At 41.9% G+C, this 63898-nt stretch overlaps 3 protein-coding genes across 4 annotated transcripts in view; 2 read left to right on the top strand and 1 right to left on the bottom strand.

Moving 5' to 3' along the window:
* The first annotated feature begins 5182 nt into the window (after nucleotides 1-5182).
* LOC121340766 lies at nucleotides 5183-45673 on the top strand. The gene is made up of 22 exons (XM_041413734.1): nucleotides 5183-5429; nucleotides 7350-7471; nucleotides 7981-8029; nucleotides 8289-8335; nucleotides 8475-8877; nucleotides 8998-9207; nucleotides 9718-9958; nucleotides 12884-12989; nucleotides 13236-13382; nucleotides 13580-13640; nucleotides 13751-13917; nucleotides 14001-14111; nucleotides 14439-14550; nucleotides 31515-31674; nucleotides 33742-33913; nucleotides 35399-35587; nucleotides 37704-37869; nucleotides 38592-38815; nucleotides 40816-40981; nucleotides 41844-42067; nucleotides 43978-44149; nucleotides 45480-45673. The coding sequence occupies exons 1-22, from the start codon at nucleotides 5183-5185 to the stop codon at nucleotides 45671-45673; spliced, it is 3690 nt and encodes a 1229-aa protein (XP_041269668.1).
* Nucleotides 45674-47407: 1734 nt separating this feature from the next.
* Nucleotides 47408-51874, bottom strand: BTG4 (BTG anti-proliferation factor 4). The gene is made up of 4 exons (XM_041413952.1): nucleotides 51702-51874; nucleotides 49928-50065; nucleotides 48300-48495; nucleotides 47408-47584 (listed from the first exon to the last, which is right to left on the bottom strand). Exons 1-4 carry the CDS (start codon nucleotides 51872-51874, stop codon nucleotides 47408-47410), a joined length of 684 nt encoding a protein of 227 aa, XP_041269886.1.
* Nucleotides 51875-62816: 10942 nt separating this feature from the next.
* Nucleotides 62817-63898, top strand: part of LAYN (layilin) — an 11240-nt gene continuing 10158 nt past the window's right edge. Inside the window, exons 1-2 of one of the 2 annotated variants that reach the window (XM_041414025.1) lie at nucleotides 62817-62883; nucleotides 63483-63506. In XM_041414025.1, coding sequence (XP_041269959.1) covers nucleotides 62817-62883; nucleotides 63483-63506 — 91 coding nt within the window. The remainder of the gene's footprint in view (nucleotides 62884-63482; nucleotides 63507-63898) is intronic. The other variant, XM_041414026.1, reaches the window with a different exon arrangement.

Raw genomic sequence — 63898 nt, 5'->3', positions numbered from 1 at the left:
TTTCTGGCCCTGCACAACTCCTGCCAGGAGGGGAGGATTTGGGATCTTATCCCAGGGACAGGAGGAGAGGGGTCAGCCCCAAATTACAGCAGGGGAGGGTCAGGGTGGACATCAGCAGGAATTTCCCCATGGAAAAGGTGGCCAGGCACTGGAAGGAGCTGCCCAAGGGGGTGTCACCTGATGAGGTGACAAACAAGATCAGGAGAGATTTTAAATCTCATCTTTGAAGAGAATTGTGCATCTCTAAAGGTGAGCATAATCCCGTGCAAATATATCCCGAGCTAAGTGGATGGGGAGCATTTAAAAGGCTGAATAATGAAGATATTTAAAATTCCTGGAGGTGCCCAAGGAAGGGCTGGAGGTGCCCTGGGCTGGGAACAGGGTGGGGATGGGTCTCAGCTTGGACTTGGTGACCTTGGAGGGCTTTTCCAACCTCGGTGATCCTGGGATTCCTCACAGCCGTGCCCCCTGTGCCCTCCTGCCTTCAGCAGGGATTTTCAGCTCCCCAGAGAAGGTTTTGTTCCTTTGTGCAGCATCACCCAGCTCAGCACACTGTCCCCAGCCACCCCAGGTGACCCCGCGCCAGTCCTGGCGTGGGTAATTAATCGGGTAATTAATCGGGTGGATGTTTACTCCGAAAGCGTGTGACAAGCCCAGCAGCGATGTCACAACCCCCCCCTGCCACCGCCAGCACCGGAATTGTCACATCTCAATTGCAGCACTTCCCATGCAAATGGAGCCTCCACATCCCTGCTCTGCTTCCCAGGGGAGAGGCTCCGAGGGGAAAATCCACCCAAACCCACTCTAATTCTTCATTTTAAATATCTTCCTTATTCAGCCTTTTAAATACTCCCCATCCACTTAGCTCGGGATATATTTACACAGGATAATGCTCACTTTTAGATATCCAGAATTCTCCTCAAAGATGAGGCTTTAAAAGCTTTAAAATCTCTCCTGATATTTTGTTTGTCACCTCGTCAGGCCCTGCAAAGCCTCCTCTGCCTTTCTCCATCCGTGCAAACCAAACCCACCCCCTCCCAAATATGCAAAAGAGGATTTTAATAAAGGAATAATAAAGGAAACCTTTTGCAACAAAGGCTTTTCAGCCAGGTGGGATCAGGGCTGGCATCCAGAGGGAGAGACAGACAAACACCTACCCCAGCAGAGGCTGTTAAAGTGGGTGTGTGCAGGGAACATGTAGGAACAAGGGAGGAGGGAAGAGAGAGGATTCACCCTCCATCCAAAGGCAGAAAAGCAGCTCAGCCCATGGGCAGCACAGCCTGAACGTGCACATGGACAGAGGTTTTGCAGAGCTGCCCATCACAAATCACTTCATCGCAGGATTTTTGTTTTTCATTAAGCATTTCAGAGGGTGCTGGTTGTTCCTGCTGAGAATATTACAGCAGGAACCTGAATTCCTACGTCAGGGCATCAGGAATGTACAGAGGAGAAAAAAAAAAATCCCCCCCAGAACAAAAATAATGTGATTTTTCATACAGTGCAAATCTGTGTTTCCTAAAAGCTCAGCTCTGTTTCTGCCCAAACCCAGCCTGACCCTCACCCCTGCCCCAGGTGATTGCCACTGAAGACCCTCACCCAATCATATCCTCTTTTCTTACACCTTCAACACTTGAAATTTTCTCCCTTTCTTAGAATAAAAGCACAGAGAGTGTTAAAAAAATGCAGAAATTACTAAAACTCTGGAAGATAATGAAAATATCCCACTCTCTTGTGTAAAAATCACTTTCCCCAGCCCAGGTTTCACTGGGTAATAAATGAAACAGTTCAGTCCATGGGGAACTTCCTGTGGGAATCAGGAGGCACCGACTGAAGCAGCATCCACAAATCCTAGAAAGTCATTTTTGGGATCTCCCTGTGCTTGCTGAGCAAGCTGGAACCTGCCCTGCCCCGGTGGATAAAAGAGGACTCGATGCAGCATTATTAGAGGGTCCAAATTGAAAATTGCTATTGAACAGCCAGGGATGGGGCTGGAGGTGGACAGCTCATAGCCAGCAGTGCCTGTTTGCAGAACGAGACTCATGAGAGCTGTTTGAAATTACAGCAACAAAGGATTCTTTTGAAACGCCAGGAACCTGTTGAGGTTGGAAGCAGAACCACAAAATTCCCAGTTAAACAAATACAAAGCCTTGGAGACCTTGTAGCGTCCACATTCCAAGGGGTTTTGTTGCTAGATTTGAAAATCCACTTCTCCTCTCATGACTGAAGGTTTCATTTTGGCCCTTTCTGTGCCACAGAAAGGTCAATTCCTCACCAGATTTGGAAATCCACTTCTCATTGCTGAAGTTTGCATTTTGGCCTTTTGTATGCCATAGAAAGGTCAATTCCTCACTGGATTTGAAAATCCACTTCTCATGTCTGAAGGTTTCATTTTGGCCCTTTCTGTGCCACAGAAAGGTCAATTCCTCACCAGATTTGGAAATCCACTTCTCCTCTCATGGCTGAAGGTTTCATTTTGGCCCTTTCTGTGCCACAGAAAGGTCAATTCCTCACCAGTGTAGGTCAACACCTGTACCAAACCCAGGCCAATTCCTGCTTCACTCTGGATGTAATCACAAGTTATAAACAAGAAGATAAAGCTACCCAACATAAAGGTTGGAGGAGAATAGAAAGAGAAGCAATCTCTGATGTGATTTACTGGCCAATAAATGCAGTGAGTCACTGCAGTAATTTCCTGTTTGCAGGAGGCCAAATTCTCCCACCTGGAATTGGAGGAGTTCCTGAGCTGGTGGAGCTGGAGCTGTTCCTGAGCTGGTGCCTCATCCTAGAGAATTGCACAGGATATTTACAGGGTAACACAGGGATTCACAGCACTGAGGGGCTGGATCCTGGCTCCTCCTGGGCTCGTGAATCAATGCAGCAAAGCAGTGAAACGGAAGGGAAATATTTCCCCAGGGAGAGCAGGGGGTGTCCTTGGGGGAAGCAGGCACCTTGTGGCTGTCAGAGAGGCAGAGCACAGCCCAAAAGTGAAAGGTTATCTGACAAATCCCTTCCCCTTGGAGTAACTGAGGAATAAACTCACTGCTGGCTCCCCGTGCCTTCAGTCCCTGAGCTGCAAGGGTTTCACAGGGATAACAGAGGGCTGCCCCTGCAGGTGAAGCCTTCTGGAATTTGCAGGCAACCCCAGCGAGGGGAGAGATGTGTGGCTCCACTATATTATATTATATATTATGTTATATATATCCTATTCTATTCTATTATAATTATATTATATTATGGAATGCTATACTAAACTACACTAAAGAATAGAGAAAGGCTACAGACAGAAGGCTACAAAGAATGATAATCCAATCTCATGACTCCCTTCCAGAACCTCGACACAGCTTGACCCTGATTGGTCATTAAGTTAAATAAATTCACACGAAACCAATGAAGCAATCACAATGAAACAATCACCTGTTGGTAAACAATCTCCAACCACATTCCAAAGCAGCACAACACAGGAGAAGCAAATGAGATAATACTGTTTTTCTTTTTCTCTGAGGCTTCTCAGCTCCCAGGAGAAGAATCCTGGGTAAAGAGGATTTTTCAGAGAATGTGATGGTGACAAAGCCTGGCTCCAGCCATGCCTCTCCCTTATCCATCGTGTTCCCAGCTCCATTAATTAAAGGCAGCAATAATCTGTGGGGCAGGCAGCCAGGGAAGAGCCACTGCAATGCAGATCAGCTCCTGATTCCCTGCTTGTTCTACAAGCACCAAATCTCCTTTGATCAATACCTGAATAATCCTTTCAACATCCCTGAGCCTGTGCCTGCTGCTGCCAGGGCAGGGAAAGCTGGAGATGGGATTGGGCAGGCCAGGGAGAGGAGCCACTGAAATTATAACACAAATGTGATGTTCTCCTTCTAAATCTGCCCCAGAAAGTCTGGCTGCTCTCTGCCCAGGCTGATGGCAAAGGTGATATTGCTTGGGATTAAATCTGGAATGCTTTCCAGGACACAGCCAGGGAAGAAGATGCAGCTGATAACATCGTAATCCTTTTTCCAATCTAGGTGCTTAAGAGAAATATCTGCTTGTTCAGTTGAAATGGCACAGCCCACAGGGTGAAATACATTTCCCAGGGACATGGGAACGGAGTTTAGATCTGACACTGAGATCTGGTGACAAGGAAATAGATTTCCTATAGGAAGTGTCCCCGTTTGTCACGGCTTAACCCCTGTGGCACCACACACCCCACAGTCCCCAGCTCACCCCTCTCCCTGGAAGGATGGGGAGAGAGAGCTGTGGGCAGGTAAAAAAATAATGCTTGAGATAAGAACAGTTTAATAAATGAAATAATGGAAAGAAATGAGAGAGGGGGGAGATAAATAAATAAATAAACTCCAACTAATAAACACAAGGTCTCCCCCAGCTGCTGCCCTGAAATTGGTGCCTCAATCCCCCAGTTTAAATCCTGGGTCCATCTTCCTACAGGATGGGATGTCCCTTTGGCCGTGCTCCCTCAGGGCTTCTTCTGCACCTCCTGCCTGGGAAAATTCCTTCATTTGGGGGCAGCACAGCTGGGCAAGCACGGCAGCATCAGTTTGGGATCAAGAACCTGTTAAATCCAAAACCCAGCACTGCACCGGCCACTGAGAACAAAACTCACCCTATCCCAGCTGAAAAGCACCTTTGAGAATTCCCAAAACATTTAATTAAGGATCTCCTGCTACTTTAGTCATTTGCACAACCCTAAGTCAGAGATTGCTTTTCCCTTCCCAGTAAATAAGATTTTTTTTCTTTTCTGTTTCACGCAGCAGGGAAAAAAAAAAGAAATCAACTTGAAGTTAAGCTTTTTCTTGGGAAAACTCATTTCCTCATCAGCTGCTCGGGGTTGTAAGGAAAGAGGGTGGAGCCTTCCCAGGCTGCCGTCCTCCAAACCATACCTGAGTATAAAGAGCAGAGCAGAACTGCAGCCAAGAAACTCTCAAAAGCTGCTTCCAGTGCCTGCTGGGATTCCAAGGCTGGTTTTATCCTTCCCCTGCTGGAACTTGCTGCTCCAAAGACAAGAGGGAAGCTGGACTCACCTAATTACATTGGAGGATTAATTACATTGCCATGGACTCCATGTGATACTGGATTGATTTTTAATTTTTTTTTTTTTTTTTTAACACAACCGAGCAGGGTTTTGTCCTCCCCTCTTCTCTTTCATCTTTTCCTGCACACACACACAAACACAGAGGAGATGTTGCAAACAGTCTGCATGAGTCCTGAGCTGCTTGTCAACCAAAACATGAGTGAAAGTGAAATCTGTGGCTACAGCCCAGGCCAGGGATCCCCGCTGCCTGGAGAAACTGCCAGCCCCAAGAGCTGCTTCCAGCAGAGCCCATCTCTGCCAGACTCTGGATTAACTGAGCTGAACGTGGCAAGTCCCAAGATCTACCACCCTCCTCCTCCTCCATGCAACCCTCCAGGGATGCCTGCTCCTGCTGGTAAGAGAAAAATCTTTATTCCCATTTCCTACTTGGTGCTTCTTGCACCAGCTGGTGCAGCCCAGTGACCCGGGGCTCTGAGCTGGACAATCCCAGAGGAGTTCAGCACATTCCAGGCTGGGCTGGATTTTGTTGTGTTCTGCTGCTGAGGTCAGAAATTGCCCTGGTTTCCAAAGGATGCCCAATATTCCATCTTTTCTGCCCATCTCCGGCGCTTTGCTGCTCATTTGCGTTCTGAATTGCAAGTTTGGTTCTGAGCTAAGAGCAGGGTGATAGATGTGACCTTCTGAGTTATTAACATTTCAAAGTCACAGCGAAGTGTGTCTGGTGAATCACTGCCTTTGCAGAGCCCTTCAGTTCCTAGGAAATATCTGATCTGTCACTGGGAACTCTTCCCAGATAACAACAGATTAGCAATCTTACTGGCTTTTAAAAGAAAATAAAAAAATAAAATAAAAAAAAAAGCTTTTAAAAAAATAGAATAAATAAAGCTTTTCAAAGAAACCTTTAAAATACTCTTGAAACATTAAATAATTCATTGTCAAAACACCAATATATGAAAAAAAGAATCATTTCTAGAACAGTCTGAGACACAAACTCTGCTTTTCGAGGTCTCAGCGTTTTGATTATTCAGTGCTAGGCTAAACACTGAGAAGTGCCAGAAATCTCAGCAGGAAGCAAGAGCCCCATCTCCATTGCAAAGGCACCATTTGCTGCTCGGGATCGCCTCCCTCCTGCTGGAGGGGTGTCAGCTCTCGTTGCCTGGAGCGGGGAAAGGAAACAAAATCACGCAACAAGAAACCACATCTTGTGGGGCTGGTTCCCCTGCCAGGACTGCTCCTCTCAGCCATCCCGGGAGCTGCACCGTTCCCATCTGCTGGGCTCCGCCGATCCCACACGCAGGTTTTGGTCAGGAATGTTGGTTCAGGCCCCTCCTGGTTTATTTAACAGCACCAGGAGATGCTGGCCCAATGCGCCTCTTTCATTTCAGGCTGTTGTGTTGTTTCATCCTGAGTTGTGTTTGATCACTAGAGCTGGTTTTGTTCCTCCTGCAGTGGGAGCAGAAATCTCCTCCTTGCTCTCAGGATCCCACACTCTGCTTCCCTTGGAGCTGGGGCTTTCTCCATGGTGTGTTTCGTTGGGAAAGCCCTGATGTGATGCATGAAATCTGTAATTTTTAACGGCAGTGTTTGTTACTGAATGCATTTTAGATAAAGGTTATTCCAGGCAGGGGGACACACAAGGCAAGGACGTGAATGCCAGAGTTACATAAAAGGTATTTCAAAAGCCAATGGATTTAAGCTCCTAATCTGGGCAAGTCTTTCAAGTTTGGGGATGCAGGCACCAGATGCAAGGAGACCTAACACAAACAATCACAGAGCAGCTTGTTTTGACAGAGAGAGAGCCTGTTTGGACAACGAGGTATATTCTCAAATAACTGTTCCATTTCAGTGCAGAAAATCATTGTTTCGCTTTGAAGCACACAAAAACTTCCAAGCACACTGAGAGCCACGGGGGAAAGCCACTGGACAGAGCATCCCTATCTTAATTTTGAACAAATTCTGCTCCTTGTTGTTGCACTGATAACAATTTCACCAACCACAGGACGGGAAGGTGCAAAGGCAGGTTTACCACAACACAGGAAAATCAGAGCCTGAGAGGGGCAGAGACCTAAACACTGCTGACACGTTCCCCAGAAGCAAATCCACGCTCTGTGGCATGCAGGAAAACTGGGCAGGAATTCATGAAAGGAATTACTGAGCAGAGCCAAGGAGCAGGCAGGGAGATGTGGAAATTTCCCACCAGTGATGATGAACGCGGGAATCAGAGCCCGTTCCCCAGGCTGACCTCATCCTCCCACCCTTCCCCAGCAGCTCAGACAATTGTGTTACTTTCAGCACCATGTTGTGACTTTTCCAGACTCTGAACTTAGCTCTGATCCCCCTCAGAAGCGCTACATGGGTGTGAGAGTGAAGATGCCCGTGCGGGAATTGCTGAGGAAAATCCGAATTTCCAAAGGCTTGGACCCAGCTCCCGGCAAGGTGAGGAATCCCCGGGGCTGGGAAAGCTCCTGCAGCATCCTGGGGCTCACAGCTGCACCCCACTGAGGGTTCTGGAGGGGGCACACCTGCAGCTGTTGCCTCTTCCAGCCACCCAGTCAATGCTTGTCAAAGTGGAGGATAAATTTCAAATTTCAAGCAGAATGAGGGCTGGGCTGGGGGCGGTTCCAAGGCAGTGACAGCAGGAACCCATCCGTGCCATGGGTGCTGCACATCATTCAATCAGGGCAAAGATGGCCCAAAAACCAGTAAAAATATTGCTCCAGAACCTGCAAAAAACAGCCCGAGGAGCTGATAAACTCCCAGGCTGGTGTAAAAATCTTTATAAAGCTGCCATGAATTATCCACTCGTGGAAATCCCTGCACCTGCAGCCCCTCCACAGCCCAGGAGGCAGCTGCACTCTGTTCCTGTTACAAAATCTGCCACAGTTTCACCTTCTCCTCCCTGTGCGAGCATCTCGCATTGAAGCTGGCTGCTTTTGTCTCCTCAGGAAGCCTCATCGGTGAAGATGGTAGCCAAAGGATCCTCAGGAAAAACAGGTTTGGAAACGCCTCGCTTGGTAGCAGAGCCTCCTTTCCTAGGAGGATCATCAGTGTGAGGTACCCAAAGAGCCAGGGCACCCCTGTGCCGTGGCCAGTGCTCCCTGCTGGGTCCCTCCCATGCCAGGAGGCCGGCCAGCTGTGCATCACCACCCTGCCTGCCTCTCCTGGCTCTTTTTTGGGGCAGGGCTGATGGGAATCTCTGCTCTGTGTGCGCCTCTCCCTCAGCTCCGAACCTTTTCTTCCCTTTTGCTTCCAGCAGAGAAGAGGAGATCTCACCCTTATACAGAGAAACAGCTTAGACAGGTATGCAGAACACCTTGAGCCCCGCTGTGCCAGGCTCCCGGGGCAGAATTCCTGTTCTATCACCCAGGGAGAACAGGACACTTCATGTCTGCTTCCCTCCCCTTTCTTCCTCCCTGCCCGGCTTCTGTTGCTGTTCCAGAGCAAGCAGAGCGCCGGGCAAAGCCCCAGAGGCTTGGAGGACCTCGACATCCTGGTGGAGGTGCTGCAGGAGGATCTGAACCAGAGCCAGCTCCGGGAGGAGCCTCGGCATCCCGCGCCAGGCGGGTTTTGGCAGGGATTCTCCAGGGAGCCGCGGAGCTGCCGCTGGGAAAGCGTGGGGAGCAAGGATGGGGGCCTGCAGGGGAGGCAGCTGGGCCTGGCAGAGCATCACCCCCAGCCCTGTGGGGGACATTTCCCCCCAGTCCCGCGGGGACAGCCACAGCCTGCCCTCCACGGCCAGCGGGAAAGCGTCCAGAGGCGCGGCTCGCCCGGAATGTTCCCCGGGATGGGCGAGAAAGGGAGCAGCTGGTGGGTGCAGGGTGATCTCCCCAGCTGCCAGGGATGTTTCCCGAGGAATTCTCCAGCCCAGGGAGATCTCCTGAGGAATTCTCCACCCCACAAAGGTTTCCTGAGGGATTCTCCATCCCAGGATGGCTTCCTGAGGAATTTTCCATCCCAGGAAGGCTTCCGGAGGAATTCTCCATCCCAGGAAGGCTTCCTGAGGAATTCTCCATCCCGGGATGGTTTCCCGAGGAATTCTCCATCCCAGGAAGGTTTCCCGAGGAACTCTCCATCACAGGACGGTTTCCTGAGGGATTCTCAACCCCAGGATGGTTTCCTGAGGAATTCTCCATCCCAGGAAGGTTTCCCGAGGAACTCTCCATCACAGGAAGGTTTCCCGAGCGATTCTCAACCCCAGGAATGTTTCCTGAGGGATTCTCAACCCCAGGATGGTTTCCTGAGGAATTCTCCATCTCAGGAAGGCTTCCGGAGGAATTCTCCATCCCAGAAATGTTTCCTGATAAATTCTCCATCCCAGGAAGGTTTCCCGAGGAACTCTCCATCACAGGAAGGTTTCCTGAGGAATTCTGCCCCCCAGGGATGTCTCCTGAGGAATTCTCTATCCCAGGAAGGTTTCTCAAGGAACTCTCCATCCCAGGAATGTTCCCAGAGGAATTCTGCACCCCAGGAATATTTCCCGAGGAATTCTGCACCCCAGGAAGGTTTCCTGAGGAATTCTCCACCTCAGGAATGTTTCCCGAGGAATTCTCCACCCCAGGAATGTTTCCCAAGGAATTCTGCACCCCAGGAATGTTTTCTGAGGAATTCTGCACCCCAGGAAGGTTTTCTGAGGAATTCTGCACCCCAGGAAGGTTTCCCAAGGAATTCTGCACCCCAGGAAGGCTTCCCAAGGAATTCTGCACCCCAGGACTTGCCTGCACCCCCCAGCTTGGCAGAGATGCTGCTGGAAGCTCCCAGGGGCTCTGCAGATGTGGGGGGACATTTGAGGCTGACCCCAAATTCCTTCTCCAGGCAGGACCTCTCTGCCCTCTCCTTCTTCCAGTTCCAGCTGCACAGGGAGGAAAATCTGCTGAGGAACATCCCAGAGGAAAAACTGCTGGCTCCTGATGAAAATGGCAACAGGTCCTTGATTTTTTTCTGTCTAAATACATTGATTTTGGTCCCTGGGGACATCACCTTGCTCTGACCTCTGATCTAAAGCCTCTCTGCTCGAGGGGAAGCTCAAACTGAATCAACACACAGAATTGTAGGCAGATATTAAAAATAGAAATATTCCATATTCCTGAGCTAAAGCTGATATCAGAAGAAATTTGGGGTGTTAATTTAAGGATGAAGGTATGTGTAGGGATTTACAAGAAAATTAAAATCAAGCAAAACAAGTACTGGGGGAAAAATAAAAATATGCAAAAAAGACATTTTTTTTTCCATGCTGCAGACACTGTCAGGGTAATTATTTGTATTATGAACTGCTAATAAAAATGGATGAGAGGAATAGCCAAAATCCCAAACTAGAGCACAGAGTCCCAAAGTACTGGGAGTGGCTGAAGATGAAAGGAAAACAAAGATTTTCCTGCTCCCAGTAAAAACCAGGGGGGCTTGTGGAGAAAATAGTTATTTATAAGAAAAAAATTAAATTATCTAATTATCTGTGCAGTTTAGGTAGATTGGGATAGCTGGAATCAAATCAGATTGACAGAAAGCATGGCATGATTTATGAACTGTCTTGGGGAGAAAGAGAGAAATTCCTGTCCCAAATTTAAAATATTGATAACCCCACACAGGGAAAACCAAGCACAGCACTGGCCTCGTCCCTAAAGAGCCATGTTCCAATCAGAATTCTGATTCCCAGTGCAAGAATAAAATCAAACTTCACTTTTCAGCGGTTGTGTGACTCAGTAAAGAACAAGTAAGCCAACTATTGATGTATTTCCTGCCATTTTTTAAATGATACACAAAAATTTCTCATGCATGAATGAAATTGATCACAATTAAGAAATTAAGGGATTTCTACTCCCATGTTAAATCACAAGCAAAAATTTCCTCACTGCTAAACTCACTTTTATAAAGATTCTACACTCAAAAGAATGCTCAAAGGCAGGAGTGCAAGCTAAATAAAATCATTCTGAGTTCTACTGAATGGTGAAAAATAGGGTCAAAAATCCATTAAAAAAAACCCAAAACCAGACCAACCAAGCTCACAAGCAAAAATTTCCTCACTCCTAAACTCACTTTTATAAAGATTCTACACTCAACACTCAAAGGCAGGAGTGCAAGCTAAATAAAATCATTCTGAGTTCTACTGAATGGTGAAAAATAGGGTCAAAAATCCATTAAAAAAAACCCAAAACCAGACCAACCAAGCAACTGCATTGTTACTACAGAGAGCAATTAACCCTTGAATATCCCAAGATTTCAGCCTTTTCCTGCATTAGTATATTATGATTAAAATGAACTCTCCCTGTTCCTTTGGGGTGTTTTAACCCCTTCTTTGGGGTATTTTTAACCCCTCTTTTGAGGTTTTTTACCCCTTCCTTTGGGGTGTTTTAACCCCCTCCTTTGAGGTGTTTTTACCCCTTCCTTTGGGGTGTTTTTACCCCCTCCTTTGGGGTGTTTTTAGCCCTCCTTTGGGGTATTTTTCCTGCATTAGTATATTATGATTAAAATGAACTCTCCCTGTTCCTTTGGGGTGTTTTAACCTGTTATACCTTTTATATCTTTTATATTATATCTTTTAATATTATATCTTTATTATATATTACTACAATTACTATATTATATATAATATATTATATATATAATATTATTATATATTTTATCTTTCTCTTATTACTATATGATATCTTTCTTTATATCTTTTTATATGATATCTTTTAAAATGCACTCTCCCTGTTCCTTTGGGGTGTTTTAACCCCTTCCTTTGGGGTGTTTTAACCCCCTCCTTTGAGGTGTTTTTACCCCTTCCTTTGGGGTGTTTTTACCCCTTCCTTTGGGGTGTTTTTACCCCTTCCTTTGGGGTGTTTTTACCCCTTCCTTTGGGGTATTTTTAACCCCTCCTTTGGGGTGTTTTTAACCCTTCCTTTGGGGTGTTTTAACCCCTTCCTTTGGGGTGTTTTAACCCCTTCTTTGGGGTATTTTTAACCCCTCTTTTGGGGTTTTTTACCCCTTCCTTTGGGGTGTTTTAACCCCCTCCTTTGAGGTGTTTTTACCCCTTCCTTTGGGGTGTTTTTACCCCTTCCTTTGGGGTGTTTTTACCCCTTCCTTTGGGGTGTTTTTACCCCTTCCTTTGGGGTATTTTTAACCCCTCCTTTGGGGTGTTTTTAACCCTTCCTTTGGGGTGTTTTAACCCCTTCCTTTGGGGTGTTTTAACCCCTTCTTTGGGGTATTTTTAACCCCTCTTTTGGGGTTTTTTACCCCTTCCTTTGGGGTGTTTTAACCCCCTCCTTTGAGGTGTTTTTACCCCTTCCTTTGGGGTGTTTTTACCCCTTCCTTTGGGGTGTTTTTACCCCTTCCTTTGGGGTGTTTTTACCCCTTCCTTTGGGGTATTTTTAACCCCTCCTTTGGGGTGTTTTTAACCCTTCCTTTGGGGTGTTTTAACCCCTTCCTTTGGGGTATTTTTAACTCCTCCTTTGGGGTATTTTTAACCCCTCTTTTGAGGTTTTTTTACCCCTTCCTTTGGGGTGATTTTACCCCTTCCTTTGGGGTGTTTTTACCCCCTCCTTTGGGGTGTTTTTAGCCCTCCTTTGGGGTATTTTTACCCCTTCTTTGGGGTATTTTTAACCCCTCTTTTGGGGTTTTTTACCCCTTCCTTTGGGGTGTTTTTACCCCTTCCTTTGGGGTATTTTTAACCCCTCTTTTGGGGTGATTTTACCATTCCTTTGGGGATTTTTTACCCCCTCCTTTGAGTTTTTTTAACCCTTCCATTGGGGTGCTTTTACCCTTTCTTTGGGGTTTTTTTACCCCCTACTTTGGGATGATTTTACCCCTTCCTTTGGGGTGTTTTTACCCCTCCTTTCCCTCCTGATGGCTCCCAACTGAGTTCTCTTCCAGGCTGCTGCACAAGGCTGTTGCCCAGGGAAGGAGGGCTCTGACTTTTGCCCTGGCCCAGAGATTTGCATCCCTCAACAAGATCGACGAGAAGGATGCAGAGGAAAGGGTAGGAGGCTGATCTTCCACGGGAAAAAAGTCATTTTTTATCACCTGCAACCCTCTGTCAAACCCCAGCCAGGCAGCAAGCATCCTTCTGCTGTCCTGGAAAAGAAGGGAAAATGGGAATGGGGAGGGAATGATGGGAGCAGAGCCCCGAAATCCCAACTCCCCACTTCAGTATCTAAAAAATCTTGTTGTTTTTAAGCTATTTTTTGCCTTTCACTGCAACTCTGTGCCCTTCTTCCCTTCTCAGACTGCTTTACATCTTGCTGCAGAAAAGAACCAGCACCTGATGGTGAGTGACCTGATCTCCCTGGGGGCCAACGTCAACGAGCAGGACAGCTCTGGGAAAACTCCCCTCCACCTGTGTGCAGAGAACGGCTATCTGAGAGTTCTGGAGGTAAATTGGGGGTTTTTTTGTGGGGCCAAAGTGGGGTAAAAGCAGCTCGGGCACGTGCTGGTGTGTGAAATAACCCGGGGCGTTCCATACGGGAGCACTCTGTCTGCTCTGATGTGGTTACAGAGGGGTTTGGGGGAGGGAAGGGTGTTTTTGGCACTGCCAAACGTCAGGATTCACCTGGATGTCCTTAATGTCAGGTCCTGAAAAGCTGCAAGAGCAACGGGGTGTGCGTGGAGGTGGATGTGCCTGACCGCTGCGGTAAGAGGCACAGCCCAAGCACGGGGCTCGGATCCCAAATCTCCAAACACAGATTCGCTCCGGGAAGGGGGGTCAGGGCCTGGCTGTGACTTTCCCTGTGTCCCACGCAGGTCTGACCCCCCTGCACCGTGCTGCTCTGGCCCACACCGTGCTGGTGGCACAATCCCAGGGCGCTGCCGGGGACAGCGGCACGGGGAGGCTGCTGGGGCTGCGGAGAGCCCAAATCCTGGAGGGAATCCTCTGCCTGCTCCAGATGGGAGCACAGCCCCAGCTGCAGGTGAGGACCAAGCCCAGCAGGTCTCTAACCCGGCTTAAGTGTTCCTGTCCTTGTGCAACCTCGGGATTTGCTGTCATCTGCAGGTTCTGCATTCGTGTCCAGCCTCCACCCCCTGCCTGAAGCTGGAGGAGAACACAGAGCTCATGTGTTTGCTTCAGACCCAAAAACCCCGGGCACAGGATGTTCCTCAGGAGGTAACTATGGCTCATTTACACAGGCAGTGTCTAATTCCAAGATTAAGCAAATAGTCAGTGCTTAAAACCAAAAAAAAAAAAAAAAAAAAAAAAAAGTTACAGCTCTTCTCTCTTTTCCAGGGTCTTTTTTGCCTTGGCCAGATAAGAGTTCCTACCAGAGTACGTGTAATAAATGTAACAACATAACAAGATTTCAGTTAGAAATACAGATTTAAAGCCCCATTTCAAGTCACTGAGGTTCTCCCAGAACCCAGCAGAGAAAAAAAAAAAATAATTTTAGCCCAGTTCAACTGGAAACTGACTGTTCTGGTCTCTTCCCCTGTCCAGAGCTGCAGCCTGCTGGATGCTCCCCGAGGAATCCCCGCTCCCCCAGCTGCAGATAACTTGCCTGGACTTTGCTCCTTGTCATCCCCAGACCTCCTTGATGTCCTTCTCAAAGGTATTTTGGGGTAGGAAGTAGAGTTCAGGCAGCTGGGGGTTTGTGTGACTCAGCAGCTGGGATGGGGTGGCTCAATCCCGTCCCTGCTCTGCCATCCCACGGAATTTGGGGTGGAAAAAAACCCAAAACCATCGAGTTCAAACTTCCTACAGCGTGGGGCTGATGGAAAAGGTGCTCAGCACCTCGTCCCAGTCTCTGGATTTCATCATTTTCCTTGCAAACCTCCTTCCTCACCCAAAGCCAGCCAGAAAATGTGGGAATGAATTCCTGATTTAGCCTGGGATTGAGATTTGCTGCTTTGTTGCCTTCCAGGGAAATGCTGAGAGCTCTCACCCACCTGCTGCAGGAGAATAACAAACACCAAAATACAGAATATTTTGTATTATATCTTGAACTGACTGCTGGAAAGATCTCACCTGGACCCAGAATTAAGGAGCAAACTGGTAAATGAGGGAAATCCTCAGTGCAGGCTGCACCAGGAATTCAGTGTTAGGTGCTCCAGGAAGAATTAGATCTTTATTTTCTCACAGATTTGTGATTCTCTGCTCAGGTCTGAGGTCAGTCTGAAGCTCTGATGATTTTTCAGGCAGGTGTTTTTAGCCCAAGAAAAAGATTTTAACCATCCAGGGCCAAGTCTTGGGGGTTTCAGCCTTAAATTAGTCTCTACACTCCAAATTCAATGTTCAGATAGACTGAAAATCTCAGTCATTTTAAACACAAGCTCTGGGATTTCAGAGCCTAAATATTAAAAATATTTCATATTTCCTGCAGTCTGGCTCTGAATTTGGCCAAGGCTGGAGTGGTCACACTTTAAGGCAGCCTCGAGGTGAAGTCCTTCCAAAGTGTAACATCGTGCTGAGCATGTTTCTTCAACAAAAATCAATCTTTTTATTGATGCAATCAGAACTTTTCACCCATAGTGGATTGTAGGTGAAGTCTGGGACAAAGTGTTTCGAGTCAGCTCCTTTCTAACACATCTAACAGAAGATTTTACCTTTATAAAATTGAAATCTATAACAGCAGCTTTTGGAGGATCATTTTTTTAAAAAGTTGGGAGCATAACGAGGAGCTGAAATGATCCTGTACTGCCAGAAAACCAAGTTATTCAGTAGAATCACTGCAAACTAGATCATTTTTATTTTTAATTATTTCTTCCCAGACTTACTCTCATTTAATTTTAACTTCTGGTTGCGAGTTTGCTGGTTTCTATGAAACTTCCCTGGTTGCTACATAGGGAGCAATTCTACTTTTACAGAAACTAAAACAAAAAAAAAAACCAAACTGATCCAGCAGCCCCTCAGGTGTCTCCTGTGGAGGAAAATGGGAGATTTCCACCTGAAACCACTGCAGGATCCAGTGTTAAGTACTCAGCATCTTTGGGGAATGTTTTAAATGAACCCTTTGCATTTGTTTCTTGTGAAAAAAAAACAAAAAAGGTTATTTTTTGTGTGATGGGGTTTCCTTAAGTGTTAAGCTCCAAGAGCTACGTTGCACAAGGTGAATTAACTCGGAGAAGTGGCAGTGTTGAAGTGAATTCCAATGGGATTTGGGTCATTTCCTGTGCTTCTGATGCCCTGAACAAGTAAAGAGTTCTCTTTGGTATTTTCTCTAGCCTGAGTGAGGCAGTATAATCATAATCTTTCAGTATTTTATTAAAAAATATCCATATATTATATATTATTCTCATGAGGAGTTGCATAACTCATCCACCTCCTTCCAAGCTTTCCCTCATGTTTCAGTGATCTTTGGTCTTTTCTTTTTCCCTTTTTGTCCCAGGTTTTATGGACATTTTTCCTCTCTGAATATTTCTCTCTGTCCCCCCCATCACTGCCCATCCTTCTTTCTGTTTGCATTTTAACTCCCATCTGTTCTCACTGATCTTTTTATTCATTTGAGGTCAATTAAGAACTTCTGGGTTAGCTCAGCTTCCATTTGTGGGATTGAAGGGTCAGATCCAGCTCTTTATTTTCATTGTAAACCAAGCAAGAAATCCCACATCACGAGGATGAAGCAGAGTGCTGAACAAAGAGAAGAGCAGAAATAAACATCTGAAGGGAAAGAAAACTGAATTTTCTCTCAGGATTTCTTAAAAAAAGCATAGAAAACTCTCATTTAATAATCCAACATTAATCTTTTAGTCATGGGAACCATTCAGGTGAAAGGACAGGAGTATTAAAATATTCCTATAGGTATCATTTATCCACTATACTCAGAGATGAACTTGCTTCTACAGTATATTCTACTACAGTTATCCATTAATTGCATTGTTAATCGCTTTACATTGTTTCACTGCTCCTTCCTGTCAATAAATACATTTATTTCATGCAGTAACTTGGGGTTTTTTGTACTTTTCTATTTATACTAAGCTCACAACAGAAGGGACAACATGGAAAAGGCAAATTAAGCAGAGCTGGGAAGCGTGGGAAGGTTTTGTTGTTTTGGTTTTTAGGATGGCAGAAATCCTCCAGCATCCCCCTCTGCCACCAGTAATTCCAATATTTCCCAGTTCCTGTCATTCCAAAGGGAAGCAGGACCCAAATTCCTGGCAGAAGGGTTTGGAGGGATCCCGCTGCTCCCCACCCCTGGGACCTCACCCACAGCAGAAACCCAACCCCTCTTTGGTTCTCAGCCTCCAAAAACTGCCCCTGAAACCCTGAATTGCTGCACAGCCACCGTTACTGCACCAAAGGCTTCCCCAGGGCTGCTGGATTTTGCTCAAGGTTATTTTTGCACCTCCCAGAGCCCAAAATCCTGAGCTGAGGAGCGCGGGGAGTGCTGCAGCTGTGGGGAGGGGAGCTGGTGCAGGAAATACTCCAAACCAGTCTGTGAGTGCCAACATCATCCTGAACACGGATGCCAGGGAGAAGAAAGAAGAAGGACAGGGCACACCTAAATCCCTCCATCCTGGAACCCCTGACCCCATGTACGGAATTCCAAACCAATCTGTGAGTGCCACCACCATCCTGAACATGGATGCCAGGGAGAAGAAAGAAGAAGGACAGGGCACGCCCAAATCCCTCCATCCTGGAGCCCCTGACCCCATCTACAGAATTCCAAACCAATCTGTGAGTGCCAACACCATCCTGAACATGGATGCCAGGGAGAAGAAAGAAGAAGGACAGGGCACGCCCAAATCCCTCCATCCTGGAGCCCCTGACCCCATCTACAGAATTCCAAACCCCCTGTACAAAGTCCAAAACCCCCCTGTACAGTGCTCCAAAAGTTTTCCCTTCACCCTGTGATTGCTACTGCTACTCTGTCTAAATTTCCGTGACTTTTAATTCTTCATGCAAAGGTGGTAACTTGTTCCGTGGGTCAAACTCAAAGCCACAGGGGGCTTTGGCTACATTCCAAGGTCTCTGACCCCCTGGCAGGGCTTCAAAGCCCCCTGGCTGGGGTTTGGATCATCCAGGACCGTCAGGGGGATGTCCTGGGTGCTGACAGGGTTCAGGAGAAAAGATGGAGGGATTTGGGTGTTCCTTCCTCCTGCTTCTCCTCGTCCTCCATCTTCTGTGTGGTGCTGGCACTGTTGGATTGGTTCAGGGACAGGCTGTGATAGGAATTGGAAAGTTATTGTAAATAAAGTACAGGCAGTTTTTAGCAGGAAATGTTGGCACCACCCCATGGTGGCCAGCGTGCCACGAACCCGACAGAGCTCAGCGGGTCGGGGAGAAAAATGCGTCAGCAAAGAGAAAATAAACACCCTGGGAAAGCAGAGCCAAGGAATCCCAACTCCTTCTGCCGTCCTGGGGCTGGGGAAAAGAGACTTTTAACACCCCGGGGTCAGCTGGGCCTCAGGGAGCCGGGCAGGGTTCCGTCCCAGCCCAGGCGCGCTCCCAGGGCTGCGACCTTTCCGCGGAATCGTTACTCACTCGTCCCTGCCGCGATCCTCGAGGCTGATAAACTTCTGCAGAACCGAGCAGTTCTTCGAGCTCAGGGCCAGGCTGCTCTTTGCAGAGCTCAGCGCTGGGAAAATCTATCCTGGTGGCATATTTATTATATATTATTTATTTATTTTATTTATTTCCTCCTGTCTGTTTAAACCCAAAAACCTCAGCTGCATTCCCTCACTGGGTAAATAAACTTTGGGGTTTAACCCCCCGTATCACCTCCTCCCCTAGAAGCAGAGATGAAATTTATTTTTTTATCTTTAAATATAAATATAAATAAAATATAAATATAAATACAAATATAAATACAAAATAACTCTAAATATAAATTATTTTAATAATTATATTAAATATAAATATAAATATAAATATAAATATAAATAAATATATAAATATAAATATAACGTTACTCACTCGTCCCTGCCGCGATCCTCGAGGCTGATAAACTTCTGCAGAACCGAGCAGTTCTTCGAGCTCAGGGCCAGGCTGCTCTTTGCAGAGCTCAGCGCTGGGAAAATCTATCCTGGTGGCATATTTATTATATATTATTTATTTATTTTATTTATTTCCTCCTGTCTGTTTAAACCCAAAAACCTCAGCTGCATTCCCTCACTGGGTAAATAAACTTTGGGGTTTAACCCCCCGTATCACCTCCTCCCCTAGAAGCAGAGATGAAATTTATTTTTTTATCTTTAAATATAAATATAAATAAAATATAAATATAAATACAAATATAAATACAAAATAACTCTATATATAAATTATTTTTATAATGATATTAAATATAAATATATAAATATAAATATAAATATAAATATAAATATAAATATAAAAATATAAATACATACATATACATATACATATACATATGCATAATAATAAATAATAAGTAATAAATAGTGAATAACAATAAGTAATACTATATAATCTACATACATAATATATACTACATATTATATAATAATAACATATAATGTATATCATTACTATATAATGTATAACATAAACTATATTTTAAAATATCTTTATATTTTATTTTATTTTTCTAATTTTTTTTAATATTTTAATCTATCTATCTATCTATCTATGAAACATTCCTCTTGTAAAAACACAACTAGAAAGCCTGAGTGAAAATAAACCACTTCCAGTCACTTCCAGTGTGTTCTCAGTGGGATCTGGATAAATTCTGGGCTCTCTTTGGCCTCCATCCTCATTTGTTTAAATTTAAATTGTGACTCAGCTGGCTTTTCAGGATTATCTCAGAACAACAGGGTTGTTTTTTGGTTTTGTAACACAGAAATCCAGCCCCAAGTGCCAGAAGTCCTGTGCCCTTCTGATTCCCCCAAAAAACCAACACTGTGGTCGTGATTCCCAGAAAGAATAAAGAAGAGCAATAAAAAGCAGGGGAAAAAAACCAAGGAAAGAGGGAAATAAGGAAAATCAAAGGAGAATGTGCCACTTTCACAGCCCAGATTGATGTGGTTGTTGCTCTGGAGGTGAAAATGACCCCAGGGTGTCTTTGGGTTTTTGTGGGGGGCTCAAGATGAGCCGCGCTTTTCGGGGCCCTGAGTCCTCTGGGAGTTCATTGTGGGCAATTCCTGCAAAAGCCACCCCAGGTGCCTTGGCTTTGTCCCAAAAAGTCGTGCCCAGCCTTTCCCCAGAAGTCTAAAAAAAAAGATTTCAGCGTTTATACAGCTCCTCCTCACGTGGTTGTGAACCGAGGGCTGTGCAAATAAAAATCTCCTGCGGCAGAGCCAAAACCTGCCCCGAGATACCTGGAGAGTGGGAAAAGATAACAGCTTGGTAAAAGCCACTGCATTTTTCTCCAAGTGTGAGAGAGAAGAGAGAGGGATTGCTTGGGAAGGAAAACAGAGTTGGACTGAAGTGATTAAAAGATTAAAAATATGGAAATTTCTTATTGTGCCTTATGTGCTTTTAAAAATCTTACGGCCTCTGTTTTGAGTATAAATTAAATATAAGTTAAATATAACCTTTCTCTCACTCTGCCTCTGTGTTTTCTGTGCAATAGCAGTGCTCCTGAGCATGTTTATGTGGTAAAAAAAGGCATTTTTATTCCACTTTCAGTGGACTAGAATGTAAAAAGCATTCACCATTATTTTGACATTGAAAAACTTAATTCTTGAAATATGGCAGTTATCTTTCTGTGCCACCTGGGAGTGCTCTGAGGGCAGGTGCCTGAAATGCTCCAATTAATCATTAATTGCAGTCAACATATTCCACTTCTGTGGCTCCTTTTGCTGGGAAGCTCCTATGAAATTTTGCAGAGAAACAGGACGAAAATTTGGCTAATCTGACTTGCTAGCCATGGGTCTCACTGATAAATCAGTACCTGATGCCATGGAATTAAAATAAATAATTTCAAAGCGGAAGAAAAATAGATAAAAATAGCTAAAAATGGCTGAAATTAGCTAAAAAATAACTTAAAAGTAGCTAAAAATAGCTAAAACCCAGCTAAAAATAACATGAATCTTGTGTAAAAGAGGCTGAAAACACCACTGATTAATTCAGCAAAGGGAAAAGCAATAGAATTCCAAACTAAAATAACAAATTATATGAGTTTAAGATCTCTGTGTGTGCATCAGGGATGATTTCCCAAGTTCCAGAACTGCTTTTGCTTTGCTTTTTTTCAGGGGCTGCTTGACATTCCTGTGCTCAGTAATACACTGAATTTAGATGCCATTTAACCAATGGCTGCTCATTTCCCCTATTCCTTTGAAAACCCAGCAGAAAATCTGAATTTTTCAGCATTCCCCTCTTTTTTCCTGCCCCTTTTCCAGACTGAAAAGCCAAGGTAGGTGATTAATAAATCAGCCAAGCCCGGGAGGGTGACTCAGGCATTAATTCCTGGGGCTGATTCATTTTATGGGGCTGTAAAATGCCCAGCCCTGCCAGGAAAATGCCAGCCTGGCAGCTGGGGAGCAGTTCTGGGGAAAAGGGAAATCCTGAATGTGCTCATCACAGAAACCACCGGCCTGGGACTCCCATTTTATCACAAGGCACTTATTCCCTTATAAATATTTATTTTATTTCTTTTTTTAAAATTCATTTTTAAATTTTTATTTATTTCTTTGTTCTGGCCCCATGGCCAAGAGCTGATAAATGACTCCGAGACCCTTCCCCGGTGGAGGAGAGCTGCTAATTCCTCCGGGATTCTCTGCCTGTGGAACTCAAGCCCTCAGGGAAGATCTGGGGTCATTTCCACATTGCGTTTCCAAAAGGTGAACTCTGCCAGACGCAGGCAGGGAGGTTGGCCCGACCTCGCCTTCAGTGGATAAAAAACATAACTAAGGAGAGCAGTAAGTAAGTAACTAAGTAAGTAACTAACTAAGTAACTAACTGACTAAGTAAGTAACTAACTAACTGACTAAGTAACTAACTGACTAACTGACTAAGTAACTAACTAAGTAACTGACTAAGTGACTAATTAACTAACTAAGTAACTAACTAACAAAAGTAATTTTAAAATAAAAAGAAAATAACTATTTTTATAATTTTATATATTTTAATTTTTAATATAATATATATTAATATATTAATATAATATATATTTTTAATATATATTATTTTATAAATTTTATTTTATAATAAAAATACAATAAAATAAAAACAAAATATTTTTTAAAAATTAAATAAAATAAAAAATAATTTAAAAAGAAAAATTAAATTGATAACTAAAATATAATAATAAAAATAAAAATAGAAATAAAAATAGAAATAAAAAATAATAATAATGATAATGGTGATATTAATAATAATAATAATAATAATAATAATAATAATAATAATAATAATAATAATAATAATAATAATAATAATAATAATAATAATAATAATAATAATAATAATAATAATAATAATAATAATAATAATAATAATAATAATAATAATAATAATAATAATAATAATAATAATAATAATAATAATAATAATAATAATAATAATAATAATAATAATAATAATAATAATAATATAAGAAATTCCAGCATCAGAACCTCTGGACTCGCTGAGGAATATTCCCAGCAGCTGGGTGAGATCCAAAGGAGCAGAATTTGCCCCGAGGCAAAGCAAAGCCCTGCAGGGCCAGGGGAGAGGCAGCAGCTCCAGGCTCTGCCCAGGATTCCTCCCAAGGGGCAACTCCAGGCACGCTCAGGGAATGCAAACCCAAGCAAGGAGCAGAGTTTGGGCTCCTCCAGCTGCGATTTACAGCACGGGAAATTCGGGTGGAAGCAAATCCTGCTGTAAAACTCAAGTTTCAGCGCTTGCACAGCCTTTGGCTGCGGAGTCCAGGCTTTTCTGTGTGTGAAAATCCTTCACTGAAACCTCAGAGGTTTGTCCAAGGAACACCAGGTTCTGACAATTTCTGCACATTCCCGCTTTAATCGCGCTCCTAACTTTGGCAAACAAATAAATATTTCCTCTCCTTGAAAACCCCTCTCTTCTGTTTTTCTTCCCAGACTGCCGCTCAAAATAAATCAAAATATGCAAACCCCTCATTTGTTGTGTCCCTAGAAAGCCCACCCAGCTGCAGGTCCTTGAACAAGCAGCCGTGTGAAGGAATTAAAGAAAAATGTGCATTTATCATGAGCAGACGGGAAAATTCACCCAGAAAGGCTCTGGATTATTTGATTATAAATTCCTCCACGAGAAAAATGAACCCTCTGCTGGATGTGGGGCATCTCCAGTGTGGAACAGGCAGGCAGGGCTTGGATTTCTGCTCTGGATGAACAGGGGGAGGTCCCAGAAATAAAAAAAAATAAATGTGGCATCAATTCCCTCTTCCCCATCCTGCAGGGAGCCAGGCTGCCCTCTGCTGTGGGAATAACTCCGAGCTGAAGGAGCCCTGCCTGGCTTTGTCAACTCCAAAACCCCCAGAAATCCTCCCAAACCAGGTCCCTGACTTGCACTGCGGGTGTTGAAAACCACAGGGGGCAACCCAGTGGTGGATAATTAATTTTTCATAGAGAATTCCAAAAATACGCCGATTTCTCAACAGATATTTTTTGCTTTAGGCTGCAGAGTTTAGGAGGAGCATATCCCAAAATCATAGCTGATCCCACACTAACTGCTGATCCCTGGTGGTAAAGGAGGATTTGGGGACTGGGGTAAATAAGGAAAATGAGGTTAATGGGGGAAATGAGGATTTGTGGATTGAGGTAAATGGGGGAAATGGGGGAAATGAAGATTTGTGGACGAGGTAAATGGGGTAAATGGTAAATGGGGTAAATGAGGATTTGTAGACTGAGGTAAATTGGAAATGGGGTAAATGGGGACAATGGGGGAATTAATAAATGGGGAAAATGGGGTAATGGGGTAAATGGGGACAATGGGGGAAATAATAAATGGGGAAAATGGGGTAAATGGGGTAAATGAGGATTTGTGGACTGAGGTAAGTGAAGTAAATGTGGTAAATGATCATTTTCCAACCCCAGTCTTGCCCTAGGGACCCTGAAACTCCAGCTGGCCCAGGAGCAAACTCCAGAATCCCAAACCAGCCCTTCCCTGGCCTTATTCCACAGGAATATTCCTGGGCAGGGCAGGGACCAGCTCTGCTCTGTGGCCTGTGGGGCTCAGATAACTCCCATAAATATTTCACACCAATCTTTTCACTCTCCCTGCCATGAAATATTCAGCAGGAAAGGAAAGCTCTCCTCACTCCTCTGTTCTCACCCACTCAAGCTGCTCAGGGCAGTAAATCCATGGCCCTTTTCCTCTTCTTTTTCTCTCTCTTTCCAGCCTTGCCTGGAGTCAGGGGGGAAACACAGCCTCAAAACGATGAGGAGTGCCCAGGTGGGGTTCAGTGCAGAAGAGGAGAGCAGAGCCTGCCCGCCTGCCCAGCAGGTACCTGGGGATCATTTGTCTGATTGTTTGTTTCTCAGTCACATATTCCGCAATAAAAATGTAATCAGGCTGAATTTTGCTGCTGTAATTCTCAGATAATTGACCGGGCTTGATGAAATTCATGTGGTAACAGGTAAAAAAGCTTGGAGAACAAATGCAGGGCACTGGATTTTATTGTCATAAAATATTTTCAGAAAATGTTGTCTAAAAATATTGTCATTGTCTGTCACATCTCAGAAGAGTTCCTTTCTCCTTTGTCTAATTGAATATATTAAAATGTTCAATATGTTTAATGATGCTTAATATATTTTTATTTTATCATTTCATTGTTTAATATGTTTAATTATATTTGATATATTTTTATTTCAATATTTTGTTGGTTAATATATTTTTATTTCAATATGTTTAACGATGTTTAATATATTTGTATTTCAACATTTCAATATTGAATGTATATGAAATATATGCCATATTGAAATATATTCAATATTCAATATATGAAATATATTCTATATACATTAATATATATGAAATACATATGAAATATATATGAAATTTCATGTATAATATTATATATTATACACTTTATATACTATATAATTAATAAATAGTATATAATTATATATTATGTAATTAATACATTTTATCTATTATACATATTTATATTATATTTGTTATATATATATATTATATCTATTTTATATATATTAAATCTATTCACCAGTACATTCTATATTTCAAACATTGAACCTAGGGAATATTTCATTTGAAGCAGGATGCATTTAACACATTTACAACACAAACACGCCGCAACATCTAAACTACAGACGCCCCCATTGCAGCTGTTTGCAGAGCTAGAGCTGACAGGAATTTTTTGCTGTTCCCAGGGTTTTTCTGCCCCGGAGGGAACGGCAGCTCAGCAGTGCCGTGCCCGCCGGGGACGTTCCGCCCGGACGGGGCGGCGGTGCCAGCCCGCGGCTGCCAGCCCTGCCCCGCGGGCTCCTTCAACCCCCGGCCCGGCCAGAGCTCCTGCTTGTCCTGCGGCTCCAGGGCGGCTCAGCCCGCCGAGGGACAGCGCACCTGTGTGTGCCCGGGGCCAGGACAGCTGTTCCAGGTGTGTGCCGGGGCCAGGACAGCTGTTCCAGGTGTGTGAGAGCAGCTCTGTGTGTGCCCGGGGTCAGGACAGCTGTTCCAGGTGTGTGCTGGGGCCAGGACAGGTTCCAGGTGTGTGAGAGCAGCTCTGTGTGTGCCCGGGGCCAGGACAGCTGTTCCAGGTGTGTGAGAGCACCTGTGTGTGCCCATGCCAGGACAGCTGTTCCAGGTGTGTGCCGGGGGCCAGGACAGGTGTTCCAGGTGTGTGCCCGGGGCCAGGACAGGTGTTCCAGGTGTGTGAAAGTACCTGTGTGTGCCCGGGGCCAGGACAGCTGTTCCAGGTGTGCGCCCAGGCCAGGACAGGTGTTTCAGCTGTGTGCCCAGGTCAGGACAGCTGTTCCAGGCGTGTGCCGGGGCCAGGACAGGGGTTCCAGGGGTGTGAGAGCACCTGGGTGTGCCCATGCCAGGCCAGCTGTTCCAGGTGTGTGCCGGGGCCAGGAGAGGTGTTCCAGGTGTGTGAGAGCACCTGTGTGTGTCCGGGGCCAGGACAGGTGTTCCAGGTGTGTGCCGGGGCCAGGACAGGTGTTCCAGGTGTGTGCCCAGGCCAGGACAGGTGTTCCAGCTGTGTGCCCAGGTCAGGACAGCTGTTCCAGGTGTGTGCTGGGGCCAGGACAGGTGTTCCAGGTGTGTGAGAGCAGCTGGGCAGCCTCTCTCTGAGTCACAGAATCAGAATTCACAGAATCCCAGAGTCACAGAATTCACGGAATCACAGAATTCATGGAATCACAGAGTCACAGAATCACAGAGTCACAGAATGACAGAATTCACAGAGTCACAGAGTTACATAATCACAGAATCACAAAATCACAGACTCACAAAATCACAGAATCACAGACTGACCAGATTGGAAGGGACTTTCAAGACCATCGAGTCCAACCCAGCCCCAACACCTCGCCCAACCCTGGCCCCCAGAGCCCATCCAGGCTGTGTTAAACACCCCCAGGGATGGTGACTCCGCTCAGAGAGCAAGGCACAACCTTCCCAGGTGTTGTCCTGTGATAAATTGTCCACTGTGAGAGGATCAGGGAAAAGAATGATGAAAATTCTTGTCTTCTCTTGCTGCACCTGTTGCTGCGCACACGTGGAATGTGCTATGGGGATTTGTTCATCAAAGGGTGATTTCTTAATTGGCCAATGGTGGTGTTTTAATTAAAGGACCAATGGGGTCAAACTGTATCAGACTCTGAGGGCGACAGGATTCTTAATAAGTATAGAATAATAAAAAGATTGATCAGCCTTCTGAGAATCATGTGTTCTATATAAAAGTGTCTATGTAAGTGACAACATCACTTTATATAAGGCTATAAAACTTCCATATAAAAGTGTTTATATAAGTGATAACATCACTTTATACAAGGCTATAAAACTTCTCTTAACAAATGTACCTGATATTTGCATTTTAATTGTGAGAGTCAACCATCACATTACTCATTATCACATACAGGAGAATTCCCATTGATCCACCAGCATAAATTCACTTTTTGCTCATCCTCACCTTTACTTTCTTTCTTTATCTCATTTTCAGTAGCAAAAGGGGTGGGAACACCAGATTTACAAATATTCTGAATTCCTCAGGGCGACATCAATCCTCCTCCTTCAATATGTAAGAAATACATTCAATTCCATATATTATATATATGAAATACATTCGAAATGGAATTATATCTTTCAAATATTCAAACTAAGAAATATAGGGAAATAAATATTGAAACTATGGAAGGTTTGGGGTGGCGTGCGGACACCAGGTTTACAAATATTCTGAATTTCTCGGGGTGACATCAATCCTCCTCCTTCAATATGTAAGAAATACATTCAATTCCATATATTATATATATGAAATACATTCGAAATGGAATTATATCTTTCAAATATTCAAACTAAGAAATATAGGGAAATAAATATTGAAACTATGGAAGGTTTGGGGTGGCGTGTGGACACCAGGTTTACAAATATTCTGAATTTCTCAGGGTGACATCAATGCTCCCCCGTTCCCTGGAAGGTTTGGGGTGGCGTGTGGACACCAGGTTTACAAATATTCTGAATTTCTCGGGGTGACATCAATGCTCCCCCGTTCCCTGGAAGGTTTGGGGTGGTGTGTGGACACAAACTGCAGGTCCCTAAAAAATCTGTGTTTGAATTTCCAGCCCAGTGACTCGCTCTGCACCTGCCCCCCCAGATTTAGGAGCTCTGGGAGGGATGGAAATCTCTGTGTCAGGAAAACCTACCCCGTGTGCCGGGACTCAGCCTCCCGAAACCAGGAGGGGCAGTGCCTGACCAAGAGAGGATGGGCTCGCTACTGCTCCCACAAGGTATTCAGGTTTTTTTTTAATTTTTTTTTTTTTTTGTTAAATCCCCAAACCAGGTAGAAAATACCCCAAAAAGCAAAATTCCCAGACACGGAAAGCATTATGTTTTTTAATTTTTTTTCTATTAAATGCCCTAAACCAGGCACACCAGGAGGGGCAGTGCCTGACCAAGAGAGGATGGGCTCGCTACTGCTCCCACAAGGTATTCAGGTTTTGATTTTTTTCTTTTTATAAATCCCCAAAACCAGGCAGAAAACACCCCAAAAAAGCAAATTTCCCAAGCTCTCCCTTCCAGGGCACACCCAGCGTGGCACTCCAGGGTTATTTGTGTTTTCTGAGGAGGTTTTACCTTTTTTCCAGCTTTAGGAACTCACAGCACACTAATTTTTTAAAAATTATTTTTTTTTAATCCCCAAACCAGGTAGAAAATACCCCGAAAAGCAAAATTCCCAGACACAGAAGGCATTATGTTGTCTTCTTTTTTCTGTGAAATCCCCAAACCAGGCATAAAAAACCCCAAAAAAGCAAAATTCCTTAGCGCTCCCTTCCAGGGCTCCCCAAAACAAAAAGGCGTTTTTTTTTTTTTTTTTTTTTTTTTTTTTTTTTTTTTTTTTTGTTAAATCCTCAAAACCAGGCATAAAACACCCCAAAAAAGCAAATTTCCCAAGCTCTTCCCTTCCAGGGCACACCCAGCATGGCGCCCATGGGTTATTTGTGTTTTCTGAGGAGTTTTTATCTCTTTTCCAGCTTTAGGACATTCTGGATTTTTAGGCACTGCTGTTTCCCCCCCTCTCCCCAGGTCTGTGCTGTGCCCAGGGATTTCCAAGGCTATGACAAATTCCTGGGGCTCTGCGTTTGCCGCTCGGACAGCCTGGAGAGGGTTTGCAATTCCCAGTGCAGAAAACAACAAAAATCCACCCTGCAGCTGGGCTGTGCAGGGAAAAAACCTCAGCTTTTCATCACCCACAGCAACGGGAGCAAGGTGACAAAAATTCTGATTTCCACCATCTCTCTCTTCTCTCAGGCTCTGCCTTTTTTGCTCAGAAAATCCTAGAATGGAACCAGAAAAAAAAAAACAAAAACCCAAATGTTTTTCTATCACACACCTAAAGCGCTTTTTGATTCTGTTTCAACCATGAGGGAAAAAAAAAATTAAGGTTGAAAAAGAAACTCTTCTCTCAGGCTCTGCCTTTTTTGCTCAGAAAATCCTAGAATGGAACCAGAAAAAAAAAAACAAAAAACAAACAAACATTTTTCTATCACACACCTAAATCGCTTTTTGATTCTGTTTCAACCATGAGGGAAAAAAAAAATTAAGGTTGAAAAAGAAAATTTAAAAAAAACTGAATTATTTTTCTTCCAGACTGTTGTTAAAAAAAAAAACAAAAAACAAACAAACATTTTTCTATCACACACCTAAATCGCTTTTTGATTCTGTTTCAACCATGAGAAAAAAAAAAATTTAGGTTGAAAAAGAAAAAAAATAATCTGAATTATTTTTCTTTCAGACTGTTGTTTTCTTAGAGAACTTAAGGAAAGTTCTGCCAACACCAAATTTCTCTTTGGAAGATGTTTGTGCTGCAGGACAGCGAATCCATCCGGCGCACGTCGTGGAGATGAGTGGTGAGGGAAAGGAATTATCAGGGTGTTTAATGGGGTTTGCACATGAAAAAGCCATTCTGTGGGGTTTAAAACACAAATAATGAGAAATATCCAGGTTTATTCCCGAGAAAAATGTAAGTTCAGCACTCCAGAAAAAATTTATCCTGCTCAGCCCCAGAAGAATCGTTTGAAATTTGTGTATTTCCAAAGGAAATTTGTGTATTTCCAAAGGAAATTTATGCATTTCCAATGGAAATTTGTGTATTTCCAATGGAAATTTGTGTATTTCCAATGGAAATTAGTGTATTTCGAAAGGAAATTTGTGTATTTCCAATGGAAATTAGTGTATTTCGAAAGGAAATTTGTGTATTTCCAAAGGAAATTTATGTATTTCCAAAGGAAATTTGTGTAGTTCCAAAGGAAATTTATGTATTTCCAATGGAAATTTGAGTATTTCCAAAGGAAATTTATGTATTTCCAATGGAAATTTGTGTATTTCCAATGGAAATTTCTGTATTTCAAATGGAAATTCATGTATTTTCAGTAGAACAGGTAAAATATTCAAGGGTTTCCTTCCTAAATAAACAGAGCTGGAATCCCTTCTCAGCTCCTTTACTTGCATTGATTTCAATTGAGATTTTAATGTATTTATTTTATTTTTTTAAAAAAGTATATATTTTACTAATTTCAATTTTACCAAGTAAAGTTTAAAGGAGTTAAAAAAGTTTTTTCCCTCAGAAATCCAGATCCAGGCCAAAAAGCACAGTTTGCACAGCCAGAAAATTGAACCTCAGCATCAGAAAAAAACCATTTCCCCCTGTGCAGGTTCATTGATTTCAACCAAGTTGCTGGATCCAAAAAAAAACCCTAAGGGTTTTCATTAAAAAAAAAAAAAGAACCTCAGCATCAGAAAAAAACCATTTCCCCCTGTGCAGGTTCATTGATTTCAACCAAGTTGCTGGACCCAAAAAAAAAACCTAAGGGTTTTCATTTAAAAAAAAAATCATTTTTAATTAAAATTTATTTTTCAAATGTTCAAATATTTTCCAAATGGCCCTAGAATGAGAAGAATGTGCTAAAAATGCTCCCGTATGGGTTTAGAGCTTGGGGGCTTTGCTGAGCAGATACTCTGGAGGGGAAAAGCAAAATTCAGAGCAAAATTAATTCTGAAAACCAGAAATTATTGATTTTTTTTTTTTAATCACTCCAGGGAAAGGATTTTTAGGGGTTTATAACCCTGACCCTCAATTAATTCACGACCTCGTGGTGCAGGATGAGGCTTCGGCACCTCAGGCAGCGAATCCTCCCTCGGCAGCAGCTCCAGGTGAGCTCTCCTGCAAAGCTCCTCAATTTCGGTTTAATAAAAATATTTTAAAATTAATTTCTAAATTTTGTCAGGAGCACGCAGCCCCTACCCTCAGAATTCCCTCGGAAAATGCCCAAAAAAGCAGAATTCAGTGTGTCCGTGCTGCTCCTGAGGTGCTGCTGGGGTTTTTTCTGTTCACATTCCACACTTGGGGCAGAGCTAAATTACACATAATATAATTGTAATTAAATGTAACATAAATAAAAAATAAAGTTACATGTATGCATATATATAATATATAGAAATTTCAATATTATTCAGTCATAGAAATTATATAAAAATATATATTTTAATATTATTATATGTAAAATTAAATGTATATATATTTAATGTTTAAATACTGCTTTTTAGTATATATACAATTATATATACATACATTATTTTTTATTTATTTCCAAGTATTTACAAATCTCTATTTTAAAATTTTATATATTCTATTTTTATATCTTAAAAATATTTATATATTTATGTATAATATATAAAAATTAAATATTATTGTTGTATATAAAATTAAATTTGCATATATATATGTAGGGGGTTTTAATATATGGTTATATAGCTATATATATTATTTTTCCAGGCCAGAAAAATTCATTATTTTTAACTATTTATTGTATCTATTATTTATATCTATATATTTATATATTTATATATAAATATTCACATATTTATATATTATATATCTATTTATTTCTATATTTTTATGAATGGATAAATTTTTATTCATTCATGAACCCACTTACGAATATAAAAAGGATTTCTTTGCTGAGGCTGCTCTGTGCTCCCCAGACGCCCCTGGCCCCGCGGAGTGCCGGGATCCCACCCCGAGCCCCCCGAATTCCACATCCCGGCCCCTCTTTTTGGGCATCCCCAACCCCATCACCTGCGTCAGCGGCAGCGCCACCCTCCTCTTCCTCAGCACCCCGCAGCACTTCCCCCTTTATGACGTGTGAGTACCGATTTCTATTTGATATCAATGTAGCAAAGGAGCCCGGCTCGCACAACCCCACAGCAGCCGCGAGATGCTTCAGCTGTCACCAGGGTGGGCTCTGTGGGATCTGGGAAGAGATGGATCTGGCTCCTTGTGCTCAGAAGGCTGATTAATTATCATATTATATCATATTATATTATAGCGTATTATATCATATCATATCATATCATATCATATCATATCATATTATATTATATTATACCATATTATATTATACATATTATTCCATATTATACCATATCATACTATATCATATTAATCATACCATATCATATTATACTATATTATACCATAATAAATTATACTATATTATATTATACCATATTATACCGTGTTATATTATACTACATTACATTACATTGCATTATATTATATTATATTATATTATATTATATTATATTATATTATATTATAGTATAGTATACCATATTATATTATACCATATTATTTCATATTATACCATATCATACTATATCATATTACATCATATTACATTATATTATATTATATTATATTATATTATATTATATTATATTGCATTATTTATATTATATTATATTATATCATACCATATCATATTATACTATATTATACCATATTATATTACACTATATTATATTATACCACATTATACCATGTTATATCATACTACATTACATGACATTATATTATATTATATTGTAATATATTATATTACATGATATATTATATTACATGATATATTATATTACATGATATATTATATTATATTATATTATATTATATTATATTATATTATATTATAACTATACTAAACTACAGAGAAGAGATCCATCAGAAGGCTCAGCAACAATGGATAATAAAAACTCGTGGCTGACTCAGAGCCTGGCTCAGCTGGCTGTGATCGGTCACTAGGAAAATCAATTCCCATTTCTGATAAACAATCTCCAGGAGAAGCTGCAGCTCCTCGGCTTCCCAGGAGAAAATCCTGGGCAAGGGGGTTTTCCCAGAAAACATGACGGTGACATTCCAGCACAGAACTGAAAGGAAACACGGCAGGGAACAGGAAAATTCTCATTATTAAAAATAATTCCGTGTATTTTCCACAGAGAGAGCTGTTCACAGCGTTTAAATCATCAAGAAATTCACATTTACTCATCGAAATAGGCAAAATTAAATCTCTGCTTACTGCTCCTGATGCCTTGTGATGCTGTTTCTGACCTAGAACTCTTTTTGCACAGTAAATAAAAATTCCTGCTCCTCAGGGTTAATTGCTGTATTTGTGGGGAAAAGAGGTGGATGGATCATCCCAAAACAAAGCTGGGGCAGGAAATCCCGAAATCCCCCCGATGCTCCTTAATTACTGGTGTAGTTATAGATGGAATAAACGAAATTATACATGGAATGACAAATTGAATTTATTCATGGAATGGTGAATTAAATTTATACAAGGAATTGTGAATTGAAATGATACATGGAATGGTTAATTGAATTTATACATGAATGGTGAATTAAATTTATACATGGAATTGTGAATTGAAATTATATATGGAATAACAAATTGAAATTATATATGGAATAACAAGCTGAATTTATACATGGAATTGTGAATTGAAATTATACATGAAATAACAAATTGAAATTATATATGGAATAACAAGCTGAATTTATAGATGGAATGGTGAATTGAAATTATACATGGAATAACAAATTCAATCTATACATGTAAAGGTGAATTGAATTTATACATGGAATAACAAACTGAATTTATACATGGAATGGTGAATTAAATGTATACATTTACACATGGAAAATCTATACATGTAAAGGTGAATTGAATTTATACATGGAATAACAAACTGAATTTATACATGGAATGGTGAATTAAATTTATGCATTTACACATGGAATAACAAGTTGAATTTACACATGGTGTAACAACTCTGAATTTAGAAATCTCCACCCATTTATCAGCCAAGAAGGAAAAATTATTAAAATAAAACAAGCAACTACAAGACAATTTTTTTTTTGTATTTCCCCTCCTAGAAACAACCTGTACAACACAAATGCTGAATTTGACTGGGGAGATTTCCGGAGCCTGAGGGAGGAAATGAGGGAAATTCCCAGAAATTCCCAGAAATTCCTCCTGTTCCTTTTCCAGTTCCAGGCCCCCGGCACCTACGTGCTCCAGCTGAGCAGCAACAAGCACAAGAGGATGGTTGGTACCCAGAAAATCCTGCTTTTTTATTTAGAATTTCCCCAAAATCCTTCTTTTTATTTTAAATTTCGCCAAAATCTTTCTTTTTTATTTATAATTTCCCCGAAATTATAAATTACAGTTATAGTTTATAAAATTATATATAAAATTATAATGCACGAAAAGCATTTTGAGCTCCAGGTGAAAGTTTGGAAGTGCAGGAAGATATAAAAAATAACAATGAGCATCCTTTTAGAGCACAGAAATAAATGGGAGGAATAAATAAATTCTTGCAAATTTGAGTCTGTAAGTACAAAAATGAATTTAAATAATTACAAATCTGATTTTGTGATGCCAGCGCAAACCCCTAACTGGCTTTCTGGCTTTGTACCCAGAAAATCTTAAATTTTTATTTATAGTTTGCCTCTTGGAGAAGAATTTTGTGCTCCAGGTGAAAGTTTGGGAGCTGCAAAAATAAAAATGAGCACAGAAATAAATGTAAAGTTTGCTCCTGTGAGGGGAAAATGTAATAAATGTAAGAAATAAATGTGAATTTGTTCCTGTCAGGGGAAAACGGGGCAATTCCTGCGAATTGGACAGTGCAAGAATTAAATAATTCCAAATTGAAATAATTCCAAATCTTAACTTGTTGTGGTGAAGTACCTGCAGGGGGACACAAAACCCTAACTGGCTTTCTGATTTCACACCCAGAAAATCTTAATTTTTTATTCATAATTTGCCTCTTTGAGAAGAATTTTGTGCTCCAGGTGAAAGTTTGGAAGTGACAAAAACGACGGCGAGCAGATTTTTATAGCCCAGAAATAAATGTTGGGGAGAAAAGGGGCAAAAACAACAATGAGCAGATTTTTTATAGCCAGAAATAAATGTTGGGGGGAAAAGGGGCAAAACCAACAGTGAGCAGATTTTTATAGCCAGAAATAAATACCGGGGGAAAAGGGGCAAAACCAACAGTGAGCAGATTTTTATAGCCAGAAATAAATACCGGGGGAAAAGGGGCAAAACCAACAGTGAGCAGATTTTTATAGCCAGAAATAAATACCGGGGGAAAAGGGGCAAAAAGAACAGTGAGATTTTTTATAGCCAGAAATAAATGTTCGGGGAAAAAAGGGGCAAAAACAACAGCGAGCAGGTTTTTATAGCCAGAAATAAATAACGGGGGAAAAGGGGCAAAAACAGCAGCAAGCAGATTTTTATAGCCAGAAATAAATGTTGGGGGGAAAAGGGGCAAAACCAACAGTGAGATTTTTTATAGCCAGAAATAAATGTTGGAGGGAAATGGGGCAAAAGCAACAGTGAGCAGATTTTTAAAGCACAGAAATAAATGTTGGGGGAAATGGGGCAAAAACAACAGCAAGCAGATTTTTTTATAGCCCAGCAATAAAAGTCAGGGGGAAATGGGGCAATTCCTGGAAACGGGCCAGCGTGAGTGCAGAAATGCAATAACTGCAAGCGGAAATAATTGCAAACGTGGCCTTGTCGCTGCAGTACGTGCGGCTGCTGCCGGCGGGGGCCCGGTGCCACCAGGACGGTCCCTTCCTGCCCAGCACGCCCGGCGTGGCTGTCCAGGTGGGAATTGCCAGGGACCGGGAGCTGCAGCTGGGCCCCGACCGGGCAGCGCTGGCCGCGCTGGGCTCCGCGCTGCTGCTGCTGCTGCTGGCTGGCCTGGCGACGGCAGTGAGGACGGTTAATTGGTCTGTAATTAATGCAAATGGATTGCTGGATTGTGATATATATATATATATTACATATATTACATTATATTATATTATATTATTTATTATACATGAGCGCTGCTGCTGCTGCTGGCTGGCCTGGCGACGGCAGTGAGGACGGTTAATTGGTCTGTAATTAATGCAAATGGATTGCTGGATTGTGATATATATATATATATTACATATATTACATTATATTATATTATATTATTTATTATACATGAGCGCTGCTGCTGCTGCTGGCTGGCCTGGCGACGGCAGTGAGGACGGTTAATTGGTCTGTAATTAATGCAAATGGATTGCTGGATTGTGATATATATATATATATTACATATATTACATTATATTATATTATATTATTTATTATACATGAGCGCTGCTGCTGCTGCTGGCTGGCCTGGGGATGGCAGTGAGTACGGTTAATTGGTCTGTAATTAATGCAAATGGATTACATTATTGTGATATATATATATATATATTACATATATTACATTATATTATATTATATTATATATTACATTAAACATGAGCTCCGCGCTGCTGCTGCTGCTGCTGGCTGGCCTGGGGATGGCAGTGAGTACGGTTAATTGGTCTGTAATTAATGCAAATGGAATGCTGGAGTGTGATATATATATGTATATATATTACATATATTGTATTACATTATATTATATATGATATTATATTATATTATATTAGATTAGATTAGATTAGATTATATATTATATATTATATTATGTTATATCATATTATATTATATATATTATATTATTTATATTATATTATATTACATTATATTATACATGAGCTCTGCACTGCTGCTGCTGCTGGCTGGCCTGGCTATGGCAGTGAGTGCAATTAATTTATTTGTAATTAATGCAAACATATTATTGGATTGTAATATATATATAGTACATATATTACATTATATTATATTATATTATATTATATTATATTATATTATATTATATTAATCATATTATATTATATTCTCCCCACTTTTCCCACTGCTGGCCACCTCCCTGGCACTGGCAGTGAGTAAAATTAATCCCAATTTTTAACTGAATATTTTAAGATTATACACAATGAACTCACAGTTTGTTTGTTCCTAATTTTTTAAAAAATATCATACATATTATATATGAGCTCTGCACTTCTCCTGCCGCTGGCCACCTCCCTGGCACTGGCAGTGAGTAAATTTAACCCCAATTTTTTAGAATATTTTAAGATTTTACACAATGAACTCACAACTCGTCCATCCCAAAACACTTCTGAACTCATTAGGGTTTTTTTCCCTGCAGCCTCCTGAGGTAATGACAGAAAATGCGATTTATTCACCCAGCAGATGCAAGAAATAATTTCATTTCCTTCCCTCGCTTTCAGCTGGGATCACTAATTCTGCTGGTTTAGAATAAATTATTAATTATTAATAATTAGAAACCAGGCTCTCAGGGTGATGATGGATAACGCTGGTGAGCGAAGCACATGAATGGGAGTTGTAAAACCAAAAAAAAGGGAATTGTTTTACTAACTTTGTGACCTTTACTTTGAACTTCGGTGAATTCTAGTGTGAATTTTGGTGATTTTATTTGGAATTTTGCGCATTTAATTTCGAATTTTGCTGATTTTATTTTGAATTTTGTGCATTTTATTTTGAATTTTTGATAATTTTATTTTGAATTTTCACGCATTTTATTTTGAATTTTGAGCATTTAATTTCGAATTCTGCTGATTTTATTTTTAATTTTTGCTAATTTTATTTCGAATTTTTGCTAATTTTATTTTGAATTTTTGTTAATTTTATTTTGAATTTTATGCATTTTATTTCGAATTTTGCGAATTTTATTTTGAATTTGGGTAATTTTATTTCGAATTTTTACTAATCTTATTTTGAATTTTATGCATTTTATTTCGAATTTTTGCGAATTTTATTTCGAATTTTTGTGCATTTTATTTCGAATTTTGGCTAATCTTATTTTGAATTTTTGCGAATTTTATTTTGAATTTTTGCTAATTTTATTTCGAATTTTTGCTAACCTTATTTTGAATTTTTGCTGATTTTATTTGGAATCCCGCAGCTGCCGCGCCGGGGCCGCCCCAGCCCCATCCCCGCGTTCCGGCGGCGGCAGCTCCGGCTCAGCCTGCACCGATATTCCTCCGCAATTCCAGCGGTTCTTGCCGTGGAAAAACCTCACCCCTGGCTGCGGCACCGGGCTGGGCGATTCTGCAGCGCTGCTGGGACAGGTCAGCAATAAAAAAAAACCTAAAAACCCAAAAAAATCCCAAAAAAAACCAAAAAAAACCCAAATCCTAAAGCCCAAAAATAGCCTAAAACCCCAAAAAGCCAAAAACAAAAAAAACCCTAAAAACCAAAAAAAAACAAAACCCAAAATAAAAAAACCCTAAAAACTGAAAAGTCTAAAACCCTAAAAATCCTAAAAACCCTAAAACCCAAAAAAAGCCTAAAAAAAAAAAAATTCTGAAAACCCAAAAAAAACCAAAAAACCCCTAAAAACCCTAAAACCCAAACAGCCCAAAACCCCCCCAAAAACTGAAATAGGCACTTAAGGATTTTTAATATCCCTAAAAACCAAAAAAAAACAAAACCCAAAATAAAAAAACCCTAAAAACTGAAAAGTCTAAAACCCTAAAAATCCTAAAACCCCTAAAACTCAAAAAACCCAAAACCCCCCCAAAAACTGAAATAGGCACTTAAGGATTTTTAATATCCCTAAAAACCAAAAAAAAAAACCAAAAAACCCCCAAAAACCCTAAACCCCAAAATACCCAAAACCCCCAAAAACCCCAAAAGAAAAAAACCCAAAAAACCCCAAAAACCCAAAAAATACCCCCAAAAACCCCAAAAGAAAAAAACCCAAAAAACCCCAAAAACCCAAAAAATACCCCCAAAACCCCCCAAAACCAGGGGCGTTCCACACAGCACAAACCCCAAATTCCGCCTCCAGTCTGCCTCATCCGGGGCGCGGCAACAACGCACAAACCAAACAAAGCAAATGAATTGCAATTAACAGACGTAATTAACGACAGCCCGTTCCCAGCCCCGCTCCCGAGGCGAGGCCAGCCCGAGGAGCCGCTGGACCTGGATTCTTTCAACACCGAAGTTTTCTTCGAGCTGCTGCTGAGGCACTCCCAGTCCGTCACCGCCACCCTGGGCCGCTTCAAAGAAGAGGTAAAAATTCTAATTCTCCATAAAAATATAATTACTCATTAATAATTAATTTTTTTGCTGGTGCTTTTCGCGTAGAGAAGCCTAAATCGGAGTAATTTTTTTTTTTTGTTTCATCAAGGATTGACTGAGGTAGAATCTTGATTTCGATTTTCAGCGGTTTAGGGCGTGAGAAATAAATCTGTGCTCGTTTTCTGAAAAGTGGGAAGAGGAGTTTTGAGTTGAGTTCTAAGATAAAATATTTTGATTTTCTTGGAATTTCTTCTCTTGGTACTGAACTGATAATTTTTGGAAAGCGACTTCAGCTTCCAGCTTCAACTTTTTATCCATAAAATGAAATAAAAAGCAGATTTTTTTACACTGGAGGTTAAACTGAGGAGAGATGAATAAATGACTTGATGAGTGTAATAAAAATTTTAATTTTATTTTATTTCGAATTTTGCGAATTTTATTTTGAATTTGGGTAATTTTATTTCGAATTTTTACTAATCTTATTTTGAATTTTATGCATTTTATTTCGAATTTTGCGAATTTTATTTTGAATTTGGGTAATTTTATTTCGAATTTTTACTAATCTTATTTTGAATTTTATGCATTTTATTTCGAATTTTGCGAATTTTATTTTGAATTTGGGTAATTTTATTTCGAATTTTTACTAATCTTATTTTGAATTTTATGCATTTTATTTCGAATTTTGCGAATTTTATTTTGAATTTGGGTAATTTTATTTCGAATTTTTACTAATCTTATTTTGAATTTTATGCATTTTATTTCGAATTTTGCGAATTTTATTTTGAATTTGGGTAATTTTATTTCGAATTTTTACTAATCTTATTTTGAATTTTATGCATTTTATTTCGAATTTTGCGAATTTTATTTTGAATTTGGGTAATTTTATTTCGAATTTTTACTAATCTTATTTTGAATTTTATGCATTTTATTTCGAATTTTGCGAATTTTATTTTGAATTTGGGTAATTTTATTTCGAATTTTTACTAATCTTATTTTGAATTTTATGCATTTTATTTCGAATTTTGCGAATTTTATTTTGAATTTGGGTAATTTTATTTCGAATTTTTACTAATCTTATTTTGAATTTTATGCATTTTATTTCGAATTTTGCGAATTTTATTTTGAATTTGGGTAATTTTATTTCGAATTTTTACTAATCTTATTTTGAATTTTATGCATTTTATTTCGAATTTTGCGAATTTTATTTTGAATTTGGGTAATTTTATTTCGAATTTTTACTAATCTTATTTTGAATTTTATGCATTTTATTTCGAATTTTGCGAATTTTATTTTGAATTTGGGTAATTTTATTTCGAATTTTTACTAATCTTATTTTGAATTTTATGCATTTTATTTCGAATTTTGCGAATTTTATTTTGAATTTGGGTAATTTTATTTCGAATTTTTACTAATCTTATTTTGAATTTTATGCATTTTATTTCGAATTTTGCGAATTTTATTTTGAATTTGGGTAATTTTATTTCGAATTTTTACTAATCTTATTTTGAATTTTATGCATTTTATTTCGAATTTTGCGAATTTTATTTTGAATTTGGGTAATTTTATTTCGAATTTTTACTAATCTTATTTTGAATTTTATGCATTTTATTTCGAATTTTGCGAATTTTATTTTGAATTTGGGTAATTTTATTTCGAATTTTTACTAATCTTATTTTGAATTTTATGCATTTTATTTCGAATTTTGCGAATTTTATTTTGAATTTGGGTAATTTTATTTCGAATTTTTACTAATCTTATTTTGAATTTTATGCATTTTATTTCGAATTTTTGCGAATTTTATTTCGAATTTTTGTGCATTTTATTTCGAATTTTGGCTAATCTTATTTTGAATTTTTGCGAATTTTATTTTGAATTTTTGCTAATTTTATTTCGAATTTTTGCTAATTTTATTTCGAATTTTTGCTAATTTTATTTCGAATTTTTGCTAACCTTATTTTGAATTTTTGCTGATTTTATTTGGAATCCCGCAGCTGCCGCGCCGGGGCCGCCCCAGCCCCATCCCCGCGTTCCGGCGGCGGCAGCTCCGGCTCAGCCTGCACCGATATTCCTCCGCAATTCCAGCGGTTCTTGCCCTGGAAAAACCTCACCCCTGGCTGCGGCACCGGGCTGGGCGATTCTGCAGCGCTGCTGGGACAGGTCAGCAATAAAAAAAAACCTAAAAACCCAAAAAAATCCCAAAAAAAACCAAAAAAAACCCAAATCCTAAAGCCCAAAAATAGCCTAAAACCCCAAAAAGCCAAAAACCAAAAAAACCCTAAAAACCAAAAAAAAACAAAACCCAAAATAAAAAAACCCTAAAAACTGAAAAGTCTAAAACCCTAAAAATCCTAAAAACCCTAAAACCCAAAAAAAGCCTAAAAAAAAAAAAATTCTGAAAACCCAAAAAAAACCAAAAAACCCCTAAAGACCCTAAAACTCAAAAAAACCCAAAACCCCCCCAAAAACTGAAATAGGCACTTAAGGATTTTTAATATCCCTAAAAACCCAAAAAAAAAACAAACCCAAAAAAAACCCCCAAAAACCCTAAAAACCCTAAAACTCAAAAAACCCAAAACCCCCCCAAAAACTGAAATAGGCACTTAAGGATTTTTAATATCCCTAAAAAACAAAACAAAAAAAAACCCCAAAAACCCTAAAAACCCTAAAACTCAAAAAACCCAAAACCCCCCCAAAAACTGAAATAGGCACTTAAGGATTTTTAATATCCCTAAAAACCAAAAAAAAAAACCAAAAAACCCCCAAAAACCCTAAACCCCAAAATACCCAAAACCCCCAAAAACCCCAAAAGAAAAAAACCCAAAAAACCCCAAAAACCCAAAAAATACCCCCAAAAACCCCAAAAGAAAAAAACCCAAAAAACCCCAAAAACCCAAAAAATACCCCCAAAAACCCCAAAAGAAAAAAACCCAAAAAACCCCAAAACCCCAAAAAAATACCCCCAAAAACCCCCAAAACCAGGGGCGTTCCACACAGCACAAACCCCAAATTCCGCCTCCAGTCTGCCTCATCCGGGGCGCGGCAACAACGCACAAACCAAACAAAGCAAATGAATTGCAATTAACAGACGTAATTAACGACAGCCCGTTCCCAGCCCCGCTCCCGAGGCGAGGCCAGCCCGAGGAGCCGCTGGACCTGGATTCTTTCAACACCGAAGTTTTCTTCGAGCTGCTGCTGAGGCACTCCCAGTCCGTCACCGCCACCCTGGGCCGCTTCAAAGAAGAGGTAAAAATTCTAATTCTCCATAAAAATATAATTACTCATTAATAATTAATTTTTTTGCTGCTGCTTTTCGCGTAGAGAAGCCTAAATCTGAGTAATTTTTTTTTTCATCAAGGATTGACTGAGGTAGAATCTTGATTTCGATTTTCAGCGGTTTAGGGCGTGAGAAATAAATCTGTGCTCGTTTTCTGAAAAGTGGGAAGAGGAGTTTTGAGTTGAGTTCTAAGATAAAATATTTTGATTTTCTTGGAATTTTTTTCTCTTGGTACTGAACTGATAATTTTTGGAAAGCGACTTCAGCTTCCAGCTTCAACTTTTTATCCATAAAATGAAATAAAAAGCAGATTTTTTTACACTGGAGGTTAAACTGAGGAGAGATGAATAAATGACTTGATGAGTGTAATAAAAATTTTAATTTTTTATAGTAAATATATTCATTTTGCTGCCGAAATCAATAGGAAAACATTTCACAGCCCAAATCTGAGCCCACCTGTGGCACTCTGGGAGCTCCAGGTGAGGTTTTAAAGACAGCAGAGGGAGCTGGATCACAGACAAATAATAAATAAATATTAATTTAATGATTAATAATAAATAACGTGGGGAAAAATCATCATTCCCCAGTCTGAGCCTAACTGCCATCAATGTGCTTGCACCAAAAATTGCCCCAGTTTGGGCTTTAGCACAAAAAGGGAAATTCCACCAAATTATCCCTTCACTCCTAAAATCAGCTTTTTATTTTATTTTATTTTTATAAATTTTTATTTCTTTTCTCTTTGTTTTGTACTTCAGGTGAAAGTTCTGTATCACAGGGTGATGGATGAAATCTCCCTGCTGAAAAAGCTTTGGCTGAAGGCTCTGAGCACCCCAGGAAAGGGGGAGGAAGAGGAGGAGGAGGAGGAAGAGAGAACAGGGGGAAAAGAGCAGGTAGAGCTCAGCTCAGCAGGAGTTATAAATGGAATAAATGAAATAAAAGATGGAATAAATGGAATAACAAATTGAATTCATACATAGAATGGGGAATTGAAATTACACATGGAAAACCAAGTTGAATTTATACACGGAATGGGGAATTGAATTTATACATGGAAAAAAATTTGAATTCACACATGGAATAACAAATTCAATTTATTCTGGAATGGTGAATTGGAATTAATACATGGAATTGTGAATTGAAATTACATATGGAATAACAAATTAAATATAGACATGGAATGGTGAATTGAAATTATACATGGAATAAAAATTTGAATTCACACATGGAATAACAGATTCAATTTATTCATGGAATGGTGAATTGAAATTATACCTGGAATAACAAATTAAATATATACATGGAATGGTGAATTGAAATTACACATGGAATAACAAATTAAATATAGACATGGAATAGGGAATTGAAATTATACATGGAATAACAAGTTGATTTCACACATGGAATAACAAATCACATTTATCCATGGAACGGTGAATTGAATTTATACACGGAATAAGAAATTGAATTCTCTTCTAGAAATTTGAGGCACAACCACGTAAAATGTCACTTTCAGCACAGCAGATGTTTAATATTTTATAGGCAGCAAAACAATTTGTCCATAAACAAGAGGTGACACCCAAAAACTGCAGGGGATCAGAGCAAAATAACAAAATACTTACTCAAGAAAGACACTACATATAAGTCAATATTCAGATTATATTTGCAATATTTCTATTAATTTGGAGGGTGTGAAAAGCACAGAGTTTGGGACAATAACCTCAGGAAAAAGTTTTTAAATTGCTGCAGCATTCCTTGGCCTTGGGACAATCTGTTATTAATCCATAATTTAATTTTTACAAGAAAAGGCCGGGGATGCCAGGAGGTTTGGTTTTATAAAATCCTATTTTTGATGGGTGTCAGAGGCTGTGTGCTGTTCCAGGTGCCTTCCCCTGGGTCCCCACGGGGCTTTGGGAGCTCCCAGAGCCCCAGGATTTACGGCAGCAGTGAAATGCCAAGTGATCCACGGGAGTTCATCCCCCAAAAACTGATCCCACTGCTCCAGTCCGTGCTCCAGATGCTGGAGGAAAACAGAAAAAGCAATTTATCACCAGGTAAGGGAGGGAGAAAAGCCCTGCCACTCCCCCTTATTTTATTCTAATATTATTTCAGCTTTAAATCCACAAGATTCTCCTGCAAATCAGACTTTTTTGTCCTTTTTTGTCAAAGATCTCCTTGGGCTTAATGAGCAAATTAAATTGGTGAAATCACCTGTAGGACTCAGTGTTCCCCGCCAGGCCTCAAAGTTAAGGTAAATTTTGAAGAAATCATTCTTTTTCTTGCAGAAAACCTATTTCCCTCCTGTTTTCTTGCCCAGGCTACTCCTCGAGGAGCACTTTAAAAGCCTCTGCTGCTCGCACAGAGGGGTTAAAAAGTGGAGAAAATGGGAAAACCACTCCAGCTCCCTCAGCATCCCCCGCCCTGCTCCCCTCACCTGCAGCGAGGATCACCCACCTGCAGCAGGAAACGCAGACAAGGTGACAAATCCGTGTTATTCCCTCATTTCTGCTCACAAAAATGCATTTTTTTTGCAAGTTTTTCCCCTCAGGAAGTTTACCTTTGGGGGATTGTGGCTGAGGAGGAGATCCCCGATCCTGTGTGGGCGAGGGCAGAGATTTTTGGGAAGCAGAGGTGCCGGCTGTGCTTTCCAGGCTCTTTGTGCACATCTGCACAGCTGTTTGCAGGTGCCCTGTGCACATCTGGCTGCAGCTTCCTCCGGCAGGAGCACAGCTGGAACTTTATCTTCTCCCGTGCAGATAAACTTTTAATATTGCTATTTCTCCCCTCCTAATTTCAACTTTTTCCTGGTTTTTTTTTTTAGCCCCAAGGAGCAAACCGTGAATTCCCTGCGAGGAGCACTTTAAAAGCCTCTGCTGCTCGCACAGAGGGGTTAAAAAGTGGAGAAAATGGGAAAACCACTCCAGCTCCCTCAGCATCCCCCGCCCTGCTCCCCTCACCTGCAGCGAGGATCACCCACCTGCAGCAGGAAACGCAGACAAGGTGACAAATCCGTGTTATTCCCTCATTTCTGCTCACAAAAATGCATTTTTTTTGCAAGTTTTTCCCCTCAGGAAGTTTACCTTTGGGGGATTGTGGCTGAGGAGGAGATCCCCGATCCTGTGTGGGCGAGGGCAGAGATTTTTGGGAAGCAGAGGTGCCGGCTGTGCTTTCCAGGCTCTTTGTGCACATCTGCACAGCTGTTTGCAGGTGCCCTGTGCACATCTGGCTGCAGCTTCCTCCGGCAGGAGCACAGCTGGAACTTTATCTTCTCCCGTGCAGATAAACTTTTAATATTGCCATTTCTCCCCTCCTAATTTCAACTTTTCCCTGGTTTTTTTTTTTTTAGCCCCAAGGAGCAAACCGTGAATTCCCTGTCCCCCTCAGAGCTGGAGGATCGAGTGGATGCTTTGACTGAGGAGCTGCTGCAGATTGCAGAGGATGAAGAGCAGTTCTTCAGCAGCAAAGGCAACGAAGATCTGCTCTCTTATTACCTTGAAATAACCAGCTTGGAGAAGGAGAGTTTGCTGAAACAAATCGATGCTTTGGAAGAGGAAATAGCCCAGGGCAGAAAGTTGTGATGCTCAGAACTCCGTGGTTGCTTCCTGCTCCTCTGCATTGGGCATTAGGCTCCAGCCCAAAGGAAATCTCTATTTCTGCCTCAATTCCAGTGTTTCTCCTCTCCATCCCAAAGCAAATCTCTATTTCTGATTTAATTCTAGTGTTTCTCCTTCCATCCCAAAGGAAATCCCTATTTCTGCCTCAGTTGCAGTGTTTCTCCTCTCCATCCCAAAGCAAATCTCTATTTCTGCCTCAATTCCAGTTTCCCCTCTCCATCCCAAAGCAAATCTCTATTTCTGCTTCAATTCCAGTGTTTCTCCTCTCCATCCCAAAGCAAATCTCTATTTCTGCCTCAATTCCAGTATTTCTCCTCTCCATCCCAAAGCAAATCTCTATTTCTGCCTCAATTCCAGTATTTCTCCTCTCCATCCCTAAGCAAATCTCTATTTCTGATTTAATTCCAGTATTTTTCCTCTCCATCCCAAAGCAAATCTCTATTTCTGCCTCAATTCCAGTGTTTCTCCTCTCCATCCCAAAGCAAATCTCTATTTCTGCCTCAATTCCAGTTTCTCCTCTCCATCCCAAAGCAAATCTCTATTTCTGCCTCAGTTCCAGTGTTTCTCCCCTCCATCCCAAAGGCTCATTAAATCAGGAGGGAGAGCAGTGCAGGGATGGAAGTGACAAGATTTTGGCTGCAGGAAATGACATTTCTGGCCACATCCAAGCGCTGAGAAGAAATATAGCTGCAAAAATCCCAGAGTCAGGGTTTCCAGGAACAGCAGCAAAATATAGAACCACTCAAGTCCCAGTGTGAAATAAATTATTCTTTAAACTAATGCATCACTCCACGAGGTGTTCTGAGGCCTCTGCAGCTGAGAGCTGCAGATTTCTGATTTTATGACACAGCAAAAACTGCAGATACGGTTACTTGGGTTAATTATTTCTGTTTAATTACACTTAAAGTGCAAGAAATATTCTTTTCCACCACTGAAGCGACTTCTGAAGTCGCCTTGTTTCAGCTCTGTGCTCCCACCCAGCCAGGAATGCACTGCCCAGGACCATTCCTGCTCTTAAACCTGGGGAGTGAGTCTGTCCTCTTCCCAAATTCCAGAGCCAAACCCCAAAACATGAAACATTCAGTATTTCCCAATCAGTGAAACATCAGCCCAGCCTCCAGGGTAGATAAAAAACAAGTGAGGGAAGAGCAAAATCACTCAAAACTCTTTTTTTTTTCCCCCCCCCCCCATCAATACAAAACTCATGGGGGCACAGCAGAATTTAAATATTTTTGTGAGTCACTAAATACCCCAGACACTTCTGCTGGTGACATTTAGGTCTTGGCTTCTGACACCTTTGCCAGAAGGAAGCAAAGTGTTTTTCAAAGCAGCTTGGGGGTGTTTTATCTTCCTTCACCTGCTGGTGCTTGCACCAAAAAATCTCCTGAACACCCTTCAAGGCACCACCAGCAGCTGGCTTTGATAAAAAAACATCAGCAGATTTATTGATTTATGCATTTCCTTTTTAACTCACAAGCAGAGCCTCACATTACATCTTCAGTCTTATGTTAACATCAATTAAAAACATTTAAAATCCAGGAAGAAGAAGAAAAAAACAAACAAAAATCCCCCAAAATATGGATAAATAGAGTCAGAGACAGGGATTCCACAGGAAGTGCTGTTTTTATGAGGTTTTGCAGTGCCAGCCTTCACCCCCTCATAACAGCAGGGCTCCACAAGCCCCGAGGAGCCTCGGCTCTACCTCTTGGTGTTGATCCAGTGGTACCTGTCCACACGTGGGCCAGCGAAGGTGGCCGTGGGTCTGTAGGTCCTGTAGCCCCTGTGCTGGCCAAAGTGGGAGCCCTCGGCCGCGGGGGGCTTCCTGTGCAGGTACTGCCACCAGGGCTGGGGGGGAGCCTTGCAGAAGTCACCAAACTCAGCAGCAAAAAAGGGGGGAAAAAATGTTAAAATGTGCTGGGGGAGGTGGGGGAGCAGTCAGGCCACCCCAGTCCCACCCCAGTCCTTCCAGCTGCCTCCTCCCAAAGCTCATCCCACCCACAGCACCACCGAGGCTGGGAAAAGCCTCCAAGGACAAGCCCTGAGCAGTGTCCCCAAGGGCCACAACTTGGAAACCCTCCCCAGGGATGGTGGATCCATCAGGGCTGGTCAGCACCCCGTGGAAACAACTCAATTCTTCATGGAAACAATTCTTCAAATAGTTCTTACACTGCTCTTAAAACACATGGAGTGATGTAAAGAGAATTAGCAAGAAACAGGGCCACAGCTCCTAAACTTTGTTTCACAAAGCACGGACAAGTTTGACATCTAAAACCAGGCTGTGCACAATTTTTTGGGACAGTGACACCACCTGCCAGGGCTGGAAAACCCTTCCAGGGGACAAATTAAATCTGAACTTCCCTTGGAGCAGCTCAGGGCTGTTTCCTCCTATCCTGACCCTGGGAGAGGAGCCTGACCCCACCTGCCAGGGCTGGAAAACCCTTCCAGGGGACAAATTAAATCTGAACTTTCCTTGAAGCAGCCCAGGGCTGTTTCCTCCTATCCTGTCACTGAGAGAAGAGCCTGACCCCCCCTTGCCATCACCTCTCTGGAGGGATTTTAGGATGAGGAGTCCCCAGGAGCCCCAGCTCACCTGGTAGATGCTGTTGGGGTTGCTGACGGTGGGGATGGCTCTGGGCTCCTTGCTGAAGGTCTCTTCATCCGAGGAGGTGCTGGAGTGACAGTCCAGGGCTGCCCTGCCCACGGCCAGGCTGATCTGCTGGGGCAGCTCGGGGTTCTCCTCGCCATCAAAGTATGCCACGGTGAAGGGCCGGCTCCTCTCGCCGTACCTGCAAGGGCTGCAGGTGGGTGCTGCTGCTCTGCCAGCAGCCAGCTCGCCCCACAAGGCGCCAAACCCTCAGGGGTTAATGCTGGGAGAAGCTTTGGGCTGATGGAACACCCAGCGCCTGGCATTTGTCAGCCCCCAGCTAAGTTCTCCTCGCAGCTCAGTCACACAGAACAATCCTTTTCCAGCCCCAAAATCAAGGGCGCCGCTGCAGCCTCAGCCCAAAAAGTGCAAACAGCAGAATTGTAGGAGAGCAAACTGGGAGGGTGGGACTGCAACACCTGGAGCTGGAATTGGACAATGAACCCAACGTGGAAATGGAGCAAAACTGATAAAAATGTGAAAACTCATGACTTGAGTACCATCTTGGGGGGAGCCTTGGCCAGGCTCCTGTACTGCCCAAGATGCAAAAACCTTTCAATGAATCCCCACTTTATTCCTTTAGCTCTGGCCAGCCTCTGCTCCCAAAATGTCACAGTCATATTTTCTGGAAAAATCTCTTCACCCAGGATTTTTCTCCCGGGAAGCTGAGAAGCCTCAGAGAAAAGGAAAACAATTCTTAGCTCATTTGCTTCTCCTGTGTTGTGCTCATGTGGAATGTGTTTGGAGATTGTTCACCCACAGGTGGTTGTTTTATTGGGTTTTTGCTGTGAGTTATTTTGACTTATTGGCCAATCAGGGTCGAGCTGTGTCAGGACTCTGGAGGGAGTAACAAGTTTTCATTATTATCTCTTTACCCTTCTGTCTGTAGCCTTTCTGTATCCCTTAGTACAGTAGAGTATTTAATAGAATTTAAGACATAATATATATTTACATATTATATATATAATATAATAGATAAATATATATTAAAAGTATATATTCAAAATCTATGTATTCAATATATAATTATATATAAACATATATAAATTATATATTAAGTTATATATTAAATTATATAATAAATGATAAATTACATAAAAATGATATAATACATTAAATTACATAAAAAATGATATAACACATGAAATTATATAATAATAATTTAATGTATTATATCATTTATTATGTAATTTAATGTATTATATAATTTATTATAATGATATAATACATTAAATTATATAATCAATTATATAATACATTCAATTATATAATCAATTATATAACACAATCAATTATATATTAAAACATACAATTCATTATGTCAGGTAACAACGTGTTAAACCACGCGTTAAACCACGCGTTAAACCACGCGTTAAACCACGCGTTAAACCACGCAACATATTAAATTAAATAGTGACATGCATACTCTATTAAATTATATCACATATATTTAATATCTAACACATCATTTAACACGATATGGTCCCAAATGAATAAATTAGCCTCCTGAGCACGCGGCGTCAGACCCGGCACTCCTCCTCCCCACGCCCAGCGCCAGGCCAGGCGGAGCTCACCTGCAGCACACCTGGAAGGGATCCACCCACAGCGTCATCTCCTCGGGCAGGCCCAGCAGCTGGAAGTCCACGTCGCTCTCCGCGCAAGCCCGCTCCAGCAGCGGATCCCGAGCCTGGTGCTTGTTGATCCTGATGCACCTGGGGACGGCAGGGCGCGCCCAAAATCTCCGGTTGTTGTCGCTTTTGGGCTGTTGATGCTCTCCCTTAGAGCCCCAAGCAGAAATTCAGCCTCACAAGATGGTTTATCAGCTCAAACAGGAGCTGGCTTTTAGCTCTCATCAATAGCTGATGAGGCAAGTCGCTGATTTAGTGTTTGAAATAAAACCACCCCAAAAGTCGCTTTGAGACAGCTTGAATTCTGCATCCTGGGAGCCAGGGGCTATTTGAAACACTGGTCTTAAGATTTCCACCTCAGCTATCTAATAACATATTTACAAGTTAAAAATAATTTTTTTTAAAAAATCCACCTCAGTTCTCTAATCCCACATTGACAGGTAAATAAAGATTTCCACCTCAATTCCCTAACCACACATCTGCAGGCAAAATAAAAAGATTTCCACCTCTGTATTCTAATCCCATGTTTACAGGTAAAAGAAAAGAAAGAAAAATCCCACCTCAGTTCTCTAATCCCACATTTACAAATTAAAAAAAATATTTCCACCTCAGTTTTCTAATCCCACATTTACAGGTAAAAAAAAAAAAGATTTATGCCTCAGTTTTCCACCTCTAATCCCACATTTACAGGTTAATAATAAAGGATTTCTGCCTCAGTGTTCCACCTCTAATCCCACATTTACAGGTTAAAAAATATTTCCACCTCAGTTTTCTAATCCCACATTTACAGGTAAAAAAAAAAGATTTCCACCTCAGTTCTCTAACCACACATCTACAGGTAAAATAAAAAGATTTCCACCTCTGTATTCTAATCCCATGTTTACAGGTAAAAGAAAAGAAAGAAAAATCCCACCTCAGTTCTCTAATCCCACATTTACAAATTAAAAAAAATATTTCCACCTCAGTTTTCTAATCCCACATTTAGAGGTTAAAAAAAAAAAAATTCTGCCTCAGTGTTCCACCCCTAATCCCACATTTACAGGTTAAAAAATATTTCTGCCTCAGTTTTCTATCTCTAATCACACATTTACAGGTTAAAAAAAAGTTTCCACTTCAGTTCTCTAATCCCACATTTACAGGTTAAAAAAAATATTTCTGCCTCAGTTTTCCATCTCTAATCCCACATTTACAGGTTAAAAAATATTTCCACTTCAGTTTTCTAATCACACATTTACAGGTTAAAAAAAAAAGATTTCTGCCTCTGTTTTTCCACCTCTAATCCCACATTTACAGGTAAAAAAATATTTCTGCTTCAGTTTTCCATCTCTAATCACACATTTACAGGTTAAAAAAAATATTTCCACTTCAGTTTTCTAATCCTACATTTACAGGTAGAAAAAAATAATATTTCTGCCTCAGTGTTCCACCTCTAATCACACATTTACAGGTTAAAAAAAAATTTCTGCTTCACTTTTTAATTAATAATTCATCTAAAAAATATTTCCACTTCAGTTTTCTAATCACACATTTACAGGTTAAAAAAAAAATTTCTGCTTTACTTTTCCACCTCTAATCACACATTTACAGGTTAAAAAATAAACAAAATAACTTTCACCAATTAATAATTCATCTTTCAACCTTCAGGGGTATCCTGGCGGTTCGCTCTGCATTATTTATTTCACTTGAAGGCCTCCAGGAATTGTCCCTTGAGCCCTCTCACCTGAAGGCTTGGCCTCGGGAGGGGTTGTCCAGGTACCAGTGGTTTTTGTACTTCTCGAACAGCAGCGTGGTCAGCTTGGCTGCAAACTTCTCCATTTTGTGCTTGCTCAGCCTGTCCTCCCTCTTCACCAGCTTGGTGATGAAGAAAACCGTGGCAGCGATTTCATCTTTCATCTTCAGCTGGAGCAGAGAGGGAACGCCACAGCACACAAGTTTAATAACATTAAGGCACGACCAGCTTCCAAAAACTGATGCTGCAAAATCCACACAGGCCAGGACAGAAGGAGCCTGGAGAAGCCTGACTGCCAAACAGCAGATTAAATTTGGGTTGGGATATTTAATGCATTGCTAGAATGTACCTGCACTAAGCAAGTTAAGAGAGAATATTTTAAAAAAAGAGTTTAAAATATAATAGTTCTTACTTGTCACATATATCACAAGCAGCAGGCCTTACAAATAGAGAGCTTTTTATGTAAAAAAAGACCAAAAATGTCACCTTTTCACGGCACAGACACTAAAAACTCGAGATAAACTTCACCAACAGCTTAGAGAGGCACCAAGAAATCAGCTAAAACCCCCAGGGCCCTGGAGCACAGACACAGGAGCCACCCCAGCACCCAAAAACTCCTCCCTCCTTCCCCAGCAGGGCTGGCTCAGGTTTTTATGGAGCTGAGGAATGTAAGAGCCTTCAGGTGGGCAGGAGCTGCAGGTGTGTGTTGGATTAATTAACAGCCAGTTCCAAAATCTTCCCAGTCTCCTTGGTTTCTTTCCTACACCAGCTCCCTCTCTCAGGGTGATTTAACAGACTCCATGCTGAATTCTGTTCTGTCCACCAGTCTACCCCATAAATCCCTGTGGAATATTTAATATTCACCACGAGAAAACAGCACCAGGCTTATTAATTAATTACTAGAATGGTCCTGGACTGCTTCTATTTTTTCCCTTTTCCTGCTTCCTTTTTTTTTTTTTCTTTTTCTATTTTTTTTTCTATTATTTTCCATGTGAAACCCTCACATTTGGCGTTCCTTATTTAGAAAACTGCTTGATTCTGGATTTATCACATCGCTGATCTTCCTAATTCCCATTATCAGCACAGATTTATATCGTTTTTCAGGCGTTTAAAACACAGAAAATGTCTCAGTTCCTCAAATGTTTGGCACAGAGAACAGCTGATTGTTCCTTTTTTTTCCCCCCCTTTTGCTGCCTCAGGAAGTTGTGTCTGCAGAGTAAAACCCCAGGAGCTGTGGAGGCAAAAGAAAAAATGAAAGTAAAAAGAAGCTGAGTGCTCAAAAGTGGCTCCTAAGGGGGGTGGGGATGGTGCAGCCCCCCAGTTCCAGGGCTCACTCCTCAGGCTGGGGTGGTGCCAGGCAGGGGATGAGAAATTCAGAGCCTGAAGGCACAAACTGTGCCCCCAAACCACAAATTTCTGGCTGTTTCTGGATTTCCTTTCTCTCCACTGACACCGCTCCTTCCTCGCTCTTTAATTTTGCTTGCATCACACAGAAAAAAAAATTTGAAAATATTAAAAAATATTAACAATATATTTTTTTTAAATATTAAAAAAAAAAAACAAACAAACAAATAAAAAAATTAAAAAAAAAAAAAAAAAAAAAAAAAAAAAAAAAAAAAAAAAAAAAAAAAAAAAAAAAAAAAAAAAACCACAAGACCAAGGCTTTCAGAAGCAATTCTGCTTTTAAGGAATGAGTAATAAACCACAAACAGTCCCAAATTCTTGCCCTTCCTTTGTCTCACATATCCAAACACCTCCTCAGTCAGAGGGGACCTTTCCCTTTCCACAACCACCCAAAAAAACAGAAACCAGAGTCTGAGACAGAAAAGGGACTCTCAGAAAAAACTTCCTTTATTTTTTTTTTCTCCTCAGACACAGAACCCCCAATTTTGTGACCCCATTTTGTTCTCCTGGGATGATTTTGTTCCCTGAATCATTCCTTCCTTTTCCCTGGAGCACAGAGGGCAGGGCCAGCCTGCTCTGGGCTTTTTTGGGGAATGCTGGAGGACAACAGGAAACTGCTGCTGGGAAGAATTTCCACCCAGCATTCTCTGGCCTCTGTGAGTGCAGCCTGTGCAGATTCTGACTCTGTCTGCATCCAGAATTAGCTCTGGAGCATTCTTGGACAGCCAAAGTGGCTCTTGGTGCCTGAGGGCTGAGTTTTATTCTGGGGGTTAAACTTCCTTTGAAAAGGTCATTTTAACTGAGTGGGTTCCCTTGCAAACACTGCAGCCACATCAGTTTTTCTGTGTTTTTAAAACTCCATTCCATGGTGAGATGTTAAAAAAAAAAACCCTCAAAATAAAAGCTCTCAAGTGACTTTAAAGTTTTGATCACTGCAGGAGAAGCAGGTGTTACAAAAAACCCAGGGCAGCCACCACAGATCTGTGGGTTTTTAACTGAGCTGACAAAATTGGTGTCCAGGGAAATGACAAAGAGGAAGATTTGCCACTTAAAAATGATGGATGATGCGCATAATTTTAATTTTTTTTTAGCTCTTCTCAGTAAATTTAGTCCACTCCGGGTTTCCTAGACAATCCCAGACACAGAGATTGGGATTCCTCTAGGGATGATTTTGTCTTTCTGGCCAAAATCTGGGTATTAAGTCTGATTTCTTTGATTTCACATCATTTTGCCTCAGTATCAGATGGTAACCTAATAAAAGCCATGACCTCTTCCTCTCAACCTTGATTTCCTTTTATTCTTGAGCTACCCAAGCTGAAGCAGCATTCCCACTGGAAAGCAGCAGCAGCCAGGGTGGGGAGAGCACAGTTTGCTCCCCATTCCTGACCCTGCCCCATTTCAGCCCCAGGAATTCCCCAGGGACCCTCCTGCCCCAAACGTGGCTGGGGTCACACGGAGACCCAGCACGGGGCTTTGAGCATCTCCTGCTCCACCTCCTCAATTCCTGTGAGTGGGGAAATTCTGTGATAAGGGGCTGGAATCCACAAGGGACATCAGAGGGAAGCCTGGATCCTGTATTTCAGTATTTAAATTTCCCACCCTGTGATATCACACACTTCTGTTCAAACTCCACACCCACCATCCCAGTGCTGTCCATCAATTTTGGAAGCTTCTCCACGGCCTCAGGTCAAATGCAGAGTTCTTTTGAGGCTGTGGAAAGGCTTCCAAAATTATATCCTTTCAGCACAGGAAGTCTAAAATCCTCAGCAGCCAGGGTTCCACCAGGATCCCTCCTCCTCTTCCTCCCCTTCCTCCTCCTCCTCCTGTTGGGCTCCTTGTTCCCATGACCAGCACAGGAACTGCAGGTGAGCAGCAAACCAAGCCCTCACCTGAGAAACCAGCCAGGCACTGAGGGGATAAATCTTGGATGGGCAGAAGGTCAAATTCTACACGTTTAAAACAACAAACAGGGGGGAATTTGGGCAAAGTTCTCAGCAATTCACCCAGCTGGCTCTGATTGTTCAAATTGTGGGTGAAATGGGGATTCAGAGAACTTCTAACTTGGTGGTTTTGATGCCATGCAGAAGTTGAAGCATTTTTTTCCTGTTAATGTCACAGAAGGCCGAAGAGCAGAGGGTGATGGTGGCACCCCACTGCAGGACAATGTCCCTAATTAACGACTGTCTCGTTTATTAGGGACATTAATCAGGCTCCAATCCTTCCCAGAGCTGTCAGCTGTCGCTGGCTGGAAGAAAACACAGCCCTGGGTGTTTGGGTAATAACTGCTGAGGAGGAGAATGCCTGAACCAAAACTGGCACAGCCACCAAAGAGCAGCCAAAAACTGCTCCCACTGCTCCCAACTGCATCCAAACAGGAACTGCTCTCACCCCAGCAGCTTTAGCAAAACCCAAGGGACAGCCAAGAGCTCTGACTGAGAGGAGCCAGGAGATGAATGAGGAGATGTTTGTGCCTTTTGGAACGTGATGCTGTTTTAATCCTTTTTAGGAATTTTTTTTAAAAAGCCAAACCACTAAAAACCAGCGCCTGGATATCCACGGGACTGATCCAGAGCTGGCTGAAAGCAGGGAAATGTGTCCAAAGCCTTCAGTGGGACTGAAATGGGCCCCCAGCTGGGCAGGAGCATTCCCAGCCAGATTAAAGATGTGTCCCTCGGTCAGCAGGCAAGCCCGGGCTTGAGGCAGGCAGGGACAGACCCAGGGACAGTTTCTGTAGTAACTGCAGCCCAAACCAAGAGCAAACACAGCTCCCCCAAGCACGCTCTGGCAGGACCCACCCCTGCAGGGCTTTGTTTTTTTACAGTTTTCCTGTTTTAAAGGATGAAAAATGGAAATCAAGAAGTGCAGCTCCCCTCTGCAAGGCATTTGATTTTTGTGGGCGGCGGAAGGCGGGCAGTTCCTCCAGGTAAGCAGCTGCAGTTTGTGGCTATTGATATAAAAATCAGGAATGCTGAGTGATTTCCACAGGGAAAAGCATCCTCAGTGACAATCTCCTGAGGGAAAAGCAGCTTGCATTTGTTTGCTCACTGTCCTGGTCACACCCAGAAGCACCAGTTCCACGGACCACTAAATCAGAGGGCAGGAGAAACCTCATGCCTGGAGGTTATAAACTTATACACCTGTACTTAAGACAGTAAAAATAATTATTGTGGACTGCAGTGAACCAGAAGCTGATTCTGATCACCACCACAAAAAGTACTCCATATTGCTAAAATTTTATTTAAGATTTAGTGATTTAAGTAATCAAATAAACCTAAAAACCCCAGTGGGGTTGACCCAGGATATTCTAAAATCAAGCAACAAAGGAAAGACTGCAAAGCTACCTGGGTTTATTTTATGGAGTCTAAGAGCTGTTGACACAACTCTTTAAATTTTCTGGGTTTTCTTCCTGTGTGTGTGCCATGATTTTCAGAGCTGAACAGACCCCAGAGCAGTGGCTGGGCAGACCCCAAAACCAGGGGAGAGGTGCAGGAGGTGGCACAGCACAGGACACCCACCCCTCCCAGCTGCTTTGGGAATTCCTGGTGGGAATGACACCAGGCTGGAGCCCCGGGGACAGCAGCTGGGACCGCCACCAGTGCCACCAGGGCCACCAGTGCCACCAGTGCCACCAGGGCCACCAGGGCTCACCCTCCCCTGGGGCCCTTTGGGTGGGAATTCCGAGCTCTGGGCGTGTTTCCCGTGTTGACTTTGCCCATGGAAACCTCTCTTGCAACACAGCTCCCACGGCTGGGGCCACCTGAGCTGTCCCCGGGTCCCCCTGGCGGGGTGGCCATGGTGACAGCAGTACACAAAGCTCCCAGGCAGGGGCTGGCCCGGGGACACTCGGAGCCGGGAGCACCAGGGGAAAAGGTGGGAGCAACCCAGGGGAAAAGATGGGAACGTCCCTGGAGAAAGGAAGGGAACATCCCTGGAGAAAGGATGGGAACATCTCTGGAGAAAGGATGGGAAAATCTCTGGAGAAAGGATGGGAGAAACCCAGGAGAAAAGGTGGGAACACCCCCAGGGGAAAAGATGGGAACCACCCAGGGAAAAGATGGGAACAACCCAGGAGAAAAGGTGGGAACCCCCCTGGAGAAAGGATGGACACGTCCCAGGAGAAAAGATGGGAACAACTGGAGAAAGGATGGGAACAACCCTGGAGAAAGGATGGGAACATCCCTGGAGAAAGGATGGGAACCACCCAGGGAAAAGATGGGAACAACCCTGGAGAAAGGATGGGAACAACCCTGGAGAAAGGATGGAAACGTCCCAGGAGAAAAGATGGGAACATCCCAGGGAAAAGATTGGAGCATTCCAGAGGAGAAGATGGGAATATCTACAGGAAAAGATGAGAACATTCCAGGAGAAAAAAATGGGAACATCCCCAGGGAAAAGACAAGAGCAAACCCAGGGAAAAGATTGGAGCACCCCAGGAGAAAAGGTGGGAGCATCCACTGGAAAAGATGGGAACATCCCTGGAGAAAAGATGGGAACATCCCAGGAGAAAAGACGGAAACATCCCAGAGGAAAAGATGGGAACATCCCAGGAGAAAAGACGGAAACATCCCAGAGGAAAAGATGGGAACATCCCAGGAGAAAAGATGGAAACATCCCAGAGGAAAAGATGGAAACATCCCTGGAGAGAAGACGGGAACCACCCAGGAGAAAAGATGAGAGCGGAGAAAAGATGGGAACATCCCAGAGGAAAAGATGGGAACATCCCCTGAGAGAAGACGGGAACAACCCAGGAGAAAAGCTGGGAGCATCCCCAGAGGAATTCTGCCAGGGAAAGGCTCCAGGGAAAAGGAACAGGGAAGAATCCACGCATTTTTCCCTTCCCATGGAATCATTTCCATCCAAACTCTGTCCTCTTGGGGATTATTCCCAGGTAAGCTGCTCCAAGGTAAGTCCTGAATTCTTTAAGTTTTCATGGAGGTGTTGGATAATATTTTTTTTCTTGCTTCAGAGGTGATTCCATATAATCCAGTATAATCCTTGGAAGTGTTTTCTTTCATTCCAGGTCTGCATCCCGTGGCTCCAGGAGAAGTCCTTGGTTTGCAGGCAGTGTAGTTAGCTGATTGTCTCCATCAGCCCACAATCACTAACATCACTGCCATCAAAACAAGGCACAGCATTCCCTGCTCCAGGAAACTCCCAGCTCCCTTTTTCCTACTGCAAAGTCATGAATAATGGGATTTATCTGCACCTTCGTTTCCAGAGTTTTACCTGCCCACAGCAGTGTTAGTAATTTGAAGTGAAATCTTGGATTTCTTGAAGTTGGTGCTGAAATCCTCAGGAATTTTCCTGGGCCAAGAATCCTGTCTGGTTTTAAATTATTAATTTACTGTATACTTAATTTTTAACACACACAGACTGGACTATGAATTTTTTAGGTTGCATCCTTCAGCTTCTCTGCCAGATATCAACAATTTTCTTTTTTTTCTTTTTTTTTTTTTTTAATGTTTTATTAAGCAAGGTAAGTGAAGGGAGTTTTGAGCAATGCTTATACTCAAATGCAATGTGGTGCTGCATAATAATTTGTATTTTAGTGTTTAATTGCTTTGCCTTTGCACTCTTGAAATGGTCTTTGTGTTGTGTCCACTGCAGTTTTTATAAGTAAAAACCCCTAAAATGTGGAGTGGATATTAAACTGGCTGGAGGTATAATTACCACTTAGCTTAACGGAGAATTTTAATTGGAGAAAATAATGATTAATGGCAGAACCTGCTGCAGGAGGGGCTTTTGGGAAGGAAAAGCAGGGGTGAGAGGCTCTGCCATCAGCCTGGTTGCCAGGCAGTGTAGTTAGCTGATTGCCCAAAGCAACAATCACTAGCCACACAGCCAGGAAAACAGGTCTGGAACGCTGGCAGCAAAAATTTGGGAGCAGGAATCAGAGCCCCAGCAATGCTGAGGACACCAGGGAGCAGCAGCAATATTCAGGCAGTGAAATAAAACAAGAGCTGTGTTCCTTCCCACTGATCCACCTCATTTCCACTAAAAAACGTGAGGATAAAATTGATTTTTTGGGGTTTTTTTTTCTCCTGCAAATTTGCAGGTTTTGACTCCCATTCTGACTGGGCTGGTCTCAGCCTCACCGAGGCCTCTGTTCTCACAGTTCCCTCCATTTATTCTTGTGGAATAAATGGAATTAAGGCTTGTGGTGCAGCTGTCCCCATCCTTGGAGAAGCTGGGCTGCAGTGGAAAAGGCCTGAAAGAAGATGGAAACTCCTGCTGGAGCCCCAATTACTGACCTGGTTAATTAGTGTGTGTCACCATCAAGAGAACACAAATAAAGCAAACTCAGACTTTCAGCCTCTGCAATTATCTTTTTTTTATCCCTAATTTTAGTAGAGCACTCCCCATTTTTAAAGCAAATCTGGGTTTGGGAGCTGGAAGTGGACTGGAGTGGAAATAGCCTCAAAAAAAGATGGAAACTCCTACTGGAATCCCAATTACTGTTCTGGTTAATTAGTGTGCCCCACCATCAGCAGAACTCCCACAAATAAAGCAATCTCAGGCAAACCATTAAGCACAGAAATTGCATTTTCAGCCTGACTCTGCAATTACGATTTTTTTTATCCCTAATTTTAGTAGAGCATCCCCATTTTTAGTGGAGAGCTGGGTTTGGGAGCCAGGCCAGGCAGAGAATCTGCAGGAGGTGCTGAGCTCTGCAAGCCTTTCCTGCGAGTCAGCAATCCCCCCTTCCCCATCAATAATCCCACGAGGAATCCCATCCATCACCATCCATTAGTCTGCTCTGAACGCTGCCTGCAGCCAGCAGCAGCTCACTGAGGCTCCTGTTCTTTTTAATTTTTTAATTTTTTTTTTTTAATTCCTTGGAAGGTTGGACTTGATGGGTTTGGAGGGGTTTTCCAAGCAGGGATGAAAGCCAGGATTTGCAGCTTTGGGCAGCCAGAAAGATTCATTTAAAGCAGTAAATGGTTTCACACAAATATAGAACACTCTAAAAGCTTCCCATAAGTCTAAGAAAATTCAAATTAATGCAGTGGATAGAATAAGGACAATGTTCAGGTTATTGTCAGTCACGGATATTGCTTAGTGTTCAAATCCAGATTTCAGATTTGATTCAGGCATGGACAAATCCAAAGAGCAAACCTTGGAAATTGTATAAATATGGGAAAAGAATGTGGAAATTCCTCAAGCAAAGAGGATCCTGCAGGCTGGGGAACTCTGAAATTCCAGGCCAGGCACAGGAGGTAAATGAATTTAGGTGAGCTAAAAAAAGTTATTAAGGACAATTTTCTATATCAAAACCACAAGAAATAAGGCAGTGAGTCTGAATTCCTCAGTTTAATATGAAAGGAATCTTTACACCCTGGCTATTGTTTTGGGGTTTTTTTGGGTTTTTTGTTTCGTTTTTTTTTTCATTGTTGTCTCCAAGATTTTCACCCACTGAAACACAAAAACTCACTTTATAACCAAATTACCAAACTGGCTGCTCTGCTCCCTAAAAAGCTCTCAGAAACTGGATTTGAGCAATAAAGCAAGAATCCCATTTGGGGATTTTTATTACTATCAGCAGTGAAATACAGATTTACTGATTTAAAATGGTTTGGCTTGGCCTGGCCGGATGTTTATCAGGAGAATCAAATCCAGGAGTAAGAGGTCTGGATTCTATTAAGGCTTTTCTTTCCTCCTGCTGTAATTCCCAGGACACAAAGCAGAGACAAATGAGTTGAAGGTTAAGAACCAAATATCTGAATTAACACAATTTAATTCCTCAGTTGTGCAGAGTAGCGCTGAGATATTAAAGCTGATAAGTGCAGAGATTGGAGAAATAACCTGGAAAACAAGATTTCAAAAGGTACTTTCAGGAATGACGTCTTCATTTTGGACATAAAAGCCTTTTTTTTTCCTTCCTCCTTATTGAAGCTTTTCAGTTGGTTCCTATTAAGCACTTCCTCTTCTCAAAGTTTATTAAAATGCTGAACTAAGTCTGTCTGCTTGGCCCAAATTCTGGTTTTTATTTCCCTTGGTCTAAATACTCAGATTCTATTTAGGGGAAAAAGATGTCCTGGATAATAATATTATTATTATTATTATTATTATTATTATTATTATTTTCTTAATCATTATCATTATCATTTCTATTACTACAATAACTACTTTTTTATCCTGTACTTATACATATTTTTATAAGATTTAGAAATTAAAAGGCTGCTGCTGTTTTTTTAGACTTTTCTCCTTTTTTTCTGTATATTTCCCATTTTTCTTTTCTCAATAGTGGCCAAGAGAAGGAAATGGCAGCTTCACCATTTTTCAGAAGGAAGCTTCACCATTTTTTAATTTTGCTTTAATTCTGGCTGGAGTTCAGAAAGGCAGGGAACAGAGTGGTTGTGGAAGTATTTTTATTTTTCTGGAAAAGCCAGGAAACAAAGCCAGCAGCTTTCTAACCCTTCCCTCTGGAATTCCTGACTCCTGCCAGCCTGGAGCGAGCTGTTTTCATGGCATTTTAAAGGATTCTCCTCCCCTTAAAAATACCAATTTCAGAATCAGCTTCTCCCTCAGCACAATTCCCGTGCTGAGCTCCCCCTCCCGGGGCTTCCCTCAGGCACCGTGCGCTAAAAACGCCGAGATTTTGGAGGCAATCCCGGGATTTTGCACTTAAAGTGATCCTTGCGGTGATCCCTTCTGACTCAGAATAGCCAGGATATTTAGAATAGTCAAATTCTAGAATACAGATTCCAGAATAGTCAGATTCTAGCATATAGAGTCTCAGAATAGTCAGATTCTAGAATATAGAATATTGATTCTCAGAATAGTTAGATTATAGAATATAGATTCTCAGAATAGATTCTAGAATATAGATTCTCAGAGGAGTCAGATTCTAGAATAGAGAATATAGATTCCCAGAACAGTCAGATTCTAGAATATAGAATATTGATTCTCAGAATAGATTCTAGAATATAGATTCTCAGAGGAGTTAGATTTTAGAATATAGAATATAGATTCTCAGAACAGTCAGATTCTAGAATCTAGATTCTCATAATAGATTCTAGACTATAGATTCTCAGAATAGTCAGATTTTAGAATACAGAATATAGATTATCAGAACAGTTATATTCTAGAATATAAGAATATGGATTCTCAGAATAGATTCTAGATTATCAGAATAGTTAGATTCTAGAATATAGATTCTCAGAATAGTCAGATTTTGGAATATAGATTCTCAGAATGAGTTTAGAAACCCGGGATTGGGATGGATAAAACAGGTCAGTGTTTGGCTGGAGCGGCAGGAAACCATAAAGCTCATCCCGCTTCTCCCCAGCTGGGAAAGCAAAGGAAAAACCTTAAAAAAAAAAAAACAAAAAAAAAAAAAAAAAAAAAACCCAAACCAATCCGAAACGCCCAGCGCGGGGCTGGATCCGCCCGTGGGCGGCTCCTGGTGGGCAGGGGGTGGCAGGGGGATATAAACCGGGAGCGGGGGGATGCGGGCAGGGGGATGCGGGGCGCGGAGCCGGGGCAGGAGAGTGCTCAGCCCCGGGACAACGCCGGCTCCGCGGGGCCGCGGCTGAGGAGGAGGAGGGAGGAAGGAGGCGGGAAAAGGCAGGGGAGCCGCGGGGCCGCGGCTGAGGAGGAGGAGGAGGAGGAGGGAGGAAGGAGGCGGGAAGAGGCAGGGGAGGAAGGAAAGGAAAGGAGGGAGGAAGGAGGAGCTGTGGCTGTCCCGTCCCCGGCGGAGCGATGCTGGCGGCAGCAGCGCTGTGCGCGGCCGCGCTGGGCTGCGCGGCGGGGGCGCGGCTGCTCAGCGGTAAGAGGGGCTCGGCGTGGCCGGGGATCGCTGCGAGAGTGCCCGGGGACCCTCTTTACCCCGAAAAGATTCCCTCCGGCCCCGCCAGCGTCGCCCCTGTGGCTGCGGGGGTCGGGATGCGCGGGCGGCTGTCGCGACACGGGCAGGGATGCTCTGGCTTGGCGGCGGTGCGGGGGGAGGCTGGGTTCGCTCGTTCTGGAGGTTTTCTCCAACTTTCCCAGCTGATTTTCCCCGCTGCCCTGCCCTGGGGAGCTGGCTGGAGCCAGCGGCACATCCCGAGCGAGGATCAGGGGCAGCACAAGGAATCCTTTCAGCCTTGCTCAGAGCTGCGCGTTCCGGCTCCCGAACCCGGCCAGGAATCAGCTCCAGCTAATTTCCGTAGCTGAAAGTAGTGGCAAGCTGGCTGATAAGGCAGAGACTTTCTTCCTTTTTTTTTTTTCCCCTTTTTTCCCTTTTTTTTTTCTTTTTTTAATGCGGAGAAAACGTGTTTGTGGATCAGGGAAGAGCCTGAGAGCGGTTTTTGTGACGCTGTTTCTAGAGAGCTGCAGGTTTTTAATGACACTCTGCTGTCTGTGTTTTCCTTTTGCCTCTCCCAGCAGCAGTGGACATTTCCCTCAGAAGAGGTAAGGGGCTTTGCCTTTTTCTCCGGGTGTCAAATTCCCAAGAGAAGCACAGGCTATGCTAGAAATGTATTTTTAATAGTGCTGTCATAATAAAAATCCTGCTCCTATTGTAACCCCTGTGCAAAATGTTAGCAAACTCCATTTCTGGCTGTTTAACTGCTGAAAAATTCCAGTGTGAAAGGTGTTGGAACTCCCACTCCTACAGATCAACATAAAAGGATAAAGCAAAGCCAGCAATGATCCCATGGCAGGGTTTACAATGACCTGTCCTTGTATTATCTCATTTGTTCCAAGCACACCACAAGTGTTGCTGAATGTTTTCCTTCTGTAAAAAAAAAAACAAACATGTAGGTTAGCAGATTGTGCCTGCAAAGAAATATTTACTGAGCAAA

This window comes from Onychostruthus taczanowskii, unplaced genomic scaffold, assembly GCF_017590055.1.
Source record: "Onychostruthus taczanowskii isolate IOZ18803 unplaced genomic scaffold, ASM1759005v1 scaffold43, whole genome shotgun sequence".
Taxonomy (NCBI): domain Eukaryota; kingdom Metazoa; phylum Chordata; class Aves; order Passeriformes; family Passeridae; genus Onychostruthus; species Onychostruthus taczanowskii.
The sequence above is the reverse complement of the archived record's forward strand: the minus strand, read 5'-3'. Positions and strand labels throughout refer to the sequence as shown.

What these genes read in the sequence shown, in the direction of transcription:
- BTG4 (XM_041413952.1), bottom strand. Translation starts at nt 51,874, where the DNA reads ATGAAAGATGAAATCGCTGCCACGGTTTTCTTCATCACCAAGCTGGTG. An exon ending in TCCCGAGGCCAAGCCTTCAG is followed by an intron (nt 50,066 to 51,701) that starts GTGAGAGGGCTC and finishes TGCCGTCCCCAG; the next exon opens with GTGCATCAGGATCAACAAGC. An exon ending in ACCCCAACAGCATCTACCAG is followed by an intron (nt 47,585 to 48,299) that starts GTGAGCTGGGGC and finishes TTTGCTGCTGAG; the next exon opens with TTTGGTGACTTCTGCAAGGC.
- LOC121340766 (XM_041413734.1), top strand. Translation starts at nt 5,183, where the DNA reads ATGTTGCAAACAGTCTGCATGAGTCCTGAGCTGCTTGTCAACCAAAAC. An exon ending in TGGACCCAGCTCCCGGCAAG is followed by an intron (nt 7,472 to 7,980) that starts GTGAGGAATCCC and finishes TTGTCTCCTCAG; the next exon opens with GAAGCCTCATCGGTGAAGAT. An exon ending in TCTCCCCAGCTGCCAGGGAT is followed by an intron (nt 8,878 to 8,997) that starts GTTTCCCGAGGA and finishes CATCCCAGGAAG; the next exon opens with GCTTCCGGAGGAATTCTCCA.